This window comes from Palaemon carinicauda, chromosome 24, assembly GCF_036898095.1.
Source record: "Palaemon carinicauda isolate YSFRI2023 chromosome 24, ASM3689809v2, whole genome shotgun sequence".
Lineage (NCBI taxonomy): Eukaryota > Metazoa > Arthropoda > Malacostraca > Decapoda > Palaemonidae > Palaemon > Palaemon carinicauda.
Genome location: NC_090748.1, coordinates 107723520 through 107795608, shown reverse-complemented (window position 1 = coordinate 107795608; position 72089 = coordinate 107723520). Strand labels below are relative to the sequence as shown.

The 72089-nt window shown below is 40.2% G+C and overlaps 2 protein-coding genes across 3 annotated transcripts in view; one reads left to right on the top strand and one right to left on the bottom strand.

Annotated features, from left to right (window-relative positions):
- The window catches only part of LOC137618256 (vesicle transport protein GOT1B-like), a 34957-nt gene extending 2286 nt beyond the window's left edge, over positions 1–32671 (top strand). The window contains exons 2-6 of one of the 2 annotated variants that reach the window (XM_068348418.1): positions 1778–1869; positions 3121–3299; positions 3445–3526; positions 19879–19915; positions 30813–32671. In XM_068348418.1, the coding sequence (XP_068204519.1) occupies positions 1778–1869; positions 3121–3299; positions 3445–3526; positions 19879–19905 (380 nt within the window). In that variant the 3' untranslated portion in view covers positions 19906–19915; positions 30813–32671. The remainder of the gene's footprint in view (positions 1–1777; positions 1870–3120; positions 3300–3444; positions 3527–19878; positions 19916–30812) is intronic. The other variant, XM_068348417.1, reaches the window with a different exon arrangement.
- Positions 32672–33347: 676 nt separating this feature from the next.
- On the bottom strand, positions 33348–66074 carry LOC137618258 (LYR motif-containing protein 4-like). Its single transcript, XM_068348419.1, has 3 exons — positions 65914–66074; positions 62491–62608; positions 33348–34975 (listed from the first exon to the last, which is right to left on the bottom strand). The coding sequence occupies exons 1-3, from the start codon at positions 65994–65996 to the stop codon at positions 34925–34927; spliced, it is 252 nt and encodes an 83-aa protein (XP_068204520.1). The 5' UTR covers positions 65997–66074; the 3' UTR covers positions 33348–34924.
- Positions 66075–72089: the final 6015 nt, after the last annotated feature.

The following is a 72089-nucleotide window of genomic DNA, read 5'->3' as shown; positions in this document are numbered from 1 at the left end:
AGAGCGTTTTCATCATAATAAAATCCTGGCATAGATGAAATTACACTAAATTTCAAAATAGATTATGCTTCCTTCTTGGAGATGTCTTTACATGAAGGTGGTGAATTTGAAATTGAAGGGGAATGTGTAAAAAGATGGCTGTTGTGGAACAACATCTGGGAACCTGTTCATAAATATTTGGAAGGTCGTAATTGGTTAAAAAAACCAGTTAAGGATTACGTTACTCAAAAAATAGAACAGTTGGCAAAGCTAATGCAAGCAACGCAACTCGTCATCAGTCTTCTAAATGTAAACAATGAACTAGGGGTGAGAAATAGACTTCACATTTTAATCAACCAATATGTAATTTATTTTTCCAAACTAACCAGCACTCGTCCATTTCTCATTGCGAATTCCAGTTTCGCTAGTAATTAGAGTATCATATGTTAACCATTTTTTCTACTCATCTTATGCTTTATCCATATCTGACTATGAACATTGTGGCTGTACATGGATGTACTCCGTTCACTATCCATCTAGGGCATTATTTCAGTGCTATATTTTACTTTCAGATGAGCAACAATATCTATATCCTGAACAGTGCATTGAATGTACTGTAATGTAATCAATTACACAAATAAATGAAATTGCACAAAATTGTGAAGTAGATTGTACTCCCTTCTGGGAGACACCATCTATTAGATTTTCCATAGAGAAGTGCAGAGGTTTCTCATACTGTGCTATTTCTCTTCGTGGGAATGTTCCGATTATGTTCTCCACAGGCAAGACAAGCCTCCTCTCTCATAGTCTTCATGATCAATTCCCACAAGATCGGCTGACATTGGGAACCATATAATAGGTAGCCGTGGTTAAGAACCAAACAGTCTCAGCCATGATTGGGAACCATAAGATCTCAGCTGCAATCAGGAATCATGCGATCAGCAGCAGCAAGTGGGAATCATGCGATCAGCAGCAGCAAGTGGGAATCATGCGATCAGGAACCACGTGGTAGGAATTAAGCTAGCTCTTCAGATAATTGTTATCAAGTCACCAGGTAGTTAGTACACCCGTTTCTGTTATCTGCTCCTTCCCAGCGCTCATACCGCCCCAAGGAGGAGGAGGAAGACGTCACTAAATCACAGGACAACTGATTTCACAGTGTCTGCATGGTTTTGTGGGAGAAGTAGTGTTGTATTAAAACCTAACGAGACTCAGTACTAGCACTGTTACTCAAGACGTGGGCGGCTACTTATTCTCTCTCTTGCTTCAGGACGTTCCTAAGACACTTCTGCGACAGTCACTCAAGATCGGCCTGAGTGTTAATACTGCTCATCAACCTAGATCTTCCCACATTCAGAGACCGATCACTAATTTGAATTTTACTAGACGGCAAGATTTTCCTACTGTGTCATAAGTTAAGGGCTGGAACAGGTAACTTCTCAAATCCAATGCCGGCTCTCTTAAAAGCACAAAGATGCCACATCCTGGATTAAGGCTCTTCTCCATTTGATGCTGGGTTTCCAAGGGGAAGAAGGATTCTTCAATGATTTATTGAGATGGTTTTACCAAAGAATTTGAGGAAGACTAATTGATAGGGATCACATGCGAGTGACTGTACTAGATCTACTCTAGAAATTTAGGATTTTAAAGTTATGCTTTTATAAAAATCACTATATTGTTTGAAAAAAAAATTCATGTGGTTGGTTACTGTTGTCATTTTTTTTTTTTTTTTTTTGCAAACTACTCCCCCTGAATTGAATGATTGATATTTCAATAATTTCTCTTATTTGCTTTTCAGAAATTGGGGTGGGGTTTGCAGCCTTTGGAGTGACGTTTATCTTCCTTGGAGTAATTCTTTTTTTCGATAAAGGTCTCTTGGCAATAGGAAACGTAAGTGTCATCTTGTAACAAATTAAACCAATGAAATTACTGTATAAAAGAATAAAGTAAAGGGTTGAATTTTTAAGACATTGATTTTAATAGAGAAATTGTGCATTACAATGTTTTTATGGTTTATACAACATACAGGTCCTCATCTTACAAACATTGAGATACCAACAAATCCAACTGAAAATAACAAAAATAAGATAAAGAAATACTGTAATAAAACAATATTGTATCATTAAATACAGAAAGGAAAATGACATTTGTAATAACCTGATATCTATTTTCTATGAAACTCGACTATTTATTAACTTTCGTAGCTGGAAAGCATAGGCATGGGTTTCCGTTTAGGCCTACCCTTGGCCAAAATTTAAGAAAAAATTGACTTACAATGAGTTTCATGGAACCAATTAAGTTTGTAAGTTGAGGACCTTTTGTGCAGTAGTTTATTGCATATTACTGCATCGACCTTTTTGTTTTCTTGCTTTTCTATCATATAGAACTTTTTCGGGATCGTCTTGATATTATCCCTTAGCGCGGTACACCGGAGGCATTATATCAGGGTAGTTGCTACTTAGCATGCATTAGGACCTTTGCTACTTGACATACAGTACATTAGGGTCATTGTTACCTAGCATACATAAGGGCCGTTGCTACTTAGCATATATTACGGTCGTTGCTACTTAGCATACATTAGAACCTTTGCTACTTGATATACATTAGGGTCTACTTAGCATACATAAGGGTTGTTGCTACTTAGCATATATTACAGTCGTTACTACTTAGCATACATTAGGGCCGTTGCTACTTGCATACATTATGTTCATTGCTACTTAGCATACATTAGGGTCATTGCTACCTAGCATACATTAGGGTCATTTCTACTTAGCATACATTAGGGCCATAGCTACTTAACATACTTTAGGGTCGTTTCTACTTGGCATACATTAGGGTCGTTGCTTCTTAGCATCGGTCCCTAACTGCACCTGCATTTTAGCCACCATTCACGCTTCCTTTATTCCATCTTACTGTTTAACCTCTTAACTTTTACTTCCTACTTCTGTTATTTTTTCCCCCGGTTTAACTCAGGCACTGAATAGCCTCCCAAGCCCTGATGCTGGACCTTCTGGTCCTAGTTCTTAAACCATTTAAATCCATCTTGATTTTAGTTTAATGTTTTTACTATATCCTCTATGTATTTTGTTATTGGTATTTAATATTTTGCATCTATTACAGCTGAATCTTTTAATTTTTCAGATTTTGTTTTTGGCTGGTCTAGCCTTTGTTGTTGGTTTGGAGCGCACATTCCGTTTCTTCTTTCAGCGGCACAAATGGAAAGGGACAGGAGCCTTCTTTGGAGGGATCTTGACTGTCCTTTTCGGGTGGCCTTTGATTGGCATGTGTGTCGAGATTTACGGTTTCGTTGTATTGTTCAGGTATGTATGGGGGAATATTTCAATGTCAAATATACTGTAGTCGTCTACTGATAAAGAAAATATAAGTGTTCATGATTGGGTATGCATATGTTAGGCAGTTCAGTGGAAGCGAAAGATACTAATAGAATTTGCTTTTCTCTTTCAGCGGGTTCTTCCCCGTAGCTGTAAATTTTTTGCGTCGAATGCCAGTCATTGGGCAGCTACTTAGTTTACCATTCATCAGTGGAGTAAGTACTGGTTTCATATTACTTATTTTGTAATTAGTAGTAATATATTGTGACTTTAACTCTTAGTTAGTGTATATTTCGGCGTATAAGACGACACTTGAATCATTAAAAAACACCCCAGAACATGAGGTCGTCATAGAACCAGTGCAAAAATAGTGGCCTTAAAATTCTACCTAAATTATGACCCTATATCAAGTTTTGAGCTAGTGGAGTGCAAATACAAAATTATTAACCTAAAAAGTCTCTTGTAATCTTTTGTGATGGCAAGGGCCTTTGCTTGGGCTCTTCAATCTTTTGAAATACTTACACAATTTTTATTTTGCTGTAAGATATATTTATCAATGTGGTGTTGAACCAATATAAGCATTGCAAGGTAAAAAAAATGAGATTGTTCTTACACTGATAGAAACTGTCTTTTAATATGAGTTTGAGAAACTGTCTTTTAATATGAGTTTGACTTTACCTAGGCTGGTATGTGCAGTTAAACTTTTAACAGGGTACACATAGTTTCACCTGCAAGATTCCCATGCATATGGTCTCAGATTGTATTGCCTTCTTGTGGCATCGATCTATGACGTGAACAAGCTTCACAGAGAGAATGCTACTTCACCGCTTGAGCAGTCACTACCCGTTCTATCTTCTCTCACTCAACTGATTGGTAAGGTCTCCTCATACTGATCTCTCTCTGCTCACATGTGTGAGGGACGGTACATACATGGAATGTACCTACTGTACTGGGTTGATTCCATCCTGGTATGATCTTGAGAGGTCACATGAGGAACGTTTGCTTCCCCCTGAGAATACTTTTCAGTTCACATTTCTTGTATTCACCGCGCTTGTCGGACACTACACTACAATTTTGTCATAGGCTTCATTCCAGCTTTTCCTTTTCCAGTGTACAGTATTATGTTGGTGGAAAAGAAACTTATGATCCTTTTTGTCTCTTATATGGACTACTAGATTTTCCTTTCATGAGCGCCGAGCTTTATTGTGCGCCTTCACTTTGTTTCGTCTTCACAGGAAAGTATCCTTGATCATCATTTCCCTTGTTGTCAGCTGTGTGACTCAATCAGGAACCACAGCGATCGTAACTTTCACTTGTTCTTTATGTGATCTTTACTGTAAAGTCTCTATGGATATGGTATACTTGTATAGTGTTGCCAGTTTCTTCCTAGTGCCACTAGACCAAAAGTCTTTCAACAGATCCCAGTCTAGGACATGGGAAATTCTCACTCCCGAGAGTATCCAAGATGCCAAGGTCTACCTTCTCTTCCCCACTATAGAGATTGGAACAGGTGACTTTTCAGGTCAGGTCACAACACTCATACAAGCATTGAGAAACCACATCTCCCTCGTACAGTCATTGTCAAGGATCCTTGCCAAACAAAGACGTGCTCTTAATCGCCCTATTCTGTTTCTGGACTGACTTGAAAGTATCCTAAAGAGGAAGGATTCTTTAAGGAAGCATTGAGAAGATGATGGCATCGGAGAAGTCCAGAAAGGCCTATCGATACTGGTCTCCAGCGGCACAGATTAGGACCATAATTGCAAGGCGCAAAGCTTTCTTTCTTTTCGGTGATTTTTATCGATTAACCCATTCGCCTCCCAGTTAATCCAGAACATCTTCTGGTATACTGGCCTCCAGATCCAGAAAATCTTGTATATTGCTGTTTCAGAATAGCTTCCAGTATACAGTACTGCCCTCCAGTTCGAGAACATCTTCCAGTAGACTGCTCTTCAGTTCCAGGAATGCCTTTCAATATACCTATTTCTTCTGGTTGACTTAGCTTTTCTGTCCGTTTACCTAGTTAACCGATTCTCAACAGTGTTGACATCCACCTGTCATGTGTGCGGGGTTTACACCCCATCCAGTTGGCAATTTATTTTACCTCATTAAAATTTTAAACGACCTTTCCAGCTTCGTTTAAGTCATACAGGGCTCAGGTCCGTACAGTTATGAATAATACAAATTACTTTAAAGAGACTTGCTTCCTTGCGTGGAAGAAAATTTGCAAAGCAAATCTTTTGTCTCGCTGTTTACACTGTCTGAATTTGCTGAGTTGGCTTTGTCTTCGTTGTCAGTGTCCCACAATATCTCATCCACTGTCATTCACAACAATTGAAAGATTTTGTTATTCTTTCTTACTTTTAATCTATTAATTTGATTACAGTTCATGGTAATTTTGTACCACTAATATGAGATAAAACCATATAACCCATACTGATATTAGGAGGGGTTTCTTACCTGAAATTTATATTACCCTTCAAGATATTTAAGTGTTTTTTCTTATGGAAGGAATATCTTAGCTATAGTTCCAGGTTAAAGATGATCATTAACTCTGGTCACAAAAGCACTGTCCAGCTCACGACTTGCGAACTGTTTTATAGTGAGCAGTGACGTCGTGTGGCAACGTACTTATGTTGACGTTTGGTGGCCTAACTAACAGAGGAATAAATAAACTGGAAATAACATTAAAACTCCGAATACATTTTCTATATACCAATATGAACTGACCTTAGAGGGGGGAATGACTGACGTGCATTTTTTATATTGCGAGTTTTAAACGAAACAAAAAACTTTATCCAATCTAAGGGAGCTGTCAATTTTTACTTCTATAATACTTAAGGACGATTTTCTTTCCCATTCTGCAGCATGATTTACGTAATCCATCTTTTAGTAGTTTTGAATTGTAAATTGATCAGACCTTGTCCCTACTTTAGAACCGTACTGTATACTCTTTAGAAGCAGTAGCACTTATGAACCATAGATAATTTGTTATCGTATTGTCTGTGGTGAGAGTACAGTACTGTAATATTGAATTTAACGTCTATTCAGCCGTTATAGCTATATAGCCAGTCGGTTGCTATATCTAGTACCGTCGATATGGTTTTGGGAGGGTGTTTATTGTAAAACTGCAGCTCTTAGAGTATCATGATTGGATGAACAGAAAATTTTTAGGATTCTTTCAGAATTTTCGTGAGATTTATTCTCTAAACTTGGTGCTTGTTTGTCGAAAATTGTACGGTCACATGAAACGTTTAATTTTTAGTCTTAACCTGCATTCTCTATATTCTGGAATTCCATAGCTTGCATTTTTGATAAAGTGTATTTAGAACAAGCCTCCCTTTTATGGTCACAGTAATCTCTCCAGTATCCAAGATGCCAAGGTCTACCTTCTCTTTCCCACTATAGAGATTGGAACAGGTGACTTTTCAGGTCAGGTCACAACACTCATACAAGCATTGAGAAACCACATCTCCCTCGTACAGTCATTGTCAAGGATCCTTGCCAAACAAAGACGTGCTCTTAATCGCCCTATTCTGTTTCTGGACTGACTTGAAAGTATCCTAAAGAGGAAGGATTCTTTAAGGAAGCATTGAGAAGATGATGGCATCGGAGAAGTCCAGAAAGGCCTATCGATACTGGTCTCCAGCGGCACAGATTAGGACCATAATTGCAAGGCGCAAAGCTTTCTTTCTTTTCGGTGATTTTTATCGATTAACCCATTCGCCTCCCAGTTAATCCAGAACATCTTCTGGTATACTGGCCTCCAGATCCAGAAAATCTTGTATATTGCTGTTTCAGAATAGCTTCCAGTATACAGTACTGCCCTCCAGTTCGAGAACATCTTCCAGTAGACTGCTCTTCAGTTCCAGGAATGCCTTTCAATATACCTATTTCTTCTGGTTGACTTAGCTTTTCTGTCCGTTTACCTAGTTAACCGATTCTCAACAGTGTTGACATCCACCTGTCATGTGTGCGGGGTTTACACCCCATCCAGTTGGCAATTTATTTTACCTCATTAAAATTTTAAACGACCTTTCCAGCTTCGTTTAAGTCATACAGGGCTCAGGTCCGTACAGTTATGAATAATACAAATTACTTTAAAGAGACTTGCTTCCTTGCGTGGAAGAAAATTTGCAAAGCAAATCTTTTGTCTCGCTGTTTACACTGTCTGAATTTGCTGAGTTGGCTTTGTCTTCGTTGTCAGTGTCCCACAATATCTCATCCACTGTGTCATTCACAACAATTGAAAGATTTTGTTAGTTCCTTCTTACTTTTAATCTATAAATTTGATTACAGTTCATGGTAATTTTGTACCACTAATATGAGATAAAACCATATAACCCATACTGAAATTAGGAGGGGTTTCTTACCTGAAATTTATATTACCCTTCAAGATATTTAAGTGTTTTTTCTTATGGAAGGAATATCTTAGCTGTAGTTCCAGGTTAAAGATGATCATTAATTCTGGTCACAAAAGCACTGTCCAGCTCACGACTTGCGAACTGTTTTATAGTGAGCAGTGACGTCGTGTGGCAACGTACTTATGTTGACGTTTGGTGGCCTAACTAACAGAGGAATAGATAAACTGGAAATAACATTAAAACTCCGAATACATTTTCTATATACCAAGATGAACTGACTTCAGAGGGGGGAATGACCGATGTGCATTTTTTAGATTGCGAGTTTTAAACGAAACAAAAAACTTTATCCAATCTAAGGGAGCTGTCAATTTTTACTTCTATGATACTTCGAGACGATTTTCTTTCCCATTCTGAGGCATGATTTACGTAATCCATCGTTTAGTAGTTTTGAACTGTAAATTGATCAGACCTTGTCCCTACTTTGGAACCGTATACTCTTTAGAAGCAGTAGCACTTATGAACCATAGATATTTTGTTATCGTATTGTCTGTGGTGAGAGAGTACTGTAATATTGAATTTAACGTCTATTCAGCCGTTATAGCTATATAGCCAGTCGGTTGCTATATCTAGTACCGTCGATACGGTTTTGGGAGGGTGTTTATTGTAAAACTGCAGCTCTTAGAGTATCATGATTGGATGAACAGAAAATTTTTAGGATTCTTTCAGAATTTTCGTGAGATTCATTCTCTAAACTTGGTGCGTATTTGCCGAAAATTGTATGGTCACATGAAACATGTTTAATTTTTAGTCTTAACCTGCATTCTCTATATTCTGGGATTCCATAGCTTGCATTTTTTATAAAGTGTATTTAGAACAAGCCTCCCTTTTATGGTCATAATAATCCCTCCAGTATCATATTTGGGCCATGCAAATATACAATAAGCCCACAAGAAGCGCCCTTTTCTAAATATTCGGTCAAAATAAAAAAATTATTCTTTTCATTACTAATTTAGCTTTGATGTAAATTTGTTTGTCTTTGCACTATTCTAAATCAAGGGTTATTTTAATAGTTCCTTTTTATCCTCAAAGGAAATGTACAGTATTGAAATTTTTAGGATCTATGAAATGCCATTTTATGACGGTTTAAACTGTACTATCTAAGTTTGATGGAGATTGGAGTCTTAGGTAAGTCTTCTGTGTTTCAAGTGAAAATAAAGATGATCTTTACAGCTTTGTATTTGTTGGTTGTCCTTTTTAGTTTTGTTTACATTGTAACTGTCTCATTATTTGTGGGATGATATTCTCAACAGAGGGAACTTAGATGAAGAGCCTTTATACATGAGTAGTACTGCCGTTTCCGCATTCCTTTTGTAATTAGGGAAATCATACTTATGCAGGAAATAGTTTCATTGCACAAGCCCTAGAAGAGAGTTACCATGGATTTAGCTGTGAATGCTTTCTTTATAAGTTTTGATATCCTTTGCTTTTGAATTCTTTGTCAAATTTAAGACCGTTATCAACGATAAATTGAAATTTGCACGATAATGACCTACCCTAAATATTTATTGGAAATATATTTTATTGAAGTTCAATGTCATGTATGCCCTTTGTTGACCCAGACTTCCATGTCTCAAAATGGTTGCTAGAATTTGTGATCCACAAATTATCAGGCAAGTTTTTCATGTCTGACTGTTGACATGCTGTTTTTTTGTTTTTTCATCATATTTTCCTTTTAGTTTTTGTTGACCTTGTTTTTCATCTTAGATTAGTCTCTAGACATCTTTACCAATTCGATTTGAAATGTGTGAATAGTAGAGTACCCAGCAAACAAATGCATACACAAACAATATTGTTTGGTCAGAAATTTAAAGGCAGTGTTGCATAGAAGATTCACTCTTCAACTATTGTCTTTGGTAAACTACATATTACCCGTAGTAATCATCTTAATGCACAGTCTTATTTATAAGTCTATTAAACACCACCATACAACCTGACTTGGTATTTTTGGCATATGTCACTCGAAACCACATTGATAAAACAATTACCTCGCCTTTCTATATTTGGAAACTAGACTAGAAGACCACATCTTAGATATAGGATATTTTGGAAAGACAGTCAACTTAGAGGAGATAATGGGTAACAATTGAGCAGAACTTATGCTTTACCTAGAGAGGGCCCTACTGGTCTATTATTATTTAAATTGTCATCATCATCTCCTCCTCCTACGCCTATTATTGCCAAGGATCTCGGTTCATAGTCCTCAGCCATGTAGACCTGGGTCTTACAAAAAAAATTATTGTTATTATGATTATTAGAATAGGGGATCTACCAGGATTCTGGTTTGTGAGGTTAGACACCCTCCAGGGCCTTTATCTAAGAATGCCATGACAGCCTTCTTCTGAAGAATAGTTATAGAAACCCACAAGGAAGTCGTTGATTGGAATTTAGGATGAAAAAAGTGATAGCTCATGACATAAGAGGAATAGAAATTTCTTGAATTATATACAAAACATTTCCATGGAGATGATTTTGAAGACAGCATAGTGGAGGAGAGGCTTGGATTTACTATGCATTGACTAGTATTGACCCTTGGTCTTATTACTACTGTCCCAGTTATTATTTAAGTGTAGGATTCAGTAATTAACTTTGGGAAGATTATCAGAAATAAACAATAAAATTGATTATGATGGGGTAGTTTTTATCAAGGTAAATTGCAGAATCTTATAGAAGAAGGGGTGATTAGAACAAGGGTCGACATGCGTTCTACCGGCGAAGGTGGTTGTCTCACTTAGCTGTCAGTATGGCACTAAGTAGCCTAACAGTAGGGAGAGCTTAGATTGTTTTACATTGAATTAAAAGGTGTAAGTTAGAATTTTCCTGGATTGGAATAGCAATGAACTTTCTGAAGTCTCAAAATAATTTGAATCTAAAAATGTTTTGTGTTCAGTTCCTTACGAGATATAACTAGGTTTTGTTGTGAAAATGGCCATACACACTCCCCAAATGTTCAGTCAATGTGTTTTCATTCCTGTGCAATCTGTAACCATCTTTGTAACTACAAGGAATTCATTTAGTCTCTCATTACCTTTGGTATTCATCCTGCACTGGTGATTCCTGCTGTTTCAGATGTGGCTATCTAACTAATGTAACTATTTACAGTATGAGCTACCTCTTGATCTAACATTAGACAATGTTTTGGGAACTAAAATGAAATGTATTTACCATGCTATAAGTATAGTATTGGTTTTGCCAATTGGAGTGATCTTTCTGATTGTGCAATTGAATTCGGTGGAACTTTAGATATTGTGCAATTAAATTCAATGGAACTTTAGAAAGTTCAAATTTGCAGCGAATGTTTTTATATTGAACAAGCTAACAAGAGTCTGTCTTCATAGTTTATATACGGCATATTTATTTTTACATAGTATCTCATGCTTAATTGTTACCTAGCATATATATTTATTTTTTCCTTATATCCTTTCCTGACTGGGTTATTTTCCCTGTTGGACCCCTTGGACTTTGAAGCATCCTGCATATCCAACTAGGGTTGTAGCTTCGATAGTAATAAGGATAATAGTAACTAGTAACGTTAGCCAAGTAGGGACAGTTCCTATTAGCCAAGTAGGGACAGTTCCTATACAGTATCTACTACATTAAATTTTCCATTTAATTGATAGTTGCTCTGCATTATCATTTAGTTTCCCCAGGATTATTCAGTACAATAGTTGGCGCTTGTTGACCAAAAAGCTCGTAGGGTAGTAGTGCCACCAGCACACCTCACGCGATGCTCTATAGTCTGTACAGTGTTCCTTTGGCTCTTAGCTTTATGTATTATATTTTTCTTCTTTACCTTAGTTCCTGTTTCCTTATTTCTGTCCATCATCATTTAAGTTTTACTTCATTGGACGACAACTGAGTTTTAAACTGGATAATGAATGGTCTCACTGAACCCAATGCTGTGCTATTTAAACCAAATTCATTCAACTATCCATGCAATATAGAATATATTGGTATCTCCTTCTACTTTTTTTTTTTGCTGGTTGTTTGTTGTTGACATGAACTGCCTGCAAAGACATGAGGACCGACTGTTGTTATGTATTGCTATCACTGATATGAAAATGATTCCATCTTAATTGCTTTTATCAATAAATGCACATTTGAAAAAGTGGTTTTATTTCTTGTTTGTGAATTTGACAAGGAGTTTCAAAGTACAGTATTGCTTGAAAGCAGAGCAAGACTTCTGTGTTAGTGAACGTTAAATCTGATAGTTAATATCTACAACACAGTATACACTGTATTCTTTTCATAAAACCATAACCCACAAAGGTAGAAACACTGTTTTTACAATTGAATGAAGAAATTTTTATCAGTCCATTTGAAGGTTTGTTTTTAAATATTTAACTTAGCCGGTGAATATATAATACTGTAGCTGCAACTCTGTTGCTCGACAGACAAAAAACAGTAAAAACTCGCCAGCGATCGCTATACAGGTTGCGGGTGTGCCCACCAGCGCCAACTGTCGGCCAGATACCACTCTCGATGTAAACAAAGACTCAATTTCTTCTCCGTCGACAAGACGTACTTTTACTCGCTGTAGAACCTGGAGTTTTTCTCAACATATTTGGTGAAGTACTTCATTTTGGTTTGAGCTTTCGCAGTGCAGGTGTTTTATCTTCATCTTAAATCTTGAACTTGTTTTTGGATAGATTTATTTTTTTTTTATGACAAAGAGAGTATGGACTTTCTTTGACTTTTAAATGGCCGACCCTTCCCCTAGACGGAAGTGTGTTTAGGCTTTTAGCAATTATCTTATCACGTTATAAATTAATTATAGATTTTCCTCTATATATTTTATATCTCACCGCCTTTATTAGGCCTCTTCGATTAACTTTCCATTATAATAAACATAAAAATGAATTTTAATGATTTGTTTATATGCGACCTTTCCTGAGAGTAGGCGGTCCTATCTTGGAAACCGAAGTTAAACAACGTTGAGCCCTTTTCAATCGTAATAGCTTTTAAAGAGCTAATGATTTAAAACTTTTTAAATGAATATTTTTAATAAATATTTTATGAAAGATTTTCTTTGAATAGTCTTCGTACTTTTTTCAAAGATGAACTAACGTTTAGTTTATTTATGCTACGCAGTTTGCGCTCTATCGTTACGATAGAGAGAGAGAGTATCACGGTTTCACTTTGCAGAAAGAGTAAATCGATTCTGACGTTTTGTTCATTCTTCTTTCAAAGTAAATGTTTTAAATTCTATTTTAAAGGAACTTTTTAATTGAAAAACCTTTCAGTTTTTTCCTTTGGTCAAATAACATGTTTTTTTGACGAAACGTAATTGGGCTCTTCTCTTAGGTGCGAAATCAAGAGAGAGAGATAGAGACGGAGGGAGAGAGAGGAGAGAAAACGTTCCGTTCAAGCGGGTTACGTTGTTCTCGAGTTACTCTCGTCCCTAGTCTCTGTACGGGGAGAAAAGATAAAACGTTTTTAGTTTTATTCTCGTCCCCAGGCAATGTACGGTGAGAGATTGAAAACGTAGTTTTGAATGAACTAGTGTTTAGTCTCTTCCCCAGCCACTGAATTTTTTATCTTAAATTATGTTTACTGTGTTTTGCTGGTATTAATGTGCTTGCATTATACGACTGATTTCGCATTTACTACCTTTTGATGAGGGTAGAATTGCGTGCTTCAGGTAGAAATCAGTAAAAGTTTCGATTTCAGTGAAATAAGTGCAAACAGAAAATCGTAGTGATAAAGTGATATTGCGCAAAGTGTTACAGTGTTGCGTAACCGAGGGTTCGTCTGTTCGTGCCTGTCGTTCACCTAGTCCGGGACCTCTTGCAAGCTCCCAAGCCCAGGGGAGAAGTAATGTCGTACGACTTATGGGTTCGAGAGGCCTTGATCAGCGAACAGATGTTCCCTCTATAGTATCGGGTGTATCTTACCAAGATCTCCCCTACCATAAGGCGAGAGAGACAATTTTCTCCTCGTCATCCGAAGGCTTTTCGCATAAGTAACCTGAAACAAGGTTTCGAGGCCCTTAAGCGAAAGTCAGTCCTTTCAGGACAGGTCCAGCGTCCTGGTTGTAGCCATTAGGACAGCTCTGACCCTATGCAGTCATCGGAAAACTGCTCGCCACCTAACAAAAGCGTAACTCAGACTCCGAGAGTCTTTTTGTTGGCAAGGTTTTGCGGTCACAGACGTTACCCTCGTCTCTTACCGCAACCATTTCCGTTGATCCTAAATGGGTTGTACGGCAAGACATGCAGAATAAGCTTGCCTCCCTTATGGAAGACTATTCTGCCGATTAGTACGTTGAGCCTAGCCGTTTATCTCATCGAGATCCTGGCTTTCAGCCAACCTAACGTTCCTTTGTGCGTCCTGGTGACGTTGGCGTAGCTAAGTCACGTCAGTCAGGTTGTTTAGAACCACACTCGATGCGGTCTCGTGTGGATTTTCAGCCACATTTGGACGTTAGGCCACTTGCTGATGCTCCTGTTGACGTTCAGGACGTTCGCTAACAATCGGAGTTGACTTGTTTTGACGCTGTGCGTCAACCTCCGCATTCTAGAGTTGTTTTGACTGCTCAATCTAGGCGGTCAAAGCAGTCTTGAGTGGACGCTGTGCGTCCTCACGCACCTGTTGTTGTTGACAGTTCACAGACTGTCAAGCAGTTACATGACGTTGCGTCCTGGTCTCTCTCACCTGTTGTTGTTGTCAGTTCACAGACTGTCAAGCAGGTACATGACGTTGCGTCCTGGTCCGCTACTAATGCACCAGTGCATGTGGACTCTGCTTGTAAAGCATTGCCACCACGGTAGGTCTCTCCCTTGCTTGAGACTTAGCTATTATCGGACAAGGTTCCTTTAGATGAGGAAGTTGCTGTTCCCCCTCCTACTGATATTCCCTTGAGGACTCTGTCAGACGGAGAGGAGCCTAAGCTGCTTAGCCCTCAATGGACTTTAATTAAATCATGCTGATTTTTAAGGATCTTTGTCCGGATCTTTTTGTAACTGCTGCTCCTCGTTCGCCTAAACGTCAGAGCTTACACTAGGCCTAGCTACTTCGAAACCGTTGTTTTATAAGCTAGTGCTCTCTCGCTCTCCTGGAGAGCTTTACGTTTGCTAGGTGACTGGTTTATCACCAGGAGGAGTTTGGGGGATACAGCCTTTGCTTTCCCTTCTTTTAAACTGGCTTATAGAGCGAGAGTCTGATATGACACGAGAGAAGTTCTCGGCTTGGGAGTTCCTGCCTCTGCCCAGATAGACTTCTAAAATCTCGTAGACTCTCCCTGGCGCCTGGCCAGGAGACGCTCCAAGATTTTACAGGTCAACTTCACAGCTGTTTTCGAGCCTTTGAAGTTTTGCTGTACAAGGCTTTCAGGGATGGCTCCAATGATCTGACAGCCACGTTCTCTGCAGAGACAAGTCCCTCAGAGATGGCTCCATGATTTGGCAGCCATGTTCACTGCAGGAGTACGTAAGAGGCAAGTGCGCTCAATGTGTTCATTGCCAAGACAAACTTCGCGATGAAGTCTACCAGGCTGTCTTGACAGCATTTATGGAAGGCGACTGGATGGTCTCTCTCGACCTTCAGGAGGCATACTTCCACATTCCTATACACCCGGATTCCCAACCGTTTCTGAGGTTCGTTTACAGGAATGTGGGGTACCAGTTTCGAGCTATCGGAGATCAGAGCCTCCCTGTACTTGGACGACTGGCTTCTTAGAGCCTCTTCCAGTCATCGCTGTCTGAAGGATCTAAATTGGACTCTAGATCTCGCCAAGGAATTGGGACTCCTAGTCAATTTGGAAAAGTCACAGCTGGTCCCATCCCAAACTATTCTGTATTTAGGGATGGAGATTCACAGTCAAATTTTTCGGGCTTTTCCGTCGGCCCCCAGAATAGATCAAGCCCTGCTCTCCATCCAGAAGATGCTGAAGAAAGAACGCTGCTCAGTCAGGCTGTGGATGAGTCTGGTAGGTACGCTGTCATCCCTGGAGCAATTTGTATCATTAGGAAGACTACACCTCCGTCCTCTTCAATTCCATCTGGCTTTTCACTGGAAAAAGGACAAGACGCTAGAGGCGGTCTCGATCCCGATTTCCGAAAAGATAAAGTCTTGTCTGACTTGGTGGAAGGACAATATCAGCCTAAGAGAGGGTCTTCCCCTGGCAGTTCAGATACCCAACCACGTTCTCTTCTCGGAAGCATCGGACTTGGGCTGGGGCGCGACGCTGGACGGTCGGGAATGCTCAGGTCTGTGGAACTCGAGTCAGAGGAGCATGCATATCAACTGCAAGGAGCTTTTGGCGGTTCATCTGACCTTGAGAAGCTTCGAGTATCTCCTTCGAGGCAAAGTGGTGGAAGTAAACTCGGACAACACCACGGCCTTGGCGTACATCTCCAAACAGGGAGGTACCCACTCACTGACGTTGTACGAGATCGCAAGGGACCTGCTCATCTGGTCAAAAGATCGAGGCATCTCCCTAGTAACGAGGTTCATCCAGGGCGACTTGAACGTCCTAGCAGATTGTCTCAGTCGGAAAGGTCAAGTAATTCCAACCGAATGGACCCTCCACAAGGATGTGTGCAAGAGACTTTGGGCGACTTGGGGTCAACCCACCATAGATCTCTTTGCAACCTCGCTGACCAAGAGGCTTCCAATCTATTGCTCTCCAGTCCCGGACCCAGCAGCAATACATATAGATGCCTTCCTCCTAGATTGGTCACATCTGGATCTTTACGCATTCCCACCATTCAAGATTGTCAACAAGGTACTGCAGAAGTTCGCCTCTCACGAAGGGACAAGGTTGACGTTAGTTGCTCCCCTCTGGCCCGCGAGAGAATGGTTCACCGAGGTACTTCGATGGTTAGTAGACGTTCCCAGAAGTTTTCCTCTAAGAGTAGACCTTCTACGTCAGGCACACGTAAAGAAGGTACACCAAAGCCTCCACGCTCTTCGTCTGACTGCCTTCAGACTATCGAAAGACTCTCGAGAGCTAGAGGCTTTTCGAAGGAGGCAGCCAGTGCGATTGCTAGAGCAAGGAGAGCGTCTACCATTAGAGTCTACCAATCGAAGTGGGAAGTCTTCCGAGACTGGTGCAAGTCAGTTTCTGTATCCTCGACCAGTACCTCTGTAGCCCAAATAGCTGATTTTCTCTTATACCTGAGAAAAGGACGATCCCTTTCAGCTCCCACTATCAAGGGCTATAGAAGCATGTTGGCATCGGTCTTCCGGCATAGAGGCTTAGATCTTTCCAACAATAAAGATCTGCAAGACCTCCTTAAGTCTTTCGAGACCACTAAGGAGCGTCGTTTGGCTACTCCTGGGTGGAATTTAGACGTGGTCCTAAGATTCCTCATGTCAGACAGGTTTGAGCCTTTACAGTCAGCCTCCCTGAAAGATCTCACTCTTAAGACTCTTTTTCCTGGTATGCTTAGCCTCGGCTAAAAGAGTCAGTGAGATTCATGCCTTCAGCAAGAACATCGGATTTTCGTCAGAAAAAGCTACTTGTTCTCTGCAACTTGGTTTTCTAGCCAAAAATGAGCTACCTTCTCGTCCTTGGCCTAAATCTTTCGATATTCCCAGCTTATCGGAGATCGTAGGCAATAAACTAGAAAGAGTCTTATGCCCTGTTAGAGCTCTTAAGTTCTACTTAGCTCGTACTAAACCTTTACGAGGCCAATCTGAAGCGTTATGGTGTTCAGTTAAGAAACCATCCTTGCCTATGTCAAAGAATGCTTTGTCATGTTTTATCAGATTGTTAATACGAGAAGCTCATTCACACTTGAGTGAGGAAGACCGATCTTTGCTTAAGGTTAAGACGCACGAGGTTAGAGCTGTAGCAACTTCCGTGGCCTTTAAGCAAAATAGATCTCTGCAAAGTATCATGAACGCAACCTATTGGAGAAGCAAGTCAGTGTCCGCGTCATTTTACTTAAAAGATGTCCAGTCTCTTTACGAGAACTGCTACACACTGGGACCATTCGTAGCAGCGAGTGCAGTAGTGGGTGAGGGCTCAACCACTACAATTCCCTAATTCCAGATCCTTTTAATCTGTCTCTTGAAATGTTTTAATGTTTTATGGGTTGTCCGGAAGGCTAAGAAGCCTTTCGCATCCTGGTTGATTTGGCGGGTGGTCAAAGTCATTTCTTGAGAGCGCCCAGATTAGGGGTTTGATGAGGTCCTGTTGTATGGGTTGCAGCCCTTGATACTTCAGCTCCTGGGGGTCTGTCAGCATCCTAAGAGGATCGCTGGGCTCCGTAAGGAAGACGTACTTACAAGGCAGAGTAATCGTCTAAGTCAACTTCCTTACCAGGTACCTATTTATTTTGGTTTTGTTATATTGATAACTGCCAAAATGAAATAAAAAACTCTTAGCTTATACGATGTAAACATATTTAACTCTGGTCTCTACCCACCTCCTTGGGTGTGAATCAGCTATTATATATTCACCGGCTAAGTTAAATATTTAAAAATGATATTTTAATTATAAAATAAATTTTTGAATATACTTACCCGGTGAATATATAAATTAAACGACCCTCCCTTCCTCCCCAATAGAGACGCAGTGGGATGAGAAAAAATTGAGTCTTTGTTTACATCGAGAGTGGTATCTGGCCGACAGTTGGCGCTGGTGGGCACACCCGCAACCTGTATAGCGATCGCTGGCGAGTTTTTACTGTTTTTTGTCTGTCGAGCAACAGAGTTGCAGCTATTATATATTCACCGGGTAAGTATATTCAAAAATTTATTTTATAATTAAAATATCATTTTTAAATGAATTGATGGTCATACTAAGTTATGACTTTTAAGTGAAAATTAGATCCTATTGGTATAAAGAGAAAGTAATCTTGGATTAGTTTATTGCCTTAGATAATTGAGTTTTTGTTTTATTTCAGTATAAGTACTAATGTAATAGTGAATCTTTAAACATTTATTGGTAGAGTAAAACTTTGCTGTTATTAAGTTCTAGCCACAACAATGTAGTATCAGGAGTTCTCTGTCTATTCAACCTCCATAGTGTGTATAACCTGGTAGTAGTACATCTTATAAATCTGATAAGGATTATATGTCAGTACATTTATTGTAATGTTAGTATTTTTATTCTCATTAATATTATTACTCTTGATGCTACTATTGATAAATAAATATATCAGAAACACTATTGCAAATTTCAAGTTGACAAACTTTTACTATTTTTATGTATGATTAGTGTAAGATCATTAGGTTCTATGTCTTACCATCGGTGGAGCTCAATTGAAATATATAATAAGTTTTGAAAATATCAAAGTAAAGTTCAAGATATAACTGGTTTATTTTCCCTGTTGGAGGCCTTGCGCTTATACCATCCTACTCTACCAACAAGGGCTGTAGCTTAGCTAGTAATAATAATGATGATAACGAGGCTGAAAGGAACAGTGAATAGTAAAAGGCAGGGAATGATGCAGCTGAGACCAAAGGGGGACTGAAAATAACTATATAGTACCATTTAAAATGTATTGTGCTGGCTGCATTGTAAGTGTTACCCTCTTTGAGGACATGCATTCGAGGTGGATCATATTTTGAGTTTTATCATTTATCAATATTGTAGGAATATTTGCCATAGAAAGTTTGTGATATTTCTCATTGAATTGATGTATGCTTAGGGATTGTTTATATGTAAATGGTGAGAAAATATTATCCATTGATATGTAAAGGATACGAAGATGAAATGAATCTGCTGTTTGTAAGATAAGCTTTTAAGTGAAAATTTTATGTATTTTGTACTATTCCAAATTCATTTTAGTTTTACAAGGAAAATGTCTGATGACTATAAAACATAGTACTGTACTTCTTGGATGAAAAAAAATCTTAGGGTTGAGTTATTATAATTTCTTAGCCAACAAGATCAGGTCATTTTCTCATCTTAAATTCTCCTAATATAGATTTTCATTGTATTGATATTTTCTACAGTAAAAAGTATTTATTGAGTCTTGAATGATAGCAAAAAAACATGCTAGTTGATGAAAATATTGAAATATATTTATAACTATTTTAATTCCTGAATTAGGTAATATACTACAAATTCTTTGTAACTAATATCATGAACTGTAGGCTTTATATCTTTCATATTTCCTCATGATGTATTACCAAGTACTTTACTCTCTAAAACTGGTCTTGTGTTGAAGTGGCATCACTCTTTGATATTTCAGCTGTTGCCTCCGGACTCCAGTGCTTGAGTATACCAAGGTAATCATCCTCATATTAGCTCTGGTGGTGGCGGTGGGGCATCACATTATGCTCGATTAGAAATGGTCTCCTTTTTTCCCCCTATTTTTCTTGTAGATAAACAACTGGGATCTTTTGATGTGATGTTTTGTCATGTTTTTTTCCCCGTTTTGTTTTATTACGTCTCATTGTATTTTTCTAAAAAGAAAATTAGTCTCCCATTGGAATGTTTTATCTTAAAATCTCACTTGAGCAATTTATGCATTTTTTATTTATTGTGCTGTAAATTTATTCTTTTCTTCCACTTAGACACAAAGCTAAGCTATTCAAAGTATGCTTTCACCATTATTTTTTTTTCTAAGTTGTTCAGATTTAGCTTGTTCGTTCCGTTTCTCATAGTAGACGTTTTCACTGCCTGAAATGTAGATGGAACAAACTACTTCAGAACCCTTTAATTGTCAGTTCTTTTGGAACATAGCTACATTATACAGTGCTTTAGTGCAAGTAGAAAGGAATTGAATCGTTGTTACCCCGACTATAAAACCTTCCATATCAAACTTATAAATTGTCAGATGTTTTTTATACATAGTTGTAAGGTGTTGTGTGTGTGTGTGTGTGTTTCTAAAACTACATGCAGTACATGTATTTTCAGGGAAATGGAGACTTCTTTGCTTATTTTTAAAAATATTTTTGTGTTCTTGAAGAAATTTAGTTTTGTAGAATGGTCAGCAAAGGGCATAAATGGATTAAACAACCTTTTAGTGTTTAAAAATACTCTTTAGGAATTATTGAATGTAGGAGTATATATGTTTATGTTGTGTCTTCATTTTGGTGAAGAAACAAAACTTGTAAAACACTTCCACCTTCTTTTAATTTGCTTTTAAAGCCATCTGCTCTTTCCTTTTAAGTTGAGAGTGTCTGTATTCGCTTTAATTACGTACTTGATATTTTAATAACGGCATTACCTGTAACAAAAAAGCTTTATACAGTTCATAATGCTGATAAAATCATAAATTAAAAATTCATTAAAACCTCAATAGTTTCCCAGTTTGGTAGAATTTGTGTCACATGCCCAGTAGACTTATCTATTTGTTTTGATGTTGTAAAGTAGTTCACAGTGGTTATTTTTATAGGAGTAGACTAAGTCAACAGGCCTAGTTATAGAGGCAGTCAGCAGGTCTCGATATAAGAAGGAACTAGTAAAGAGTTAGGGGATCTTTTTTAAAAACTCAGTTGTCATCAGTCAGTCATCATGGAGACTAGAACTTGCGGGATCCATGTCAGGCTTGGGGCAGATGAAGAGAGTACTGTTCAGCCAGGAAATATTGTATGATACATAGCCTGATCTTGTTTATGTAAATATCGGATGTACCTTCCTAGAGTGAGAAAGAAAACGGAATAGGTCCAGCTGCTGAATTCTCAGTTACTGATAAAGTTGCTTTATCCAGATGATAATTACTTAAGGGGAGAATATTAACTATATAAAAGGATATGATTAGGGGAACTGAATCAGCATCATAGATATTTGAGTAATTCTGTTCCTTAGCATACTGTATTAGTCTTAGTGACAGATAATGAGGAAGTAAGGTAATAATCAGGAAGGAATAGGTCATCTGACCCTGTTTGCAGACAGACAGCTTTTAGGAAGTTCATAGAAGAGCAGGTAGGAAAGGACTGAAATCATCAGGTTTATATTCAGGGCATGGACAAGCGGCATTGTGCAAGAGATTTCATGTACATTCTCTGTTTTCCTCTGGTGTTTTTTTGTTGTTGTTGCAGTATGGTTAGTTACAGTCATAAGTGATACAGTATTTTACATAAAGACCAGATGATACTACAACTGTAATCATAGCAAATCACAAATTAGATCTTGAAAGGTATGGCCTCTCAATGCTGCTAGTTACGCAATTCCATTAGATCAGGCTTCTTGGATGAAAACGTTACCACAGGAATTTTATAATATCTAATTGCCTTGAGAAAGATATCAAGTGTGAGAAAGGAATGAAGACAGGCTTCAGAAGGTTGAACTCTTGATTGATAATCCATTGGATATTAGACATCTATTGATTTATCTTTGTGATACAGGTTGTAGATGAGTTTCATGATTTCAACAGATAGGAGAGGCTTTATTACACCTGTTACTCTCTGTTTTATGGTTTCTGTAAAGAAATGCTGTTCTCTCTTATATTAGTTTTTATATCATTTCAGTCAACCTTTCAAGTTACTATCAGAATCACATTTATGAAGTATTGCCAGGCAATACTGGCAGAAGTGACCACGTTACTGAGAACCAACCATGTTACAGTAGATCATGAATTCATTCTCTAGATGTTGTCAGTGTTTCGTTTTATTAGAGGATAGCTTTTCTTTAAGATGGTATTGGGTGGTCCCACGAAACATTATATCTGAATAGAACTTTTATATGCTATGAAAAATTATATCTAAGTGGAACTTTTATGTCCTATGAAAAATTATATCTGAATAGAGCTATTTAACTGTCAAGATTTCTTTGGCAAGAAATACTTTCATTCATAGGAGTGTCAAAGGTTGATTCAACATTCCTTTTCTCAAGTCTTCAACCAAAGAATTCAGTTAGCTTTTTATTATTTGCCCCAAAGGCTGGTTCTTATAGAAATTAATTTTAAATCAGACCAGAACCAAAGAATTTTTAACCCACCTATCATAGTTCCTCAAGGAATTACCAACTATATGCCTTGCATGACATGATGTTAGTTACTATAGGTTTATGCATTGTACTTTCATCCCCAGCTGCATTGCTATCTGTCTTTTACTTTTTGTACGTTCCTTTGGTCTCAACATATTTAGCTGTCCTTATTCTTGAAAATTCACCAAGCAGTAGTTTCCACATCTCATCTAAGAACAAAACTATACCCCAGTGCTTGGCCTTTTAATAGATGCATTAATTAGTTCAATCAATTGAGAGATCAGTATCAGTACCATTTGAGGTAGTGGTCTCTTTAATATACTGTAATCTGTATAATGATATCCTAATATAAAGTAAAAATACTATTTTAATACTTACCTGGGACTCACATGGCTGATATCCTGAAACGAGAGCGTCTTAACCCTATAAAGAAATAAAAAGAACAGCCATATTTAACACATATGGCAAATTTTGAGGTGTTTCAATAGTATTACTAAAGTCTTCATGATCTCAAGTCCAAATTATTAAAGCCACAATTATAAGCGAAAGGTGGGTGGAGGATCATGTTATTAATTTTTGTACAATATTTATTTCAATGTTATGTAATGCGTAGCATCTCCATTGAAACAATATAAGCTAAAGTCTGAAAATCTAGATATTCATAAAATACATTTTTCAAATAACAAAGCAAAGATTGATATACGGCACAATTGAGTTCTTAAAAGAACTTTATCTAATTATAAGTTTTTGATATAAATAATTGTGTTGACCACCCCTTTAATATCAAGAGACTTCACTTTCAAAATAAGTTCTTACTGAAGGGCCGTTTTCCTGGTTCTATCACACGGAAACCATGTGCCCTACATGATCTACAAGATCTGTTTGGTGTACAGTATATATTTTCAGGCAGTTAGAATATCACAGTGTATTCGGTGTTAATTGCCAAATCCACATTATTGAAACACATGAAAGACAAGGTGGTCGTCAGTTTCATTTTGAAAGCTCTATCAAAGTATGCATGAGCATTAATGATTAGACTCCAAGAAAAATTAAAAGCATTTATTAGTAAACTGCTTTTTTCAAATACCTGTACATTTACAGCACTCTTAAACAACACAAATATCTAAGTTTACCCATCAGATCTTTTACATATCGGATATAATGGGATGAGTAAGCCTCTTAACCCTGAAATTGTTCTTAGGTAAAAGAGCACCGAACCACGTCATCGAAGGAAAACTATAGACTATCTGACATAACTTTTAATTCGCCCAGTCTCTTAGCTGAGACAAGAGCTAAAATAAAAGTGTAGTTTGACTCAGTCTGGGAAACCAATCTTAGCATTATATTCATAATTTGAGCATTTCAAGACGTTTATTACCATGATTAGCTTCCAACGGATAGTTTTAGATTGCGGAAGTCCACAAAACAAAGAACCTTATGACTTCCATAATGTCAAAACAGGTGAATAGGTATGGATTAATGTCTAAGAACAGTATCGTGCAAAGCTCCATAGCCTTTAAATGTAATAAGGATTCCTATCAAGCCTCAATGAGCACTGGAATTCCATAGTAATTATCCAAAGATGGGCTAGCAGCTATCTTCCATGACTTGCACCAATTAGGATAAGTATCCAACCAGTGTTGGTACAAAATGTTGGTATGCTGTTTTTTAGCCACTATAATGGATAATCTGTAAAACTATTTTCATTGGAGGATATGGTGGACAGTCTTTAAATGATTAGTTGAAACACATTGGGGTTTGGATGAATATGACGACATTGCGGGTGTGTGAGATGATCCATCTTGCATGGTAATGAGGACAGTCTGACAGAAATGGCTACAGATTTGTGAACTGTTTCGTTTAAGGCCTATAATGGGCTACCAGGATAATCTGAGTATTGGTTATCATCATCATCATTTACGCCTATTAACACAAAGGACCTCGGTCAGATTACACCAGTCATCTCTATCTTGAGCTTTTAAATCAATGCTCCTGCTTCACGCTTCATAGTCCTCAGCCATGTAGGCGTGGATCTTCCAACTCTTCTAGTGCCTTGTGAAGCCCAGTTGAACGTTTGGTGAACTAATCTCTCTTGGGGAGTATGTTGAGCATGCCCAAACCATCTCCATCTACCCTTCACCATGATCTCATCCTCATATGGCACTTTAGTACTGTAATCTCTCTTATAGTTTCATTTCTAATCCAGTCCTGCCATTTAACACCCAATATTCTTCTGAGGAATTGTTTGCAGATTAATTGTTCTCAAATCTGCAAAATCTGTTGGATATTGTTTCGTTGTCATACCACAACTCATGTCCACACAGTAATACTGATCTCACTTAACTGTTTTTCACTTGCTGTAACATAGCAAATGTAGGATTCAGTAACAGAGCAAAGAAACTCATTTTCAAATTGAGAGAAAGATATGGGAACAAATGTTTACAGTTTCCTCATGCATTCCATAGTTATGGGTGAACCTGAGGATTCAGAGACCATTCTGTTAGAGGGATCTGTAACTTGTAATTTCGATGGTTCAACCGTTGTATTTACGTAACAAAGCAAGGTACAGTAGTAGAATGATACACCTGACTTTTATCCAAAGGAGTACGGTAGTTCCTGTGATAACAGGAACAACCTTTCTAGCTTCGTTCCTCCTTGTATCCTAATGTACTGTATGCCAGGGCTATTATGTTTTCAGCCTGAATCAATGCTTTAAAAGCAGTTGGTAGCGTGAAATGAATGATAAGGGGTGATTCTTCCCAATACCATAGCTGTGAAAGATGAAAGCCTTCTAGACTTGCTTCCCACCCCGAGGTAGAGAAATAGCTGAACAGGGACATGTCTGTGAGTTTCGGAGCTGACACAACAGAGCTTCCTGTTTTTGACAAGGGGAATCTTAATCACATGCAGCAGAATTTACAAGGGTCTTATCTGCAGTCTAGTGTAGGGAACAAACTTTTCCAGCAATGTCATTGTTCTGAGAAATAGCATCTAACTCTTTCAATCAACTTTTACTTTTAAATTGCAACTATGGGAATTTTCTCCAGTTGCACCTTGGTGCTGAATGGCCAGCTCAACACCAGGACCATTCATATGGCTCAAATTCTTTTGTTCCCCCCCCCCATCGAAGTTGGAAGGGGGTTATGTTTAACCCCGTTTGTGCGTGTTTGTTTGTGAACAGCTTCCTGGCCACAATTTTAATCATAGAATGATAAAACTTGCAGCTATTAACTGTTATGTAAAAAGCCAGAAATTAAATTTTGGAAGGTCAAGGTCACGGTCAAGCATAATGTCCAATTCATGTAATCAGCCATAAGTTTGGACATCATTGTCAAAAAGACTTCAAACTTGGTTCATATTTGAGTTTGTGAAAATCCACGCCAATTAATACATGTTAAGGTTAAAGGTCAAGGTCGGGAAATAAGCTGCCCTCTACTAAGTGCCCCTCTAGTTGTATGTAATTTTAAAATGAAGTGTTGAAGGTGGAGAAGTATTCACAAGTCTGAAAGGGCTAAGCTTTTCTCTGATGGAAAAGTTGGGAGATCAACTTATGCTACCTTCATCACCAAATAGAGAATAGATAGACTCATAGCCAACAGAATTCTTAGGTTCTTTAGTCATCACAGTAAGAAAATTTAATTTTTCATTAGCGTCTTGAGAAAAAAAGCAAGAATCACTTGACCTTATTTTTCTCTTTACAGTATTTGAGAGTTTTTATCAAGATGTTTTACCATGTAATTTAATTTGCTTACTTGCTTAGCTTTCACATAATGAGTATAGAGTAACTCTTTTACTTAGAGCAAGAAGTTATCCAAGGTGTGTTACCAAGATGAGAAGTTTGTTGGGTTCAATATACCATAATTAATTTTGCCATTCGGTTTGTATGCCTCAACCCCGCCTCCTCTCCATTGCTTTCAGTCGGCTGATTTTGCTGATAGCAGTGAGCTAGCCTACATAAGGTATCATGAATTCCTAGAGCAATGTTAAGAAAAGTTTATTCAAACCCTTTGTTATTGGAAACAGAAGTTATCATCTTTGAAAGCTCTGATCGAGTGGACTTACTGTAATTTATTCATAGCTACTAACTTGTGTCCTGTAGAATATATATCAAAGGCAACCATTTTGTTAAAGTTGTGATTTATATTTAATAATTTATCTCAAGTAATTATTGGGCATCATGTATATTTGCCTTTTGCTCTGCTATTTAATAATTATGGCTTTATTGGATGGGTGATTGGCGATATTTATTTTGAGATGATCGATAATGCTTTATTCTGCCAAAATGTAGGTAATGCATTATACACAAACTGTTGCTTGAGATTTTGCTATTTTTGGGTTTAGGGACTATGTTCATAATTTTAAAATGGTGGTGGTTTAATATTTTGAGTGAAGCAACCATAGAAGAAATACTTAATATCTCCCCCATAGAATCCTTCTCATTTATCTTGGCCTGTATGGAGGCCTGCCCAGTATATTTGTTTTCTTCCCTAACATTTTTCATCATGATATATGAATTTCAGTGTTGTGCATCCCATTTTATAATTTGGCGTGAGTGCTTCACTTAGTGAATTTTACTGGATACGTCCTTTATTTTCACACTTAAAGCTTGCTCCTCAGCATGAGAGAGACACTAACACAATTGTGTGATGTTTTTCTGTGTTTATTTCTTATTTTATTTCTCACCAATGCAGTGGTTGTCATAGTTACTTAGATGGAGAACATGCAGTACATATATGTTTACCACCCTCATGGTCAGACTCATACACATCATCTCTCTTTGTTGTAGGATTTCCTTAGGTCTAGATACTCGACCTGTGTTTTTCGTGAGTTTTACCTTTCATACTCCTTGAGAAAGATGGATTAGACAGTACCGTGTAAGATGGGAAAAATAATCTTGTTTAATCTTTAAGTAGAGAAAAATGTTTTTACCCGTGCTCAAACAGTAAAATATGGACTGAATTTTTCCAGAGTTGCATCGATATGGGGACCCATTATTTTTTTTTTTCATAAATTCTAAAGCCTTGATTGCTTATAATGTATGTATAAAAGAAAAATTATTTTCAATGTCTTTACAGTTTTTCTATTTCACTATTATTGTAATTGAAGTATGAGTTCCTTATAATTTTCCCTTACTCTCTTGGAAAATGAAAGGTCTAGTGGAAACCAAGGAAACTGATCCCAAAACGAGGAATATCTCATTTCATTTGTTTATCTTCCCTATTGTTAGCCGTAGTCTCAGCTAATGTAAGTATTCAGACTTAAGTAACTTATGTAACCGCCTACACTCGGCATATCACTTGCGTAAGGAACATACGAGTCCTCTACAAGGAATACATTTCAAATGAGAAGTCACTTCCACTGATAGGAGTTTATTCGCTTTGAGTTTTCCACATAATGAAAGTTTCACAGATTTAGAAGTCTTACCTCTATTATTCCTAAAAAGAAAGTAAACACTGTACCCTCTAAATGCAATGAAAAATGGATCCTACACTTGCTCTCATCTTCATATTTCATGGCTTTCAAAATCTTTGTAAACGTACCGTCTGTTTTCACTAACAAAATTTTTTTTTATTTTTTTTAACCCTTTTCCATGCATATAGAATGTCAAAATTTGGCATTAATATCTCCATTTGTCCTCGAGAGCATTCCCAAAAGTATTTAATAAATTTTTTTACGGCTGTATGCATGCTGGTACGTTTCTAATTTGCTGTTTGTTTATGGCCTCTTATTTTAGGATATTGTGTCTTATACCTCCATTTTCATTCAGTAAACAATCGTACCTTTATGCTCTAGAGTCCATCCCCAATCAAAGCAGTATACTATGGTGTATCTTAATTTTACCGCTCTTAATAGCTCATTCTCATTTTGCATTTAATGAACTAAACCAAATTAATTTTACTTCTCTAAATAGCTCATTCTCATTGTGCATTTAATGAAACCAAATTAATTTTACTGTTCTAAATAGCTCATTCTCATTGTACATTTAATGAAACCAAATTAATTTTACTTCTCTAAATAGCTCATTCTCATTGTGCATTTAATGAGACCAAATTAATTTTATCTGTTCTAAATAGCTCATTCTCATTGTGCATTTAATGAAACCAAATTAATTTTATCTGTTCTAAATAGCTCATTCTCATTGTGCATTTAATGAAACCAAATTAATTTTACTGTTCTAAATAGCTCATTTTCATTGTGCATTTAATGAAACCAAATTAATTTTACTGTTCTAAATAGCTCATTCTCATTGTGCATTTAATGAAACCAAATTAATTTTACTGTTCTAAATAGCTCATTTTCATTGTGCATTTAATGAAACCAAATTAATTTTACTTCTCTAAATAGCTCATTCTCATTGTGCATTTAATGAAACCAAATTAATTTTACTTCTCTAAATAGCTCATTCTCATTGTGCATTTAATGAAACCAAATTAATTTTACTGTTCTAAATAGCTCATTTTCATTGTGCATTTAATGAAACCAAATTAATTTTACTTCTCTAAATAGCTCATTCTCATTGTGCATTTAATGAAACCAAATTAATTTTACTTCTCTAAATAGCTCATTCTCATTGTGCATTTAATGAAACCAAATTAATTTTACTTCTCTAAATAGCTCATTCTCATTGTGCATTTAATGAAACCAAATTAATTTTACTTCTCTAAATAGCTCATTCTCATTGTGCATTTAATGAAACCAAATTAATTTTACTGTTCTAAATAGCTCATTTTCATTGTGCATTTAATGAAACCAAATTAATTTTACTTCTCTAAATAGCTCATTCTCATTGTGCATTTAATGAAACCAAATTAATTTTACTTCTCTAAATAGCTCATTCTCATTGTGCATTTAATGAAACCAAATTAATTTTACTGTTCTAAATAGCTCATTTTCATTGTGCATTTAATGAAACCAAATTAATTTTACTTCTCTAAATAGCTCATTTTCATTGTGCATTTAATGAAACCAAATTAATTTTACTTCTCTAAATAGCTCATTCTCATTGTGCATTTAATGAAACCAAATTAATTTTACTTCTCTAAATAGCTCATTCTCATTGTGCATTTAATGAAACCAAATTAATTTTACTGTTCTAAATAGCTCATTTTCATTGTGCATTTAATGAAACCAAATTAATTTTACTTCTCTAAATAGCTCATTCTCATTGTGCATTTAATGAAACCAAATTAATTTTACTGTTCTAAATAGCTTATTCGCATTGTGCATTTAATGGACATGTGATTTGCCCAAAAATATGTGCAATTTCTTGAAAGTAGCAGAGTAGGAAGCCTTATTTCCAAGCTAGAAGGAACAAACCAGAAACCTTGAATTGTTATGTTATATGTACGAGTATTCCTTGCATTAGAATCTTAAGTAATACCTCGCTCCTGGTTTTTGCAATCCTTGGCTGGAACTCGATGAATCGCCCTGTCTAGGCAAAGATAAATTGCTGCATGGAATGTTTGTCCAGCTAATTTCTCTTCCTCTTGTTTTGTTGAATTTTTTTTTTATAGTTTATATAGGAAATATTTATTTCAATGTCACTTCTTAAGATATTTTATTTTTCCTTGTTTCCTTCCTCGCTGGGCTCTTTTTCCCTGTTGGGCCCCTGGGCTTATAGCATCCTGCTTTTTCAACTAGGGTTGTAGTTTAGCAAGTAATAATAATAATAATGATAATAGTTAACTTTGAATTTCTATACCTGATGCTGATTATTATTAGACTAAAAGTGATAGTGTATAGTAATGGAATGAACATAATTCTGGTACGTCATAGAGAGAGGTCTTATTACAACTGATTAAATGACTATATGCTATTAAACCTGCTAGTACACTCATTTATAAATCAAATTCAATAGTGCTGCTAAATCTTCACATGGAAAATAAATCAAGTCTGCCTTTTTTTCTTTAAATATTAGGCTACAAACTTATTCTTGTATATTGAAGTGAGTCAGTCAGTGGTTTTCTTAATATTCATTATATTTAAGTTATGTCATGAAAAAGGATTTTTAATTTTTATGTCTTTCATAGATAGGTATTGGAATACAAGCGTTACCTGTCTTGGTATTTCCAAGTATAGTGTACTGTAAATGTACGTTGATATTACTGTACAGAATTATTTTAAGAGTATGTTTTTAAGTAATTCTGCTCCAATATTCTTCATTTTGTGTTTTCAAACTCAATGATTAATCCATTAGCCAATTTCTTTGTTTTAATGTGCAATGATATTAAAACTAACCATCTTGTTTTCCAGTATATGGACCGAATAGCTGGGGATTCCAAAATGAACGTATGAGAATGAGATGTAGATGCTGTAAATACTTCAGACGAAGACGGTTGCCATACGATGTTCATATTCAAACCCCCCACACCCCCCCAAGATATAGCAAGAACTTGGAGTATTGAGTCATGTAGGAGAGAGTATCACAAAACCTTTTCTATACCTCTATCCCATGACTTTTTCTTGTTTTCTTACTTATCTGTAAAAGTACAAGATAAATTTTTTCTTTTTTGAAGTAATGAATAAACACTGAAGGTAGGGTCAGGGCGTTATACCATCATAGGGTATAATCCAATTCTGTATATTTTCGTGGCTGTCTATAAATGTTTAACATTATGGTACTGGTAGTCATAGTATGTGCTTATTCATTGTTTCATGTGTTATGGAGCCATATTCTCATTCATGTATGTCATATGTTAGTCTATGAATATTATACATAAATGACCAACAGTGTTTGTACCGGAAAATACTTTTTATACACGAATACTAAGAGATTAACTTCCAAACTTTGCCGTGTTTCAATTGCTGGTAATGCGTATGGTAATCAACATTGATCTTGTTAGTCGAGGCTATGCTTGTAAAGTTTCTTTGACCGGCCTTCCAGCAGCACATGTTATATGCACATTAGAAAGAAAAAAGGAAGAGGCTAACTTAGGAGCCTTGATATCATTTGCAGCTAATGTTTATAAATTGTGCAAAGTTTCAAAACGAAAGATTATGCAATATTTCTCTGAAAATTCACCTCTGGAACCAGTGATTTTGGAATTGCAAACTAATATAAAGTTGTTGATTGCTCTTGAAATTATATCAGTCAGAGGCAATTTTACAGGCTTGTATTGATGATAGTATTGAAATGAATGGACTATTGTAACTAAACTCAATGCAAGTTTTCTTTGCAATACAGTACATGAGTAAATCCAAAATAATTTTCTTTATATTATAGCCTATTTTGGAAACCTTTTTTTTATTTATTTATAAAATTTTTGGGGTTATAAGGTTAGTGTTGAGCCAACAAGACAATATTCCCCAAATATTTTTCCGAAGTCGAGAGGAACTGCCAGTTAACCTGTCCCTTATTTATGATGTGCGATACTGTTGCCTTTGCAGTCAGAGCTATATAGATTATTTCTCATTAGTTCTGGAGATTTTTATCTCTTGAGATAGTATGTAGATCAGATTTCTAACAGTGAATGTTGTGATGGAATTACATGATTTGTATCTGAATGTTAACTAAACATTTGTTTTTCTTGTTCCTGATTGCAATGTATAATGTAAAAGTTTATTTTTCTTTCAGGTATATTGACAAAGGCAAATATTAGCAGACCTACAATACAGGATTTAAGACACCCTTTTTATATATATAAAATTCTATTGTACATGCACATCACTCACAATCTAACTTGGCTGAGAGTTGTATTTGCACCATTATCACCTGTGAGTATATACACGCTCCTTCGGGAGCTTCCCGACATTATTGTGACCATGGAGACATGACACTTGCAATTTTCGTTTGGAGAATGTTAGGTTTTCATTTATGAAGTTTAATCACGGATTCTTTGTATCTTACATAGATTTGCTGTTTCATGTGGGATGATTTAAGAACAAATTCATCACAGCATACTTTGTTATATACTAAGGAGAAACTGATACAGATTGTTTTAATTTTTTCAATTCCCTGTGTAGTACTCTGAAAGAACAGGGAATACTTTGAGACTGATCATTTCAGGTGAATTTTCAATTTCCTATGTAGTACTCTGATGGCTTTTTCTTCTATATCAAAGCCTGTTCTGTATTTGGTGTTAATATAATTAAATAGATACCCATAAATATTACCTTATGGAATTCTTAGCCCATACTGCCAGTGATAAGGTCTGAATGTTAGGTTTACTGTCGGGAATTACTTGATGGCTTTTACTGTGTCCCTTCAACTCGGCTACACTTACATTCCCTGATTATTTACTGCATAGTGCTCATGTGGGATTTTCCCCAATTGTGTATTGACCTGTTTATTCCTCAGTGCTGGATTATAAATCCAATCCAATCATATGTTCCCTAGTTTGCAGTTTGATCTTCTGAACGGCCTTAGTACTTTTGATGCTGGATTATAAATCCAATCCAATCATATGTTCCCTAGTTTGCAGTTTGATCTTCTGAACGGCCTTAGTACTTTTGATGCTGCTCTTATTATCTCTTGTGTTGTGCAGAAATCCTTCGATTCTGGTCACGAATTTTGCGATTGTCTTTACTCTTCTTAAAAAGGTTAGGTCCTCTATCATATTACCACTTGTTTACTTTATAAATTGGTGATCCTTGTAACATTTTCCTTGAATTTTGTAAAACTTCTATATTAAATCATGGAGGTGATGTTTCCTTCTGGGACAACTTCATTCCTTTCTTTGCCATGCCAAAGGACTTCAAAGTTTCAGCCAAAATGGTCTATTGTCTTTTGTGTCCATGTAATGTAACATATACTCTATGTGATGGCATTTATTAGGAGAACACACACACTTTTTATTTTACTTTTATTAGATAAACTGGTTTACAGTATAGTATGTATAATATTTACATCAATTTTACATTGAAGTTTATAAACTGCTGTATACAGTAGTCAGTCAATATGTACACTGTATAGTACTGTGCATTCTGTCTATGAAAGTTGTTACAAAGTATTTATATATGGAATAGCTAGGTGAAGACATTTGCATATTCAACTTTAGAATAAATATTTTACCACATTAATATGAGCATTGGTTTAGGCCTCCTCAAAAATAACAATTTACTCCTTAATTACATCGACATTATGAGCATAGTTCACACTAAGTTGATTTTCTTTGAAAGAACATAAGTTTCAGCATAATTTGTCAAACTTATTACAGGTACAGTATTGCAAGTGTGCAGAAGTTTATTATGATTTATATTATAACCTTACTTCCAACACAATATTTATTAACAGTAACACACATGTAAGTCAAAAAATACCCTTATACCCTTGTACAAATGATGTCAGTTCTATGAAAAAGCAGGTAATGATCATAATGTGGTAAATTTGAATCTAGGTTTCTTAAGCAATGTATTTACAGTTTTCATTCCATTCAGTTTAAAAATACAGGATGAAATAAAGTCATTAGGATTTTAATAATTTACAGTTGGGTTGCGAGTTTCAAGTTTTTTTTTTTTTCAATATAACTTTACAAATAAATTGGATATGTTTACGATTCAAATACTGTATGTTTTGCTTCACACACTAATGAGGAATAAATTCCCAATACACATGAACCCAGTTATGAGTACTGTATAGCATATAAAACTTTGGTAAAGTTGTAAAACATGTCTACACAACATTGTTTCCTTACACAAACAAAACTGCTTTGTTGTAAAAACTTTTACCCGCACCAGATATTCAGCATTAAGCGTTCAATTTTATTAATTTTATAAAATGAATATATTTTTAATGCACAAAAAACCGTTTCTTTCATATCTCTTAGACTTAAGAGTGTAAGTAGTACAGTAATAATGTTGTAAAAAGTGTCTTGACAAAGTGTTTTTTGCAATGTTCACTATATGATGATATTGGGTCATGTGCAATGTTTTTATTTATAGCTTAATTGTGCATTTTCTATGTCCATATAAGATGGCAATACATTTAAAACACTTTGTAACTATAAATAATATATTCGACATAGCTTAATTAAATGAAACATTACATCTTGTAGAGTTCTAGGTAGCTACTGAGTCGCAGACAAAGTCATTTCTATATGCTTTTCACACAAACAAACATAAAACACAAACACATTATTTGGTCATGGTAGCAAAGCATTTTTTTCAGTGAATTATGTTTATTTCAGATCTTCAAAATTGGAGTATTCATTATATGTTTGTTATAAGAGATTAAAACCCTTTGGAAAATGCATTATCTTCCTCCACTAGTAATTATGTCAATCTTCCTCCTAGATCTTTAGAATTCACTGATGACTTTAAGTTTAGCATTTTGTTAATCAAGACATTCATTTTTTGTTAATCAAGACATTTAATTGTTTGGTAAAAATAAATTTAAACATTTACTACATTTAAGGTATATTAAACCATTATTTCTCAATAACCAAATCTGGGTGTCCATATAAACTACCAATCACAACCTGAAATGGAAAAAAAAAAAAATTAATTTTGCATCAAATACAAAATGAAAATTGAAAAAAAAAAAATTGTATTTACCTTAGCTACAAAAGCCAGACTCCTTTGAAATAGAAAAACAGGGATATGTCTTCAGTGGAGGTATATCCATTTTTATTTGTTTTTGAGGTACTTATGACAATATGCACAGGTGTGTAGCCCAACCATTTTCCTCTCGGAGATTATTCACTTTTGACATTATGTTTAGGACTGAGAGGGGTGGTTCTAGTAAGGTAGGAAACTGGTTTGTATAACTAGAAAAATTTACTTCTATAATTTGTACTTGTTCCAACACGGAGTACTTACCTCAAACTACTTTCTTAGGAGTATCTGGGATCTCCTCCCAACCGACCAGAATTTTGTGAAGTTTACCCTAGTTGCGTTTTCTATGCGGGGGAACCTCTGGCGGAAAGACACGCCCCATGAGGCGCCCCGGGGGTCAGAGAGCGTGCTCATTCAGGTCTCAGCCACCAGTAAGTTTCTGGTCGCGTCGTGGATAACATCTCGACGCGCTCTCCTTACCCAGTGCGACCCTTGTGTCCCACGCGGTCCCTTTGTGTTCATTCCATACCCTTTCCCTCTGTGTTCCTGTGTCTTGAGGTGCCTTGCTAGTTCATTATAGAACATCCCCGCTATTGTCCCAGGCCTGTGGCCGGTAAATCTTGTGGGGGCTTTCCTATCTAAGCCGGAGGTCAACCCCCACTCCTTGTGTTCGTCGTGTAGGGGCAGAGTTTGTTCCCCTACAGACACGTGCCCAGAGTGTGTGTCCTGGAACGAAGTGCAGTGGGCACATCTCCTCGCCGCTTGCTTCGCCCAATGACTCTTCGGATAGAGCTTCGCAGCAGTCTTCCCCTACCCAGAGTAGGGGACAAGGTAAGTCCGTTGCGGGGAAGCGGCCCATTGCTCTTCCCCAGGAGGCTGTGATGCCTGTTAGTGGGGATATATCAGTCCAGGTAAGTGGGGGGCCTGAGGGAGGGACGGGAGTGTGTTTGGAGGACGGAGTCCTGGTGCCAGCAGGGCCTGTCTCTTCCGATAATCCTATGTGGTGGAAGGTGGCTGCTGCCTCTTCCCCCGCTTCATGGGCCTGCATTTCAGGTACGTCTGCAGCCGGGGGAGACTGTGACAAGGAGGATTTGCCGTCGTTGGACCTCCTCGCGTGGGCGCCAGCAAGGACGCCCTTCAGGTCGCCCATGAGGCTAGAGGAAGAATTCAAGGCGTGGTTTCCCTGTAAGAAGTTGCCTCGCTCTCCCCCAGCGCCTTCAGCAACACTCCCTCCCATCTCCCTGGAGCCCTCGTCACCAACAGACTGACACAGAGAACCACCAGCGACAAGGGACGACACAGACCATTCGGGCCAGTCCTACAGATCTTCAGTCTCCTCTTTCGAGTCGTACTCTTTCTCCTCGGAGGACGGAGGTTTGAGAGACCCGAAGAGGAGACGATAGAGGTCCTGCTGAAGTAGGTCCCATTCCCATTCCAGATCTCGCCACGCCAGGAGGCGCTCTAGATCCCCCAGAAGGAAGCACAGGAGAAGCCATTCTCCTGGAGAGGAATGGGTGCGAGTCGCCATCCCGTGCAGCCACTTCTTAGGAGCTTCAGCAGTCCCGAATACCTCTGGCTGGCTCCCAAAAGCTTGTTCTCCCTCTACGAAGTACGTCCCCTACAGCAGGTCCGAGTGTCGGCGAAAATCTTCACATCAGGCTCCAGTCCGCGAAGGTTCCGACTCCATCCGCCCAGCGGAGAGAGTCGCCCCTTCGCCCTGGCAGCCGTGTCCCAGCCTCCAAGACTTCGACGGGCCGTCCGGAGCGTGAGACAGCAGGTGACCACAAGGAAGCCCGCAGCAGCGTGGTCCTTCGCAGGGAGAGACAGGTCCCGGACGGAGGCCTCCATCCCAGCGGCGATGCTCGTTCTCAGACCAGAACCGCCGAAGTCGTAGCACGATAAGAAGATGCTACCACCTCAAGCGGGTCCCCCCGTCGTAGGTGTACCTTTCAGGCAGAAGACCAGCCGGCGGGGAAGGCTCAACGGCCGAAGCCTCCGCTTATAGAAAAGTGCTAGCCCTCATCAGGAGACATCATAGGCTAGACGAGTCAAAGCCCGCGACGGATGAAGACTGGCTCTCTAGCCTCAGTAGGTTGGTGGACATCCCCGTCCAGCAGAGGCCCTCGCTGGCTCTTCCCCTGGCTAGACACGTTAGGCTGGGCATGGAACATATCAACAAGGTAGTAGCCAGCCATGCGGACGCCCCCAAGAGTCAGAGCGCCTCCAAACTCCTCCAAGGTCTCAAAGCTCAGAAGCTATTTTATCTCCCTGATAGGCGCCGTGCAGGCCCCTGTACGGTGGAACCAGCAATTGCCGTCCTAAGCCAGGGGGCCTCGGAAGATAGAGCGTCCTCCGCCCCAATTTGCTTCTCTCTGTCGGAGGCCTCCATGATGAAGGATTTAGCCTTGGACTTAGTCTACGTTTCATCGTGGCTAGACTGGTGGGCCTGCACAGTAGTGGGTTTTCAGGCCTCGCACGACCTCTCAGTCCCCGAGGACCAGGCCTTGCTAAAGGAACTGATTAGCTCGGGGAGAAAGGCCCTCAAGTTCCTGTCCTACCAGACCCTCTCGCAGGCAGCCAACTGGGTACTGCGAAAGAGGGATATGGTACTCAGTAAGCTAGTCAGGAGGCTTCCGGACAGGGAAGCAAGAGCCCTGAGGAACTTACCCCTGTGGGGAGAGTCAGTGTTCCCCCTGAAGGCTGTGGTGGAGAGGGTCAGGAAACTGAAGGATGCGGGAGAGCCCAAACCCCCTCCAGCAAGAAGACCTGCCCATAGGAGACCCTCTTCAGACATCTCACACCCTTCCTGTGCCTCACCTAACCAACCCAGAAGGGACGCCCCGGCAGCGACCTGGCTCCAGTCTTCGCAGCCCCCCCCCCCCCCCCCCAGCAGACAGCCATCAGACCGTCCTACTCGAGCTCCAGGAGGGGACGGTCTGGCCGCGCCTCTTGTAGGAGGTAGGAGGAGAGGCCCCTACTCCTGCCGAAGCCTCAGGTGGGGGGGATCCCTCAAACAATCTTGGCAAGCATGGCGGGACCACAGAGCGGATCCGTGGACCGTAGCAGTCCTGAAGGAGAAGTACAGGCTGCCCTTCCTAGCGGACCCGCCTCCTCTGATCCCAGATCAACAGGCGAGGCGGAGTGGTTGGCACCCAAGGACCCCTTAAGAAGAGCAGCATTGAAGGAGGAAGTTTCGGCAATGCTGGCGAAAGGTGCAGTAGAACCAGTCAGGAACCCAGGCCCGGGGTTCTACAGCAGGCTTTTCCTGGTGGAGAAAGCGACAGGGGCTGGAAACTGGTCATAGACCTCTCAGCCCTCAACAAATTCGTGTGCAAGACCGACTTCAAGATGGACACCCCAAAGTCGGTCCTAGCGGCCTTGAGGGAGGAGGACTTCATGATGTCCATAGACCTCAAGGACGCCTACTTCCAGGTCCATGACCATCCCTCCAGCAGTAAGTACCTAAGGGTGAAAAGGGGTACCCAGACGTTGCAGTTCTGAACCCTCTACTTCGGACTGTCGACAGCTCCTCAGGTCTTCACGAGGGTCTTAGCAACAGCTTCAGCCTGGGCACACGAACAGAGCATCCGCCTGATTCGGTACCTAGACGATTGGTTGTTCCTTTCAGACTCGGAGGAAGCACTGAAGGAGCAAGGCGCAAAGCTCCTGCAGTTCTGCAACGTCTTGGGTATCATCATCAACCTGAAGTCTCAGCTGATACCCTCCACCAGGATGAGGATGGTCCTAGACTCCCGGTTGGCGAGAACCTTCCCCTCCGCGGAGAGACTGGACAACTTAGAACGGATACTCCGGCCCTTCCTGTCGGGCCAGCCCAGGAGAACCAAGGACAGGCAAAGACTAATAGGCCACCTCATGTCATTGAAGAAGCTAGTCCCCCAGGGGAGGCTCAAGCTCAGGGACATGCAGTGGAACCTGAAAGAGCTCTGGAACCAGGGGGACTCCCAGCACAAGGTAATCCCAGTGTCCCCGGAGACGAAGAAGTCCTGGAATGGTGGCTCGTCAGAACGAACACCCTCAAAGGAATGCCCTTCGCAGCCGACACCACGGAGATGCTGCTATTCATGGATGCATCCAAGGAGCGTTGGGGTGCCCATCTTCTCGACAAAATAGCAAAAGGAAAATGGTAAGTTGAGGAGATGAACCTGCACATAAACATGCTGGAGATTATGGCCGTACAAAGGGCAGGCCGGGAGTTTGTCCTTCTTCTCAGAGGAAACACTGTGGCCCTGATGAGCGACAACACCACTGTGGTAGCCTACGTGAAAAAGCAAGGAGGACTGAAGTCGAAGGACCTTTGCAATCTCACAATGGAGTTCCTGGATTGGGCAGAGGAGGAACAGATTTAGGTCACAGCCAGATTCATCCCCGGAAGGAAGAATGTCCTGGCCGACGGCCTCAGCAGGATGGGCCAAGTGGTCTCTACACCCGGAAGTGGCCAAGACCCTCATCCTGAAGTGGGGCTCTCCAGTGATAGACCTCTTCGCCACGAGACTAAATGCACAGCTCCCCGTATTCTGTTCTGTGCCAGATCCAACAGCAGCGTTCGAGGATGCCTTCCAACACCCTTGGGACAACCTCGACGTTTACGCCTTCCCCCTTTCGGGATGCTCAGGCAGGTCCTCAACAGAGTGAGACGGGCGGACAACCTGTGGATGACTTTTGTAGCGCGCCGGTGGCCGGAGAGAGAATGGTTTGCAGACCTAAAGGAACTGGCATGCCTTCCTCCTTGGCCTCTTCCAGACAGACCAGACCTTCTCCGGCAGCCTCACTTCCAAAGGTTCCACGAAAACCCTCAGTCCCTCTGCCTTCTCGCGTGGAGGTTATCAAGCGTCTCCTGAGGAAGGAAGGATATTCATCAAAGACCGCAGCGAGGAGGTTCAGGGTACCAGAGACGTTCGTCAGTCGCGGTATACCAGGCGAAGTGGGCTACCTTTACAAAGTGGTGCTCCTCGAAGAACATCGAGCCGTTGGGGGCCTCAATTCACGAGATAGCAGACTTCCTGGTCTATCTCAGGGACGAAGTGGGCACGTCCATCCCAGCCATTAAGGGAGTACGGGCAGCGTTGGGCATCGGCCTAGGTTCTTCTAGACAGATCTCAATGCTCATCAAGAGCTTCGAGCAGTCGTGTTCCCCCCAGGCCACTAGAGTGCCCCAGTAGGATGTAGCTAGAGTACTGAAGATGCTTTCGGAACCGCCCTTCGAGCCGCTCAAGGACATCCTAGACAAAGAACTTACCCTCCAGACGGTCTTTCTGTTAGCTCTGGCTTCGGCCAAGAGTAAGTGAGATTCATGGTCTGTCGTACGAGGTCTCACACTCGAAGGGCTGGAAAGAAGCTACCTTCAAGTTCCTACCCGCTTTCGTAGCCAAGACTTAGAATCCAGCGGTTTGGGACCCCAGCCATCCCGGGGTCGGACAACCCGAGGGACTTGCTACTATGCCCTGTCAGAGCGGTACGCAACTACCTAGAGAGGACGGCCAACCGTCGCCCAGGGATCAAAAGTCTGTTCGTCTCCTCAAGACTGGTGAAGAAGCCGGTCTCCAAGAATACGATGGACTTCTGGCTGCGACAGGTGATCTTGAGAGCATACAGCAGCTCAGGGGTCTCTCTTCCTGGAAAGCCTAGACCCCATAACATTAGGAGCCTGAGTACTTCATTGGCCTTTGAAAGGAACATAGCAGTGGGCCAGATCCTGAGAGAAGGTACATGGTCCAGACAATCTACCTTTACAGCTCATTACCTAAAGGATTGTTCGAAGAAATCGGATTCTTGCTCGGTTCCATCATTTCCGCGCTCCAAAAGATTTAAGGTGTAGCCCCGGGGGGAAGCTGCGGGCAGTAAGTCCAAGAGACACAGGTTCCTTCCTTACCCCTTTTCCCCCTTTCTCACCTTCCCCTACATGACCCTTAAATCCTTCACCTGCCATGGGGCACGTCTTTCAATGAAAGTATACGGCGCCAAGGAATTGTTACAGAGGCGAGTTACTCAAGACACTAAGATAGTTTTTTGCGTAGTTTTCCCTATTTTCTCTTGGGTCAGCAGAACCTAGCCTCCTATCTAGGTTCCCATATTTCCCTGCGTTCAACGGTCTCTAGGTCCAGAAGGCCACTCCCACCTCCTAAGGTATAAGTCTCTAGGAAAGTAGGTCGAGGCAAGTACTGTTAGGAAAAATACAAGTTACTTAAAACTTGTGATTTTGTTCATATAAGAATATAAACTTGCAGAGAAGTACCCCATCTACGACACCAAAAGATGGTTCACTTTGTTAGACAGCTGTGGAGGACTGTTGCAGGTGATACCCGACATCATCTGTGCAGCGACTCATAAAGGAGTCTTTCTCTTAGAGGAGATGAAGTCTAGTCTCTGTACATTAAGTGTTAGAAACTTCACTCCAAGAGTGGCAATTCCTCTGAAGCTGCCACCAACAAGGAAGAATAGGCTGCAAAAGCAATTCCCCCGGTACCTCTCATAAAAGCGCTAATGGCTTGTGGCTATCTTGAAGACACCAGTGTAGAGACCCAAATGATCAAAACTTGGTTGATCATCAGAAATAAGATAACCGAAGGAAAATTATAACTAGGAAGTCCCATGTGTACCGGAAGGCAGGCATCCTCTCGGGGAAATTTACTGCTTAGACATTGGACATGAAACTTTTTGGCCACACAAGGTGACCAGTCTCATTCTACAACCTGCTTCTGGCAACAGGGAGTATCCTAGTAGACTGATCTTACACGTAATATACCACATTAACGGCTCCTCAGCATGGCTTGGCCATACAGTGTATCTGGTTTGTCAAGTTGAAAAGGGGCCAAGTGATCTTGCCACCTTGCTTGACGACGGAAGCCACTACAGTATTGTCACTCATTAGCGCTATAGTGTCTCATCAAATGTCCTCAAAATGATTGCAGAGTGAGGAACTACTGACCATATGCCTAACACGACCAGGTCTGCTTGGTGTGTGCTCCGTCACATTGTATCGAAGTAGTGAAGCATATCTGGAGGTAAGGAGTCAAACGAGACTCATCAAGGTTTTCATCGTTTCATATTTCCTGAAGAGTTACTATAGAGTTTTTGGACATCTGAATAAAATTCTGGTAGACACACCCATAAGTAGTTTCCTTAGTAAGGTGTCTGAAAAAACTGTCTTAACTGGTGGTATCGTCTTGATGTCTTAAGTATGAATATCTTCGGAGCGGTGGCCTGTGTGAAGCACTCCTGAAATAGTACACTGCTCCGAAGAGGAGGCAGTGTATACTGTATACTTCAAGATGACTGATAAATAAGTATCCAAAATAACATGTTCTTCAGATTCACCAAAAGAATGGTCTCTTCCACTGATGGAAGTAAGTACAGACTGTACAATTTTTATCGTGAATTTAATTTGCTAAACAAACCAGTTGGGGGGGTGAAAGGTCAATAACCGGTCTCCAGCCCCGATTATACATTAAGATTCTAGAGACCCATCTAAAACAACTTTTGAGTGCATTCTACTCCAGCATTGCTTTCAAGTCTGTTGACGTGGCTAGTGCTCTCTACAATGCTAGAAAGTACGTCCTGATTGCTTTTGATTAGCAAGATGTGGGGCATGGAGCCGTGGTCTATGAAGGGCAAAAAGTTACTGTCCTGAAGGCACATGTTTCAAGGGCTTTGCCCCATATCACCAATGGCATGACAGACATCCCCATACTATTGACAGCTGGAGGACGGTTACAGTACTGGTAAGTTTAGCGTCTTCTCCTCACCGCTTATCTCAAAGAAATACCTGCAATAGCCTTTGGAGAGCAAGAAATCTTCAGGGATATGGCACATAGGCACGGAAAGTGCCTTTATGTCACACTTCAGTTTAGTGATTGAAACCCACTACCACAGACAACTATGATCCAACTTGCTTCAAGAGAGATGCTGCTTCAACTCTGTTGGCCTACTCTCTAATGGTGAGCTAGAAAAGTCAGTTTTCCCTCTGAAAGCATGAGTCTCATTGTCTGGGTAAAGTATGTCAGCATTCAATTCACGAGACCGGTCTCTCCGAGCAAATATGAGAGATACAATCCTGAAAAAATATATAAAGATACATTTATACTTTGGGCTGATGATGGACAGGACTGAGGCCAGTCAATAAGAGAAGAATCTAGTAAGAGTAATCAAGAGACAGAATTAGCACCTAGTTTCCTTCCTTTTGGCAATTGTGATCACATGGCTGGTGCTCATAGTTCCGGATTGGGGACTGGTCACTGACCAACTTAGGCCAGCATTTCAAGCTACACAAGAATGTCGGTGAATCAACGCAGATCATGCTCAACCTCATCGGTGAATCAACGCAGATCATGCTCAACCTCTTCTTTATTCCAAGAGACTAAGACGTTACCTGACCATATATGCTGGAGCAGTCTATCAAACCCATAAACTTATTCAGACAGGCACAGGGTGAGGTATCAAACAGGAATAATCTGTCTCTTGGTAAAGAGAAGATAATGTGAACGATCTGTATTCCTGGACTTCAACTTTCTCTTTAGACAAGTGTCGGTATCGAGAGAGGAGAAAGATGACCTGGGAGGGGGAGGAAGACTAATGAAATAGCTTCTTATACTTCACAGACTCTATGAACTGAGGAATCAAGGTCAGTGGGCCTAGGAGCAATGATGATGAAACTACCACCAGGAAAGGATCTCCGACAGGAAACACAAAACTGAGGTTACTTACACTGGTATTAACACTGCCCTAGTAGGAGGAGCCACTTGGACTGCATGCACTGGAAAACAGACCCTGGTTTGACAGGTACTGGGGCAACTGGCTCAGCTGATATTGGGAAATAATGGCCTTAGTCAAGAACTCTACTTACCCCTTTATAAAGCACCTACCTTAAAGACCTAAAGGCTACATGTCGTCAATGATCTGCAAAGCTACTGGACAAGTTGTTGTGTAACCCTTACTCAAGAGAGGCAAAACCAAAATCAGAGAGACAAAGTATCGTTGAAGTCTCCCGACTCCTAGCTTATACTCCCGGAGGACAGAGCCCGAGAAGTTGTAAGGCCTATTGAAAGGAGCTTAGCTATACAGTAGAGCTGCTTCTGCATCTACTTAGGTGTTGCCACTTTTGGCATTTTTATTCTTCTCTGCAAACTGCTCACTGGTTAGGATGCCTTGACCTACACTCATTTCTGTGATTAGATTGTGAACAATCAAGATTGATTGATTGATTTAAAGTTTTCAGGCATCCTGACATCTAAGGTCATTGACGCCGGTAACATTTAATTTATGTATACAAAAATGAAAAATAAAATAAAATAAAAAATTAAAGAGTATTCAATTAAAATCATAAAAATTGAATGTCATAAAAGTTAAATATTTTTCAGAAGACCTGCTTCTGAAATAAATCTAAAAATGCCACTTGCATGGTAGGACACATCATTTCCAAGAATCTTGGCAAGGATGAACCTGCCACCCTCACCTCGAGCCTCAAACAAATATCTATTCCGCAAGTTGTTATAATTGGGGCATTCGGTCAACAAATGCCTTACTGTTAGAGGTACTAAACAGTCGTCACAATACGGTTGGTGTTGGCCCTTCAGCAGAAACTCATGTGTCAACTGAGTGTGACCAATACGGAGACAACAAAGAGAAGTCTCCCATTTTCGGGGCATCATATTATACCTCCAAGGAGATATGTCATTTGTTACTTCCCTCATTTTATTGCCATCTTGACTATCCCATTGCTGTTGCCATTTATTGCAAACCAATTTTTTGATGTCAGGTAAGAAATCATTACAGGGAATGGGATACCTTCTTGGCAGCAACTCGGATGCAGCCTCCTTAGCCAATGAATCTGCCTTCTCATTCCCGGACACACCTACATGTGCTGGAACCCAACAAAATTGAACTGTTATACCTCTCCGTCCAATAATGAAAAGCCATTCTAAAATCTTTAAAACTAGATTAAAAACTTCCATAGCTTGAAGGACACTCCTTGCATCACTAAAAATTGTAAAATTACCCTTCTTCTCCAACGCTATTTTCTCAATAGCGGTTAATATGCCATACAGTTCGGCAGTAAATATGGAAGCGGTCAGAGGAAGTGCACCTCTACAATTAAAACCATTACTATGTACTCCAAATCCAACGCCAGCATCAGATTTGGAGCCATCAGTATAGATAAAAAGTTGATCCTCTATGTTCTTTAACATGTTCATTAAAAAGAGACCTGGCTTCTAGGTCTGATATATTCTTCTTATCTCCAATAAAATATTTACAAAAAGATATCTCTGGTAACTTCCATGGAGGAGTTGATGATACCTTGAATGGAAGTACCTTATTTCTAATTATATCCAGACTATTTAATAATCGTTTCACCCGAAAGCCATAAGGTTGAGGAGATTTTGGGTGCAACTCAAAGTATGATGCCTGTCTTACAAGGCTTGCAGTCTGAAAGGCTAGAGAGTTAGGGAGTCTTTGCAATCTAAACCAATACCGGAAGAATGGAAGACATTCAGTAAAGGTCTAGAGGTAATTCTCCAGCATCAACAAGGAGACTTGGGATAGGCGAAGTTTTAAAAGCTCCAGTAGACAATCTAATACCTGCATGATGTATCGAGTCTAATATTTTTAACCAGCTTGGGGTGGCTGAAGAATATACCTCACAACCATAACTAATTTTGGAAAAAATCAAGGCCTTGTATAATTTTAAAATAGTATTGCGGTCTGCCTCTTTTTTAAGTTCGTCTTCCTTACTGAGCGCAGCGTTCCTCTTGGAGACTGAATCAACTAAAAGGTGCTAAAGTATATAGGGCTGCAACCCCTACTAAAGGACCTCTACACAACCTCTAACCCAGGCGCTTCTCAAGAATGAATTGACCACCCGCCAAATCAAAAGGATGCGGAAGGCTTCTTAGCCTACCGTAACAACCATAAAAACAACAATAAAAGTATTCAAGAGAAAGGTTAAAAAAGGTTATGGGATTAAGGGAATGTAGTGGCTGAGCCCTCACCTACTACTGCACTCGCTGCTACGAATGGTCCCAGGGTGTAGCAGTTCTCGTAAAGAGACTGGACATCTTTAAGATAAAATGATGCAAACACTGACTTGCTCCTCCAATAGGTTGCATCCATTATGCTCTGCAGAGAACGGTTTTTATTAAAGGCCATCGAAGTAGCTACGGCTCTCACTTCGTGGGTCCTTACCTTCAGCAAAGCAAGGTCTTCCTCCTTTAAGTGAGAATGGGCTTCTCTAATCAGAAGCCTTATATAATACGAAACCCCGTTTTTGGACATGGGCCTCGAAGGTTTCTTGATGGCACACCATAAGGCTTCTGACTGTCCTCGAATAGGTTTTGACCTATTAAGATAATATTTCAGAGCTCTGACAGGGCAAAGAACTCTTTCTAGCTCGTTACCTACCATGTTGGAGAGGCTAGGTATTTCAAACGATCTAGGCCAAGGACGCGAAGGAAGTTCATTCTTAGCTAAGAATCTCGTATAGGCTCCTCGAATGGGTCCCTCCTTGCTTGGAGATGTAAGCCAAGGCTGTGGTGTTGTCGGAGTTCACCTCCACCACCTTGCCTAGCAGGAGGGACTTGAAGTTCAATAGGGCTAAATGAACTGCTAGTAGCTCCTTGCAGTTGATGTGGAGCGTTTCCTGTTCCTCGTTCCACGTTCCCGAGCACTCCTGTCCGTTCAAGGTCGCGCCCCAGCCCGAGTCCGATGCATCCGAGAAGAGATGAAGATTGGGGGTCTGAATCGCCAACGATAGGCCCTCCCTGAGAAGGAGATTGGTCTTCCACCACAAGAGAGTGGTCTTCATCTCTTTGGTGACTGGGATAGAGACTGCTTCGAGAGTCAAACCCTTGTCCCAATGAGCTGCAAGATGGAATTGAAGGGGCGGAGGTGGAGTCTCCCTAGCTCGACGAACAGGGCCAGCGATGAAAGGGTCCCTGTGAGACTCATCCACTGTCTCACCGAGCAACTGCTCCTCTTCAGCATGCTCATGATGCAATCTAGGGCTTGGCTTATCCTTGGGGCCGATGGAAAAGCCCGAAAATCCTGACTCCGAATCTCCATTCCCAGGTACACAATGGATTGGGAGGGAATGAGCTGAGACTTTTCTAGGTTGACTAACAGACCCAGTTCTTTGATTAAGTCCAAAGTCCAGTTGAGACTCTCCAGACAGCGACGACTCGTGGAGGCTCTCAACAGCCAGTCGTCTAAGTAAAGGAAGGCTCTGATGTCCGATAAGTGGAGGAATTTTGCTATATTCCTCATCAGATGCGTAAACACCATAGGAGCTGTGCTTAGGCCAAAACACAGGGCTTGGAATTGGTAGACAACCTTTCCAAAAACGAATCTCAGGAAAGGTTGGGAGTCTGGATGAATAGGAACGTGAAAGTAAGCATCTTTCAGGTCCAACGAGACCATCCAGTCCTCCTGCCTGACCGCTGCTAGGACCGACTTCGTCGTCTCCATCGTGAACGTCTGCTTGGTGACATAAGCATTGAGCGCGCTGACGTCCAGCACCGGTCTCCAACCTCCTGTCTTCTTGGCCACCAGAAAGAGACGGTTGTAGAAGCCCGGGGATTGATGGTCCTGGACTATAACCACTGCCTTCTTCTGTAAAAGGAGCGACACCTCCTGGTGCAACGCTAGCCTCTTGTCCTTTTCTTTGTAGTTGGGAGATGTGGTCAGAGGGGGTTTGCGGCAGAATGGTATCCTGTAACCCTCCCTCAGCCAACTGACAGACTGGGCGTCTGCACCTCTCTTTTCCCAGGCTTGCCAGAAGATCTTGAGTCTGGCTCCTACTGCTGTCTGGAGATGAGGAGAGTCAGTTTTTTCCTTTAGAAGCCTTGGAACCTTTCCTAGACTTGCTCCTGGAAGAGTCAGGACGGGAGCTTCCTCGGCTGGGGGCTCTACCACGAAAGGGCGGAATAAACCTCGTAGCAGGAGTATCAGCCACTGGGGTGCGATAAGTCCTGGGGGCTGAGGTAGCAACCTTAGTCTTACGAGCTGATGAGGCCACAAGATCATGGGTGTCCTTTTGTATCAGGGCCGCAGACAAGTCCTTAACAAGCTCTTCGGGAAAAAGGAACTTCGAGAGCGGAGCGAAAAGGAGTTGAGACCTTTGACAAGGTGTGATGCTGGAGGAAAGGAAGGTACAAAGCTGCTCCCTTTTCTTAAGCACCCCTGACACAAACATTGATGCAAGCTCGCCAGATCCATCCCTAATAGCCTTATCCATGCAGGACATTAAGAGCATGGCTGAGTCCTTGTCCGCAGGGGAGGTCTTCTTGCTAAGGGCCCCCAGGCACCAGTCTAGGAAATTGAACATCTCAAAGGCTCTAAAAACACCCTTCAGGAAGTGATCAAGGTCTGAGAAGGTCCAGCAAACCTTAGAGCGCCTCATTGCTGTTCTACGAGGAGAGTCTACCAAACTTGAGAAGTCAGCCTGGGCAGAGGCAGGTACTCCCAAGCCTGGTTCCTCTCCTGTGGCATACCAAACGCCCGCTTTAGAAGTGAGCTTAGTCGGAGGAAACATAAAGGAAGTCTTTCCTAGTTGCTGCTTAGACTGCAACCACTCCCCTAAAATCCTTAACGCTCTCTTAGAGGACCTTGCTAAGACGAGCTTAGTATACGTAGACTTGGCTGGCTGCATGCCCAGCGAAAACTCAGATGGCGGAGAGCGGGGGATAGCAGAGACAAAATGGTCTGGGTATACCTCTCTGAAAAGAGCCAAGACCTTACGAAAGTCAATAGGAGGCGGAGAAGACTTGGATTCATCCACGTCTGATGAGGGATCCAGGTGTGCAGCCTCATCATCAGAAACCTCATCACCAGAGTGTAGCGAAGTGAGAGGTAAGGTATGCTGAACAGCAGAATCAGCACGAGCTGGAACAAAAATACTTGTGGTTTCCTCCTCCAGTCTCTGTTGAGGGAACACCTGAGGCTCAGGCTGCAAAGGCTGATCAAAAGAAGTAGCAGAAGGTAGGCGCATGGGTGGAGGAGGCTGACTCCTGGCATGAGTGTCTGAACTCAAGAGTTGCGCTTGCTGTAAGGTTGGTGGATGCGCAGTAGCAGGTTCCTGAGGAACGAGTTGAGGTTCCTGAGGTGTGAGCTGTGAGCGATGAGGTAGTGGCTGCGCAGAACGCAGTAATTGTCTTGCGAGTTGAGGTTCCTGAGGCGCAAGGCTAAGGTGTTGAGGTTCTCGCCTTGAGGAGGGTTGAGGTCGCTGCAGCGAGAGCTGAGGAGTCTGACTCATGGATGGGAGAGGTTGTTGTACCTCAAGAGAGTGTTGCCTCACTGGTGGAACTGCAAGTGGAAGCGGAGGAAGCAAGGTATAAGCTTCCTGTTCCCATTGCTGAGGTTGCCTTAAGGAAGGCGGAGGTAGCTGCACACCACTGGAAACAGTCAACTCAGAACGTGGTAAGGTATCCTGAGGAGCCTCAACATCGTACGCCTGGCAGGCAGGACTGCGGTTAGGCGGAGCGATCGCAGGAGGAGGTGTAACCTTCTCAGCCTGACACTCACGCATCAAGACCGCAAGTTGTGACTGCATGGACTGCAGTAGAGTCAACTTGGGGTCGGCAGACACTAAGGTCTGCTGAGGTAAAGCCTTAACAGCAGAGATATGTTGCGGCAGCACCTTACTCCTCTTAGGAGGTGTGCATTCAACTGATGACTGCGGCGAGTCAGAGCTGATCCAATGACTGCAGCCAGGTTGTAGAGCTCTTGAGGTCTGGACTCTGCGTTTGAGTGGTCTTGAGACCTGAGTCCAACGTTTCCTCCCTGACAATTCTTCAGCAGACGAGTAAAAGACGGGCTCAATCGTCTGCAGGTGGGAGTGACGGTCTCTGGAAGACACGCCCGCAACCACCGAGGATACTTCTGTGCGCCGATCAAGGCCTGCCGAACCCTTTTGCCCTTCGACATTGCTTCTCCCCTGGGCTTGGGAGCTTGCAAGAGGTCCCGGACTGGGAGGACGACTGGCACGCACAGAAGTACCCTCACGCACCACACTGACACTGACACTAGCACTTGGCACTGCACTGACACTAGCACTCGTCACAGCACTGGCACTATTACCACCCACTGCACTCTTGACCTTAAGTTCCTTGACTTCGGCCATAAGAGACTTATGATCACTAACCACCGACTCCACTTTGTCACCTAAAGCCTGAATGGCACGCAAAACAACAGACATATCAGGTTGAGGGCAAATAGTAGGTTCGGGGGTAGCCACTACAGGGGGAGGAAAAGGTAGGGGATCATGAGGTGAGGAAAAAAGTGAAGAGCGAGAAGAACTCCTCCTAACTCTCTCTCTCTCTAACTTGGTTGAATACTTAAGAAATCGGACAAAATCAAGTTCCGAAAGTCCGGCGCATTCCTCACATCGATCTTCCAACTGACAGGGCCTTTCCCTACAGTCAGAACAAGCGGTGTGAGGATCTACCGAGGCCTTCGGAATACGCCTATTACAAGACCTACATCGTCTATGGGGTGGGGCTTGTGAAATGTCAGACATCTTGAATCAAAAGAGTTAGCCAAATGGGGATTCCAAATCAAGCAAAAAGATCGTTAACCATTAATCAGGACTAAATAATAGCTATCTAAGCTAATATAGAAGTTTTCCAGTAAAGCGACAGCCGAAATCTGAGAGAAATACTTCACCAAAAGCCGTGAAAATACTCCAAGATCATAAGCGTATCCCAGAACGTCTTGCCGGAAGCACGACAGAGGAAAAATTGAGGAGGTGTCAACAAGAAGTACTGTAGTACCTGGCCACAGGTGGCGCTGGTGAGTACACCCCCTTCTAGTATTGTGATAGCTGGCGTATCCCTCCGTAGAATTCTGTCGGGCAACGGAGTTGACAGCTACATGATTATCGGGTAAGTTTAATATTGAAAATTGTATATTTTCGCCCTATGTCAAACTGTACAACCACTGCCTGCAGAGGTGTACGAATAGACAGAGAAACTTAGGGAACATCTCGACGAACGTATATGAGACTTCCGCCATGGCTCCCCACTTGGTGTTCATATGGTGTCCTATAACTAATATATTCGCGAGGACAAGGGGTATTATGATCAAGTTTGCTCTCCTGTAGACAAATAATTATGGGGGAATGCTCATGAATAAGGAGCTTAAGTTCTTCATATTTGGCCCTTAAACCCTGACAATTCCATTGCAAAATGGAGGAAAAAACTATGGTTTATAATTTGGTAGACCCCTTGGATGGAGTCTTCCCATTAGCAGTTTTTGATCTAACACTACTTTAGGTGGTTTTATTAAAGAGGGTCTTGATAGATTGGGTTTAGCATTTATGATTTTCTTTTTGTCTTTTTGTTCTGATTGTTGAGGAGGTTGGTAGACCTCCACTTGAATTTCCGATTTATTTAAATTGACTTCCAGATCAGAAATATCAACAGACAAATCATCATATTTATTTGACGTCGTAATTTTGATATTTTTTATGGAAGGGGGCGAGAGAGATGGAGGTCTCTCTCTTTTCCGATTAGTAGGTTTTGAGCTACCAGGTTTTTGCACCTTCCCCAATACAGGTGCACCTGGTAACTTGGTGTCAGGTGGCATCTCCATCAAATCAGGCAAGGACATGGCCTGGGAGAGGTTAGTACTATTGTTGGTAATGGGGGACGAAGGCTGTACTGAAATGGGCAATGACCCATTTTTAATACGCTGTGGCAGAGCCTCCGAAGGCAATATGATTACCTTGTCATGCAGTACTTTATTATCAGAGGTTGTATTTCTTTTCTTAGGATTACTGGCAGTGCTAGGTGGGGTTGCTGTCTCCTGTGGTAAATTTACCTTTGATTTTAAGGCCTTTGCATAGCTGGTTGATTTATTCAACAGTCTTTTTGCATGTCCCACACTTATGTGTTCTAAACTTGATTTGTTTAGGGCAGCTTCCTCCAACTTACACAGTTCGCATCTCCTGTCAGTTGATTTATGATTCAAATTGCAATTTGAACACCTGACCTCAAGTGTACATTCTTCATGATAAGTTTTGGAGCAAATACCACACATTTTTCCATTTTTGCAAACTTTGGATGGGTGTCCAAATTTAAAACAATTAAAACATTGCAGGGGCTTTTGTTTGAAAGGCCGAACTTTAATCCTTTCATTTTCAATAAAAATATGGAAAGGTACATCAGCATCCTGGAAAGTAAGTATAATCATTGAAGTTCCAGGAACCTTATGCACTTTCCATACATTTAATGGACACATAGAAAGTATCTCCTCTGTAAATTTGTACAGGTCCTTATTAAAGACCACTCCCCTTCCATAACTGAAATTTAGATGAGGTTTCATTTCCACTGTAATTTCATCACTGCCTGTCTGTAAGTTAGACAGCATTGCAGACTGAGTCGAAGATTTGGCAAGGATGAGATAACTATTCTTCCCAAAACGAGATATATCTCCAGGTGCTATGGTTCCTACTTTTTTTTGGATAAACTTACACATCTTGAAATAATTTCCTATTATCCCTTTAGGTTCAGCTAAGAGCCACATTGGTGGTTTGGGTTTTCTCTGTGAAGGCATGGGTACATTTCTATCTCTTTCAAACCAATCAGCAGGTTTGTAGACATCCAATTCCTTTGGGACCTTATCACAAAGAGCTCCCATGATATTCAATTCGTTAATTTTGATACTACTAATGTTACTTATGGCATTAAACGCTTCATCATGACTTTCAAAAGATATCCAAGAGTCCCATTTTTCATCTCCAAGTCTCATCCTTATTTCCCTTATCAATCCATAGCACTCAATTGCTCTATATATATCATCATAATTTGTCTCTAATGGGATTTGGGAAACATGAAGGAATCGTAGTTTCCCTGTGTTACCCAAATTGCTAGATTTTTTAACATCAGTAGAGTGGTCCTTTTTAGTTCGAAGGTCGTCAACAGAATTTTCCTTAATTACAGTAGCAGAAGTCGTCAACAGTGCCGGGGGGAGTCAGCAAATCCAGGGGATGGGGAGTCAGCATTTGAAGGGTCCATATTTAAGGGTGGGATTTTCAGGTTTTTTGCTGTTGTTTTGTTGGGGTACCTGCTTGAGAATTATAAGAAAGTATCATACGTTGGAAAGGAAATTTGTATTTTCCACTATTGGCACAATGAGAGTATACTTCCCAGATGGTCCACTCCATACCCTACCCGAAGGATAGCATCAAAACAGATATAGAGGCACAGGTGTAAGCTAAAACCGCCTGTTAGGACTGAGACCAAGGTAATATGGAATCATCCTCCCCATATCTGTAATGATGGGCTTCCGGCCAAAAGCCAAGAGTCCCACCTCAAGGATTGGATCCCCCTGGATTCCGATGACCCAACCCTTGAGAGTAGTTCCACCAATAAGGTCCAAACCATCTTTGGGATAGCTGAGATCACCCAATACTCTCATATATAGCTTTGAATGCGAATACCTCCCAACCGTGATCCCTTCTCCCATTCATCTAAGCAGGCAGTAATAACGAATGTGGAAATATCCACGCCATTTGAATAAAATAGAAAAAAAAAATAGATAAATAAATAAATGAACAAATAAAATAAATAAATATATATATATGCATACATCTACATATATATATAAGTAAGAAAGATATTAATCATAGAGATAGGACAGCAAGATGAAAGAAAGTTGATAAAATTAGGAGAAGGTCGAAGTAATGTTAAGCAGAAGAAAAAGATGAAAGAGAAATTTAGATTCGAACTGGGGGAGCAATTTCCCGAAGTTCGAGAGCCCTCTTGCCCGTCAGCAAGGGAATGAAATGTCATGCTGAAGCTCAATGACTTCATCAAGGCATTCTCTCATTAAGAGGGGAACAATCAAGAAGTACACAGATGATGGAGATGCATGGTAAGTTCCACACTGCTTTCATTCCTTTCCTGGTCACTTCAAACCCGCTTAGTTTCCATTGAAGCCAGCAATCCAACATTCTTTCTATAAAGAAAAAGTGTTGTGTACAAAAACATGTCCGTATTACTGTAGTTGATTTCAAAGAAAAAAGTGAATAGTCCGACAGAAAAAGTGGGAAGGACTACCCGTCCGTGTGCACTACCTGCTGTTAACAAATCAACAGCCATTATAGATCCACTGAAGAGAATATTTCAAGTAAGAGGATGTAATGTTCGTATTAGCATAGGAACACACTACTTTATGCTAGACAATTATTCGAGTGGTTTGAGATATGGGAAGGTAAAGACTGTCACTTGAGTTGGGTATACCCTTACCATCTCACTCTCAAATTAATTCCTGCATCACTTTCCATACAACTAAAACTTCAATCCATTTCAAGAAGAACTTAAGGAAGTGTGTTTATCTCAAAATCAGTCTTACAGACGACCAATAACAACTATACTCCTGGGTTATAAACAAAATATCCAGTATAGGCTGTTGATAACAGGTAAGACAGTAATGCAACTGACAGTTAAAATCTTAAAATGGGGAAAAAAGGGAAAAATTTACAACATACCTCTCACATATGTAATTTAATAATGAAATTTTAATACAGTAAATATGTTATTTTCATTAGTAAAATAAATTTTTGAATATACTTACCCGATGATCATGTAGCTGTCAACTCTGTTGCCCGACAGAAATCTACGGTCGGGATACGCCAGCGATCGCTATACAGGTGGGGGTGTACACAACAGCGCCATCTGTGAGCAGGTACTCAAGTACTTCTTGTCAACAAGAACTCAATTTTCTCCTCGGTCCACTGGTTCTCTATGGGGAGGAAGGGTGGGTCCTTAAATTCATGATCATCGGGTAAGTATATTCAAAAATTTATTTTACTAATGAAAATAACATTTTTCAATATTAATCTTACCCGATGATCATGTAGCTGATTCACACCCAGGGTGGTGGGTGGAGACCAGCATACATGTTAACAAAGAAGCTAAGTATCCCGTATTTCATTTTATTAGTTATTCAAAAATAACATAAAATAAATAAGTACCTGGTAAGGAAGACGACTTGAACCATTACTCTGCCTTTATTAAGTACGTCTTCCTTACTGAGCGTAGCGGTCCTCTTAGGATGCTGAACGACTCTTAGGTGCTGAAGTATAAAGGGCTGCAACCCATACTAAAGGACCTCATCACAACCTTTAACCTCGGCGCTTCTCAAGAAAGAATTGACCACCCGCCAAATCAACAAGGATGTGGAAGGCTTCTTAGCCGACCGTACAACCCATAAAAAGTATTCAAGAGAAAGGTTAAAAAGGTTATGGGATTATGGGAATGTAGTGGCTGAGCCCCCACCTACTACTGCATTCGTTGCTACGAATGGTCCCAGGGTGTAGCAGTTCTCGTAAAGAGACTGGACATCTTTGAGATAGAATGATGCGAACACTGACTTGCTTCTCCAATAGGTTGCATCCATAACACTCTGCAGAGAACGGTTCTGTTTGAAGGCCACTGAAGTAGCCACAGCTCTCACTTCATGTGTCCTTACCTTCAGCAAAGCAAGGTCTTCCTTCAGATGAGAATGTGCTTCCCTAATCAGAAGCCTGATTTAGTAAGAAACTGAGTTCTTAGACATTGGAAGAGAAGGCTTCTTGATAGCACACCATAAGGCTTCTGATTGTCCTCGTAAAGGTTATGACCTTTTTAGATAGTACCTAAGAGCTCTAACTGGGCAAAGTACTCTCTCCAGTTCGTTCCCCACCAAGTTGGACAGGCTTGGGATCTCGAACGACTTAGGCCAAGGACGTGAAGGAAGCTCGTTTTAGCAAAAAACCGAGCTGCAAGGAACATGTAGCCGTTTCAGATGTGAAAACTATGTTCCTGCTGAAGGCATGGATCTCACTTACTCTTTTAGCTGTTGCCAAGCACACGAGGAAAAGAGTTTTTAATGTGAGGTCCTTAAAAGAGGCTGATTGGAGAGGTTCAAATCTTGATGACATAAGGAACCTTAGGACCACGTCTAGATTCCAGCCTGGAGTGGACAACCGACGTTCCTTTGAGGTCTCAAAAGACCTAAGGAGGTCCTGTAGATCTTTGTTGGTGAAAAGATCCAAGCCTCTGTGGCGGAAAACCGCTGCCAACATACTTCTGTAACCCTTGATCGTAGGAGCTGAAAGGGATCTTACGTTCCTTAGATGTAACAGGAAGTCAGCAATCTGGGTTACAGTGGTACTGGTTGAGGAAACTGCATTGGCCTTGTACCAGCTTCGGAAGACTTCCCATTTAGACTGATAGACTCTGAGAGTGGATGTCCTCCTTGCTCTGGCAGCCTCCTTCGAAAAGCCTCTAGCTCTTGAGAGTCTTTCGATAGTCTGAAGGCAGTCAGACGAAGAGCGTGGAGGTTTGGGTGTACCTTCTTTACGTGAGGTTGACGTAGAAGGTCCACTCCTAGAGGAAGAGTCCTGGGAATGTCGACCAGCCATTGCAGTACCTCTATGAACCATTCTCTCGCGGGCCAGAGGGGAGCAACCAACGTCAGCCGTGTCCCTTTGCGAGAGGCGAACTTCTGAAGTACCCTGTTGACAATCTTGAACGGCGGGAATGCATACAGGTCGAGATGGGACCAATCCAGCAGAAAAGCATCCACGTGAACTGCTGCTGGGTCTGGAATCGGAGAACAATACAACGGGAGCCTCTAGGTTATCGAGGTAGCGAACAGATCTATGGTTGGCTGACCTCACAGGGCCCAAAATCTGTTGCAAACATTCTTGTGAAGGGTCCACTCTGTGGGGATGACCTGACCCTTCCGGCTGAGGCGATCTGCCATGACATTCATATCGCCCTGAATGAACCTCGTTACCAGCGTGAGCTTTCGATCTTTTGACCAGATGAGGAGGTCCCTTGCGATCTAGAACAACTTCCTCGAATGAGTCCCTCCCTACTTGGAGAAGTAAGCCAAGGCTGTGGTGTTGTCGGAGTCCACCTCCACCACCTTGTTAAGCTGGAGGGACTTGAAGTTTATCAAGGCCAGATGAACCGCCAACAGCTCCTTGCAATTGATGTGAAGTGTCCTTTGCTCCTGATTCCATGTTCCCGAGCATTCCTGTCCGTCCAAAGTCGCACCCCAGCCCGTGTCTGATGCGTCCGAGAAGAGACGGCGGTCGGGTTTCTGAACAGCCAAAGGTAGACCTTCCTTGAGAAGAAAGCTGTTCTTTCACCACGTTAGAGTAGACCTCATCTCTTCGGAAACAGGAACTAAGACCGTCTCTAGCGTCATGTCCTTTATCCAGTGAGCAGCTAGATGATACTGAAGGGGGCGGAGGTGGAGTCTCCCTAACTCGATGAACAGGGCTAGCGATGAAAGTGTCCCTGTTAGACTCATCCACTACCTGACTGAGCATCGGTTCCTTCTCAGCATGCTCTGGATGCATTCTAGGGCTTGGTAGATCCTTGGGGCCGACGGAAAAGCTCGAAAAGCTCGACTCTGAAGCTCCATACCCAGGTAGACAATGGTCTGGGATGGGACGAGTTGGGACTCCTCTAAATTGACCAGGAGGCCCAGTTCCTTGGTCAGATCCATAGTCCATCTGAGAATCTCCAGACAGCGACGACTTGTGGGAGCTCTTAAAAGCCAGTCGTCTGACGGAGCCGGACACAAGATCATGGTACTGCTGCACAGTCTGTGAACTGTCAACCATGGGGAAGCGAGGAAGTACAGCGACAACCCGAAACTGTCTAGACTGTCTGGGTAGTACAGACAACTCCTTATCGGGTTGCTGAGGTTGCCGCACTGCGTCACAACAAGTCACCTCTGCTGGTTGTTGAACGTCTTCCCAGTGACACACTGACTCCGTAAACAAAAATCCTCTAACAAGGACTAAGCTTGGACTGCATGTCTTGCAACAAAGCTCAAGGTCTATGGGAGCAGGTGTGGCAACAGACGGGGTTAGCGACTGAAGCGGAACCATTACCCTCCCTGGAAGCATGTTATGCTTAAATAAAAGACCATAGGAGGCTAAGCAGCTTAAGGCTCCTCTCCAAATGACAGAGTCCTCAAGGGAATATCAGAAGGAGGGAGAATAGCACTTTCTCATCAACAGGAACCATATCCGAGAAAAGCTAAGTTCTCTCAGTGAGGGTTTCACTGGTGCAAAAGCAGCAGACCAGAAGGCAACGTTATGAAACTGCTTGACAGTCTTGTGAGTTGGCAACAACCAAAGATGTGTGATTGAGAAGCATGCGGTAAGGTATGCAGAGCATGCTGTACGGTATGCAGAGCATGCTGTACGGTATGCAGAGCATGCTATACGGTATGCAGAGCATGCTGTAAGGTATGCAGAGCATGCTGTATGTAGAGCATGCTGTAAGGTATGCAGAGCATGTTGCATGGCATGCGGCTTATGCTGCATGGGATGAGGCTCATGCTGCATGGGATGAGGCTCATGCTGCATGGTATGAGGCTCATGCTGCATGGGATGAGGCTCATGCTGCATGGGATGAGGCTCATGCTGCATGGGATGAGGCTCATGCTGCATGGGATGAGGCTCATGCCGCATGGGTTGAGGAGGATGCCGCATAGCATGAGGCTCCTGCCTCATGGGTTGAGGAGGTTGCCGCATAGCATGAGGCTCCTGCCTCATGGGTTGAGGAGGATGCCGCATAGCATGAGGCTCCTGCCTCATGGGTTGAGGAGGTTGCCGCATAGCATGAGGCTCCTGCCTCATGGGTTGAGGAGGATGCCGCATAGCATGAGGCTCCTGCCTCATGGGTTGAGGAGGATGCCGCATAGCATGAGGCTCCTCATAGCATGAGGCTCCCGCCTCATGGGTTGAGGAGGATGCCGCATAGCATGAGGCTCCTGCCTCATGGGTTGAGGAGGTTGCCGCATAGCATGAGGCTCCTGCCTCATGGGTTGAGGAGGATGCCGCATAGCATGAGGCTCCTGCCTCATGGGTTGAGGAGGTTGCCGCATAGTGCTGGAACCCGGCAACTCCCGATGCGGCAGCTCACGCATGAAAGCAGGAGGCGCAGCAAGAACATGCGTCTGGCAGGGTGGACTGCGCATCGGAGGTGGAGCTCTCACAGGTGGAGGGTGGGAGCAGGCAGCCGCAGAATCTGCTGAGCGCACAACCTCGGCGGGTTGTAGGTTAACAGGCTGCATTGTCAACCTTCCAGCATGATACTCCTGTATGAAGGAGCAAGCTGAGACTGTATAGTCTGCAGCATGGACCACTAGGGTCTATGAAAGACAACAACAAACGGAGTACTGTCCATTGAGACTGAGGGTCTAAAACAGCTGGTGCGGCAACAGACGGAGTTACTGCCTGTTGCGGTACCACCTTGCCTCTCTGGGAGGTGTGCAGTTGTCGTACTGCAGCAAGTCCGAACTGACCCAGTGGCTACACCTAGGCCGTTGGACTTGCGCGGAAGGGACCGACTTGCACTTAAAAGCTGCAAGATTTGGTCCATGGTTTCTGCGAGAAACCTCTTCCGCAGACGAGGAATAAATGGGCTCTCTCGTCTTTGTGTGGGTGGGGTGATCACGTCGGCTACGTGAGTGGATACACCCGAAACCACGGAGGGAAACGTCTGTTCGTCGATCAAGGCCTGATGAACCCATAAGTCCTTCGACATTACTTCTCCCCTGGGCTTGGGAGCTTGTAAGAGGTCCCAGACTAGGCGAACAACTGGCACGAACAGACGAACCCTCGAACGCAACACTGTAACACTTTGCGCTTATCACTTTATCACTTTTGATTTTCTGTTTGCACTTATTTCACTGAACTCGAAACTTTAAGTGGTTAGTACCTGAAACACGCAATCCTATCCTTCATTAAAAGTTAGTAATTGCGAAAACAGTATTACAATGTAACAGAAAAACAAAATGAAAGATAAAGAATTCAGTGGCTGGAAAAGAGACTAAACACTAGATCAAATAAACTACGTTTAAAATCTCTCACCGCATAAAGCCTGGGAACAAGAATAAAACTCTAGAAACGTTTTACCTTCTTCCCCTAAAGAGACTAGGGAGAAGAGCAAAAACGATAACAACGTTACCCGCTTGAACGAAACGTTTATCCTCCTCTCTCTCCCTCCGTCTCTATCTCTCTCTCTCTCTCTCTTGACTTAGAACCTGAGAGATGAGCCCAATTATATATATCGTTAAAACATATTATTGTTCAAGGAAAAAAACTGAAAGATTTCCCAAATAAAAAGTTCCTTTATTAGAATTAAAACCATTTAAGCTAAGAAAGAATGAACAAAACGCTAGAATCGGTTTACTCTTACTGCAACGTGAAACCGTGAATACTCTCTCTCTATCGTAACGATAGAGCACAAGTTGAACGTTCTGAACGTCAACAACTGCGGAGACAAAACAAAACGTTAGTTCAACTTTGAAAACAGTACGAGACTATCAAAGAAATTCTTTCAAAAACATTAAAATTAAAATAGCATAAAATCTTAACAGGCAAAAACGATATGACGGGCTCAATGTTAATTAACTTTGGTTCCAAGAAAAGACCGCCTACTATTAGGAAAGGTCGCATATAAACAAACCTAAAAATTAATTTTTATAAGTTTATAATAAAAGGAAGTTAATCGAAGAGGCCTATAAAAGGCGGAGAGATATAAAATTAATTCCAAAAACTTGCTAAGCTAATGATAAAGCTTCCTGAATAGCGAAGGCTAAACTCTAGAGCAAATACATCACCAAATCGTGAACAATAACTCCAGAATCAACAGCGTATCCAAGTAGGTCTAGCCGGTGGCACGACAGAGGAAAAATTGAGTTCTTGTTGACAAGAAGTACTTGAGTACCTGCTCACAGATGGCGCTGTTGTGTACACCCCCACCTGTATAGCGATCGCTGGCGTATCCCGACCGTAGATTTCTGTCGGGCAACAGAGTTGACAGCTACATGATCATCGGGTAAGATTAATATTGAAAATAATTATTTCTACACTCATGAGGCCCTTTGCGTCAACAGACAAAAGAGGAGATGATGACGACACTCGCTTTAGGGTCATCTGGATGAATCCCACACTGAACGAGGAGGGTTCAACAAGGAAAGTTTAAAGCAATGCCATATCCTGCTAGCAAGTCTCAGCAGTAATGCATTAATACATATTTTGAAAAATCAATTACCAAATAGCCACTATGGCCTAAAATTCAAACAAACAAAGGAATCTATCAATACATATTGCCCCAATTACACACTTTCAATACTTTACACTAGAAGATCATTGCAGCTTCCACAGCACTGGCCAATAACTTACTGAGCTATACTAAATAAATACAATGAAGGCCTATACTTCACAAAAAATTTAATTGACTGTATTTTAATCTATACAGATCACTCCACATGCATTCAATACTAGATACACTGGAACATCCTCGCTGATCCCATCCAACACCCAATAACATAAAAAAAACCAGCTTATAAAGTGCTTATGAAAACCCACTGTATTTGGTATGCCACTGAGCTGTTGCCGAAACACAAAGAAAGAATTCTATAGGAATTAAAGAAAGTAGCTGCTCTCCTGATATCATGAACCCAGCCTTTAAGTCCCACAAGAACTTATTTCCTTTTGAGCTTCAGTCACTAACTTCATGAGGGATGACATTAAATGTTAATGCCACCAACACATTTGGAAGTTTCCCTAAGGTTTTAAGTTTTAACTAACTGAAACTTAGCCACCCTAGTTGGATACAGTAATCGACAGGTCTTTCCTGTAAAAGCCTCTACAATCTTTAAAAACCATCCAGAAAGATAAAATCTTTGGTTAAGACACCATAGGCACTATCCTCTATCCCTATGCCACCATATGGATGAAATGCAAAAAGAAGGTAGGCAAGAGAAAATAATTTTCTCAACACCAAAACCCACAATCTTGGAAAAAGCCTACAATCGCTAACACGTTCATCTCAAGCAAATGCCAACAGAAAAAAAGGTATTGGTTGCAAGATCCTTAAAAGAAAGACCTTCCAAAAATACACATGGGCACAAAGGTTTCTCAATGCAAAAATCCTAAATGCATCCAAATATAATATCCGAGGCTGATAACTCACACCCTAGATGGGTTCTAGCACAAACCAAAATTAAGCATTAACCTTAAATAAGTGATGTATAAGCTGAAAGACATCATGGCTGACACTGTAGCATACCAAAAAACTATAAAAAAAATATTAAGCCTGTGTAATGTCTGATAATTTTAATTACATCAAAACATTAGTATTAGGCTTCTCTCATTTCAGTGTTAACCTTTGTTTTACAAACTAACATCTTCAGCCTCCATATCAACTAGTTCATTTCCTCATATTCTTGTATGAGCAAGAACCCAACAACAACAAAATATATATATTTTACAAATACAGTACATGTATTTACCCAAGGAGTATAGGGCTCCTAGCAAGAACACACAGAAAATTACATAAAAGAAATACAAATATAAAATGAGTGAAATAACTTTTGCCTCTGTAATATTAGAGGAAAACAATGTAACACTTACCTGTCTTTTCACTATTTCTAAAGATTCCCTAGCTCTCTGGAGTTGCCTCTGTTGCTCCTCACCAACGAGTGACTTTCCTTCTCTAAAACCATCTTTAATTCTTCTCATGGCATATTCTCTGAAAGCAAGACTCAGAAATAATTAAATGTTCACAAACAATAACCCCATATTAAATTTGTTTTAATTCCTATTAGTGCTAAAAACAAAATTTTAGTTTTTATTCCAAAACTAGCAAAGCAGTAAATATTAAAGGGTGTAATAGTGTGACACTATAGAGAATTCCCTAACACATTCAAGACAGCTGTTCATTTTGTACCTAAAAAAATTTTTATGTATATAGTAAAAACACACAATTTACAGTGGCCTCAAATTTGCCCTAGGTAATAAGGCCACAAGAGTTCAGCCACCTAGTTTATCTGGAAGTATTCCAGGGTGAGGTACATTGCTTTTGTAAGCTGACTGAGACTATTACTATACAAAACTACAGATATGATGAATAATCAATATCATAAAACCATTATTTTCTACATACAAATCTGGGAATGAAGCACAATTAACATCATAGATTAAAGATATTTCACATACTTGTATAGTACATATTTGTAGACTTGTGTTCAGCTGACGAGAGAGAAGTGATAATTTCAAAGCCTTGCCTACTGGCAAAAATGGATATACTGTAATGTACAGTACAGCACAAAGTTCATATATGTTTAATTGCAACTTTTTCAAGGAAACCTTTACATTTTCCTTTATGAGGTCCACATTTAAAAAGTCCAAGCCGAGTTGATGAATTGATTAAGCAGTTTCAAAGAGAGAAATTCAAGTTTCGCTCTTCAAATATGTGAGCATATTCTAGATGACATAATCAGTAGAGTAGAAATAGCACTGAAATCATAGGATAAAACTTTAAAGTAGTTGGTTATGAAATGCATCTGGAAGCAAAGGCAAATATCAATACGGTAACAACAACTATTCAAAACGTACATTTAACCGCAAGTATATGCACTATTTATAAGCAAAACATCTCTTTTATGCTAATACTTAACAATTAGTTTAAATAAAAGGAGCAGAGTACGTGTAATGATTTTCAATCAATGCATTGAATACATGCCGATTCAATATAATGATTCTTTACAAGACTTTTCAAAGAATTTTCTTCTTTACATGTAGCTGTAGACTTGTTTTCAATAGTAGCAGAGTTGGAGGGAAGGTTAGGAGTCATCAGTCAGTTGATAGAACAGATTAGTAATAAGCATAGCTTAGCTAGTTCAAATGGATATATTGTACATTGATACCTCTGGTTACTAGTCACTGAATATGAGCATGAAAATTCCAATTGGTATACGATCATTTAATCAGTTTGTGAGCAAAAATTAAACTCCATATCCGCATTATTTGTGGACAATACTAAGAATACTACAGTAGTACGAAATCAGTCGTGCAGTGAGCAGAGGCTATACATCACATACGTAGTGTTCACTTGTGTTCATGTGAATTTTACCTCAAGAAAATGCTAAAGAAATTGTCTACATATGTTTCTTGTCAAAACAATGCCGGTGAGAGAAAAAAAATAAAGAAGTGTAAATCAAGCAATTCAATTAGTGATCTATCTACGAAGATCAGTAGTGTTAAAGACAAGTCATATATAAACAATGATATGATATTCATGTACAGTAACCTTGTTCTACAGAAAAGCACTTGCAAAAATTTAGTGTTTCTGAAACACCAGTGATAACAGTTACAGCCTCTTAAGTTGAAGATGTACTATGCTAAAGAAAAGCTGATAATTAAGTTAGGTGGGGAACCTCAGGTAAAGTTGTATTCCTTAATTTGTTTCCCAAGCGAGATATGACAAATTCGGAGATAATTTGTATTTTTCCTAACCATACAAACCTTAGCTATTTACACATATTTTCCCGCCAGCCCTGTCCCCCAAGTCAAGTCCTACCTCTAAGTGAAGTGAAGCAAATCACCGGTGTGTGGGGGGGAGGGGTAGCAAGCTACCCCTTCCCCTGCCCCCGCTAACTAGCGCGGGGGTAGTTAACCCTCGTTAAAAACTACTGGCTCGTCATTTCAGCTACGGCGAAAGTAAACCCAATGTAAATAGCGTGGTTTGTATTTCGGTTACGGAACAAATGATTTTTCAGGCACGAAATACATCTGGAAGCAATAGAGTCGCTTTAGAATTGAAAGTAGTCGATTGAATAAAGAAAAATCATAAGACCACAAAAAGAGCCAATTAGTCATTAGCACAAAAATTGCAAATACCAGTTTCTATGGCTGAGGCGAGTATCTAAAGGAGGTTGAGTCCTAATTAAAAAATGTCCAAACCTAACCTTACCAATCCTACGCAAAACAACCTAACCCACCCTTCTCTAAACTATTACAAGCAAAATTATAGTGATATTTTGATAGTCTCGCCTAGCCATTACCACTTCCCATTACATAAGAGCTGGATTCTTTTTCTTTTTGCAAACGAAGCAAGCGCGCGGCATGCGACTCTATTGAAATATTGCCGAAAAATGATTTTTCCTCTGGTGTGCAATCGCTTCGCTTGCATAGAAGATAAATATCTAGCTCCTGTATACTAGGATGCGGTAATGGACAGGTGCAACTTTATCGAAATATCACTGAATTTATATTACCCAGACATGCTACACTCTACATGGTAGGATTCCAAAAGAAAATTAGAGGATAACAATACACATTTCCTCATATAAGCGGCTATGAATTTTCGTTATAAATAGATACACTATCATTATATAAATGAAAATATGACTAAATATGAGAGTCTTTGTACATCAGCAACCAATTCTTCCCCATACCAACTAACCTATACTTCCCCATCTAGGAGCCTTCGTAGGGTGACGGCCAGATCCCGTAGAAAACGGGAATATTCTGAACTGTGGCCATCGATTTTGGCGGGGAGAAGCTAACTCAAAAAACCCACCTAACCTATGCTAAAAGCCGTGTCCTTACCCAGGGGGGGCTGTGCCCCCCCAGACCCCCCTTACACAACATATTCAAGATCAGTAGACCATTTCCAAATGTTTTTATTCTATACATGATAACAGTCGGAGCGATAAAAGGCAAATTAGGACGCTTGGCCGTAGCGCTACAAACTACCCCCCATCTAACCTACCCTACTTACCTAACAGAAGGGGAGTTAACGACCCCTCACCCTTACACTGCCGTGATCTTAGTCAGCTGTCATCATACACACATGGGTAGCTGCTATCAAACATACACCCCACACAATCATTATAAAATGAAAATAAGCATTGTTTCACTGTGGTTAGAACGATAGGTGCACGGGTATATAATTATCACAACCTGTAGGTAAACCCGGTGCACATCATTACATACCTTAGGAGCCACAATGTTGAATTATTATTCTACTAAATTACTTATAACCATATGTACCTGTAGTTGTAACCGCTGAACTTTCTGCTTTCTCTTAGCAAGGCCTTGTATAATGAAAGTACTTCACGTTTGCCACCCGCCATGCCGTTGAATAACAATTCCTACGTAATTTGTTTAGTGTTTACATGACGAAAGACTTCGGGTGTCGATGTTGCCTCTAATTCATTCGAATCCAAGTGGCTTTGACTTCGTCTTCGAACTCCTTTATGAATCCTTAAATATTTTGACTAATAACACTTTTTGAATAATTCTAATACATTCAAATATTACTTAAAAATATTCTTATCTAATAATTAGTGAATAGTACTATTTAGTATATATTTAGCCCCTGAAAGATTATTAAATGGTTAGGATACGAATAAAAGAATGTTAAGGAAATATTTCTTCTTCTTCCGTAACTTACAGAATTCTAACATCGAAATTAACACTAAAACTCAAATGGTTGTTAGAACAAGTTATTTGGGGATTAATCACTGAGTGGGCGTAATAAAAGTAAAGGCTATAAATCACTATAAAAAATTGTACTATTTCATATCATTATATGATAAGGAATAGTTATTAAGATAGTGTAAGACCAAATAATGGAGCTTTATGTGGGAAATAGTTGGGAAAAGGCCTGATATAAATATGCAAAAACTGTTATATTAAAGTTGAATACGTAAGACATCATGGAAAGCAAAAAAAAAAAATTGCATCAGATTCTTTTTTTTCAAATAGAAGGTTTGTAAATGATAATGGCAGAAGGGATAATATATGTGAATAGCATTAAAGAGGCTATTAGAGTCACAATGACATCGTTAATCATACTATATTTGAAATATAGTAATAGGAATGAAAATGTAGTGAGTGAGTTGTTAAGATATACATTATATAGCATAGCATATATTTAGCGGTAGAGAATTAAGCACAACAAGTAAAAGCAGTTGAACAGGAATAAGGAAATGGGATACGTCAGTATAAGAGGTTACCTGATATACAATTAAGGCAGAGTTTTGTTTAATTTAGAAATAAATGTAAGTTATAATCTAGTCTCTATCTGTATGTGAACTTTCTTTGAGCGACGAGGAACCAAGAACATATTACTATTACTACTATTTACTTGAATTAATCTTGCACTTATTATTGTAAAAAAAAACACGATGGTATATTTCATATATTAATCAGATGTTAATAAAGCATGATATAATTCGTTCTGTTGTATAAGTAACATTTTCTGAGTAATGAAACTAAGTGAATTTTGTCAAGAGCTCAAAATACATACGTCTGGCAGTCTTAAATTTTTCTGTTATGTAATAGCCATTTTCATAAATTTCGTATTCCATGTAGTTAAATAAAGTGTCATTTACGTATTTGATATATTAGTAATAAATATAATGTATATAACATTAAAAATACTTTAAAAAGGCAATAGTATGTTTAACCAACTACTTGTACGTCTGGCATTCGTCACACAGGTTGAGAGGAAAGGCATTTTCGCTAGTGTTGGCGTGAAATTGCGCTTTTGGCTATAGGTGTGTTGCTAAGATTCTAAGATATAGCGAAGCTGTGAACTTTATTCCCGATGCCTTAGTGCATCTTTTGTTTTAGTTTTCAAAAATTCAAAGTTATAAATATACTCGTTTAACCTTTGGTATTGATACGGCTTATGGTATTAAAGATTATAGTAGTAGAGTCCTTTCTCCCATATACGATATTGTGCAGTGTAATTTCGAATAACGACAAAATATAATATAATAAAGATTTAATATCAGAGTTAACAAGTCAGTAGTCTCAATGTTCTATTTTTATTTTTTTTTATATTTAGAGAAGTGTTGTTTAGTACGTCTAATTAATATTCTGTTACAAGCGGAGGATATTAAAAAATGCCTTGATATTTACGGTAAAATATTAAACTCTGCGCTATTTAAGTCATTTAATAGAAGAGAATGAATTAGAAACTCGTAAAATACTTAAGGCCATATTTAATTCTAAAAATTAAAACACATTTTCCGTATATCTAATTTCAACTACCTTACATACAACCAATTTCTCTTATTTAGTAAAGTATCGTTTTCCACTGAACATATTAAAGATCACCCATGAATAGCAGAGGCAAGGGACTGACCAATACATGATCAGCGCCCAAGACCCCTCTCCACTCAAACTAGGACCAGGGAGGGCCAGGCAATGGCCTCCTGATAACTCAGCAGGTAGACTTATAGGCTTCCGCAAACCCTTCATCCTTAGCTCACAAGGATGGTAAGACTTATTTTAATTTGATTTTACTTTATTAATTTATTGTTCTTTGTAAGCGAATGTAAAATTACTATCTTTATAACAACAACAACAACAACAACAACAACAACAACAACAACAACAATAATAATAATACATACATATACCAAAGGCACTTCCCCCAATTTTGGGGGGTAGCCGACATCAACAAATGAAACAAAACCAAAAAGGGACCTCTACTCTCTATGTTCCTCCAGCCTAACCAAGGACTCAACCGAGTTCAGCTGGTACTGCTAGGGTGCCACAGCCCAACCTCCCACAATATCCACCACATATGAAGTTTCTTAATGCTGAATCCCCTACTGCTGCTACCTCCGCGGTCATCTAAGGCACCGGAGGAAGCAGCAGGGCCTACTGGAACTGTGTCACAATCGCTCGCCATTCATTCCTATTTCTAGCACGCTCTCTTGCCTCTCTCACATCTATCCTCCTATCACCCAGAGCTTTCTTCACTCCATCCATCCACCCAAACCTTGGCCTTCCTCTTGTACTTCTCCCATCAACTCTTGCGTTCATCACCTTCTTTAGCAGACAGCCATTTTCCATTCTCTCAACATGGCCAAACCACCTCAACACATTCATATCCACTCTAGCCGCTAACTCATTTCTTACACCCGTTCTCTCCCTCACCACTTCGTTCCTAACCCTATCTACTCGAGATACACCAGCCATACTCCTTAGACACTTCATCTCAAACACATTCAATTTCTGTCTCTCCATCACTTTCATTCCCCACAACTCCGATCCATACATCACAGTTGGTACAATCACTTTCTCATATAGAACTCTCTTTACATTCATGCCCAACACTCGATTTTTTACTACTCCCTTAACTGCCCCCAACACTTTGCAACCTTCATTCACTCTCTGACGTACATCTGCTTCCACTCCACCATTTGCTGCAACAACAGACCCCAAGTACTTAAACTGATCCACCTAAACCAATCACTCACTTCATTTCCTATTCTAACACATGCTTTACTACCTTTGTAGAAACTTTTCACTGCTTGCAACAACCTTCCACCAACTCCATATAACCTCATCACATTCCACATTGCTTCCATATCAACTCTATCATGTGTTTTCTCCAGATCCATAAATGCAACATACACCTCCATACCTTTTGCTAAATATTTCTCGCATATCTGCCTAACTGTAAAAATCTGATTCATACAACCCCTACCTCTTCTAAAACCACCCTGTACTTCCAAGATTGCATTCCCTGTTTTATCCTTAATCCTATTAATCATTACTCTACCATACACTTTTCCAACTACACTTAACAAACTAATACCTCTTGAATTACAACACTCATGCACATCTCCCTTACCCTTATATAGTGGTACAATACATGCACAAACCCAATCTACTGGTACCATTGACAACACAAAACACATATTAAACAATCTCACCAACCATCCAAGTACAGTCACACCCCCTTCCTTCAACATCTCAGCTTTCACACCATCCATACCAGATGCCTTTCCTACTCTCGTTTCATCTAGTGCTCTCCTCACTTCATCTATTGTAATCTCTCTCTCATTCTCATCTCCCATCACTGGCACCTCAACACCTGCAACAGCAATTATATCTGCCTCCCTATTATCCTCAACATTCAGCAAACTTTCAAAATATTCCACCCACCTTTTCCTTGCCTCCTCTCCTTTTAACAACCTTCCAATTCCATCTTTCACTGTCTCTTCAATTCTTGCGCCAGCCTTCCTTACTCTCTTTACTTCTTTCCAAAACTTCTTCTTATTCTCTTCATATGACTGACCCAATCCCTGACCCCACCTCAGGTCAGCTGCCCTCTTTGCCTCACGTACCTTGCGCTTTACTTCCACATTTTTCTCTCTATATTTTTCATACTTCTCTATACTATTACTCTGCAGCCATTCTTCAAAAGCCCTCTTTTTCTCTTCCACTTTTACCTTCACTCCTTCATTCCACCATTCACTGCCCTTCCTCATGCTGCCTCCAACAACCTTCTTGCCACATACATCACTTGCAATCCCAACAAAATTTTCTTTTACTAACTTCCACTCCTCCTCTAAATTACCAGTTTCTCTTTCTCTCACCTCGTCATATGCCATTTTCAACCTTTCCTGATATTTACTTCTTACCCCCGGTTTTATTAGCTCTTCAACCCTCACTAGCTCCCTTTTACATCCTCCTACTCTATTCCCCCCACTCTTTTGCTACAACTAATTTTCCTTCCACCAAAAAATGATCAGACATACCGTTAGCCATACCCCTAAACACGGCACATCTTTCAATCTTCCAAACATTCTTTTAGTTATCAATACATAATCCATTAATGCCCTTTCTACTACTCTTCCATTTGCCACTCTTACCCATTTATACTTATTTTTATCTTTCTTTTTAAAAAAGCTAGCACTTATTACCATCTCTTGTTCAACACACATATCTACCAGTCTCTCATCACTCTCACTCTCATAATAATAACAATAATAATAATAATAATAATAATAATAATAATAATAATAATAATAATAATAATAATAATAATAATAACAATGATAATAAAAATAATAACAATAATGATAATAATAGTAATAATTATAATAATAATGATAACAATAATAATAATAATAATTATAATAATAATATCACATAACCATACCAATTACAGTCGCTCGAAATGAGACACCCTCCAGTATTCTAATATCCTATCTTATCTCCGAATTTTTTTATCGTCACTGATAAATACACAACAAAACGATTAAATCAATAAACAAACGAGATAATATCCTCAAAGAGTAATGGCCAATCTCTCTGATTCAACGTCCAAAAGTCCAACTGTCCAATTAGATCAAAGCTTATAGTTACGCTTAACTTTGCCCCTCGTAATGACGTAAATCGGATTCAAAGGTCTTCGGCCTTCGGCGCTCTCGTCATCTTCGGGGAGCCATAAGTTCTCGGCGAAGCAAAACTCGATCTAACGTTAATTGCGATGTATGTATCGTTGCCCGGTGCTTAGGGGGCGAAAGTTAATGTCAAGGTTAATTGTACAGTATGTAGTACTGATCTCTCTCTCTCTCTCTCTCTCTCTCTCTCTCTCTCTCTCTCTCTTTCTCGTACAAACTGGAATTGGAAAAGATGCAACACCAATCTCTCTCTCTCTCTCTCTCTCTCTCTCTCTCTCTCTCTCTCTCTCTCTCTCTCTCTCTCTCTCTCTCTCTCTCTCTCGTACAAACTGGAATTGGAAAAGATACAGCACCAATCTCTCTCTCTCTCTCTCTCTCTCTCTCTCTCTCTCTCTCTCTCTCTCTCTCTCTCTCTCTCTCTCCTCGTTTATATATATATATATATATATATATATATATATATATATATATATATTATATATATATATATATATATATATATATAAATATATATATATACTATATATATATATATATATATATATATATATATATATATATATATATATTATATTATATATATATATATATATATATATATATATATATATATATATATATATATATATATATACATATATATATATATATATATATATAGGCCCTCTAAGAATTGAAGGATGGCTAATGAATGAAAAAAAGGAAATATGCAACATATTAGCAGAAAAATATAAGAGTGAGTTCACGCCAAGAATTGAGAATAATGAAACAGAAATGAGAGAAGAAAATGTTGAATATCTAACGGATATAGATATTAATGAAGCAGATATTGTCAAGGCTATAAACGAAATTAAAAATGGATCGGCAGCCGGACCAGAAGGAGTTCCAGCGATTTAAAAAAAAAGATGCAAACATTATCGTGAAGCCGCTTGCAATACTGCTAAGGCAAAGTGAAGATATGAGCGAGATATATGTTAAACATAAATAAGCTCATATAACCCCTATCTTCAAAAG

What these genes read in the sequence shown, in the direction of transcription:
- LOC137618258 (XM_068348419.1), bottom strand. Translation starts at nt 65,996, where the DNA reads ATGGCGGGTGGCAAACGTGAAGTACTTTCATTATACAAGGCCTTGCTA. An exon ending in TTCAGCGGTTACAACTACAG is followed by an intron (nt 62,609 to 65,913) that starts GTACATATGGTT and finishes TCTTGCTTTCAG; the next exon opens with AGAATATGCCATGAGAAGAA. An exon ending in TAGAAATAGTGAAAAGACAG is followed by an intron (nt 34,976 to 62,490) that starts GTAAGTGTTACA and finishes TTTCCATTTCAG; the next exon opens with GTTGTGATTGGTAGTTTATA.